The sequence below is a fragment of the Pomacea canaliculata genome, linkage group LG6, assembly GCF_003073045.1.
Source record: "Pomacea canaliculata isolate SZHN2017 linkage group LG6, ASM307304v1, whole genome shotgun sequence".
NCBI classification, from domain to species: Eukaryota; Metazoa; Mollusca; class Gastropoda; order Architaenioglossa; family Ampullariidae; genus Pomacea; species Pomacea canaliculata.
This window is the reverse complement of record NC_037595.1, coordinates 2,266,239-2,338,327: the sequence shown is the minus strand read 5'-3', so window position 1 is coordinate 2,338,327 and position 72,089 is coordinate 2,266,239. Positions and strand designations below refer to the sequence as shown.

At 39.5% G+C, this 72,089-nt stretch overlaps 7 protein-coding genes across 10 annotated transcripts; 4 read left to right on the top strand and 3 right to left on the bottom strand.

Moving 5' to 3' along the window:
- Nucleotides 1–3,841: 3,841 nt before the first annotated feature.
- Nucleotides 3,842–4,939, bottom strand: LOC112565947. Its single transcript, XM_025241848.1, has one exon. It carries the CDS (start codon nt 4,937–4,939, stop codon nt 3,842–3,844), a length of 1,098 nt encoding a protein of 365 aa, XP_025097633.1.
- Nucleotides 4,940–10,040: 5,101 nt separating this feature from the next.
- On the bottom strand, nt 10,041–11,163 carry LOC112565946. The gene has a single exon (XM_025241847.1). The coding sequence runs from the start codon at nt 11,151–11,153 to the stop codon at nt 10,041–10,043; it is 1,113 nt and encodes a 370-aa protein (XP_025097632.1). The 5' UTR covers nt 11,154–11,163.
- Nucleotides 11,164–31,291: 20,128 nt separating this feature from the next.
- LOC112565945 lies at nt 31,292–32,850 on the top strand. The gene is made up of 2 exons (XM_025241846.1): nt 31,292–32,226; nt 32,772–32,850. The coding sequence occupies exons 1-2, from the start codon at nt 31,292–31,294 to the stop codon at nt 32,848–32,850; spliced, it is 1,014 nt and encodes a 337-aa protein (XP_025097631.1).
- Nucleotides 32,851–36,749: 3,899 nt separating this feature from the next.
- LOC112565944 lies at nt 36,750–38,066 on the top strand. The gene is made up of 2 exons (XM_025241845.1): nt 36,750–37,680; nt 38,053–38,066. The coding sequence occupies exons 1-2, from the start codon at nt 36,750–36,752 to the stop codon at nt 38,064–38,066; spliced, it is 945 nt and encodes a 314-aa protein (XP_025097630.1).
- Nucleotides 38,067–42,094: 4,028 nt separating this feature from the next.
- On the top strand, nt 42,095–43,159 carry LOC112565941 (rhodopsin, GQ-coupled-like). The gene has a single exon (XM_025241844.1). The coding sequence runs from the start codon at nt 42,095–42,097 to the stop codon at nt 43,157–43,159; it is 1,065 nt and encodes a 354-aa protein (XP_025097629.1).
- A 9,392-nt stretch (nt 43,160–52,551) lies between these two features.
- On the top strand, nt 52,552–57,515 carry LOC112565940. The gene is made up of 2 exons (XM_025241843.1): nt 52,552–53,565; nt 57,456–57,515. Exons 1-2 carry the CDS (start codon nt 52,552–52,554, stop codon nt 57,513–57,515), a joined length of 1,074 nt encoding a protein of 357 aa, XP_025097628.1.
- LOC112566576 (CD209 antigen-like protein D) lies at nt 57,338–71,788 on the bottom strand. Of its 4 annotated transcripts, XM_025242807.1 has the most exons (6): nt 62,799–62,949; nt 61,639–61,730; nt 60,270–60,360; nt 58,471–58,675; nt 58,194–58,236; nt 57,338–57,606 (listed from the first exon to the last, which is right to left on the bottom strand). In XM_025242807.1, coding segments are annotated over exons 1-5 (459 nt in total). In that variant the 5' UTR covers nt 62,869–62,949; the 3' UTR covers nt 57,338–57,606; nt 58,194–58,235. The 4 variants fall into 4 exon arrangements, with proteins under 4 accessions (XP_025098592.1, XP_025098591.1, XP_025098590.1 ...); XM_025242806.1 differs by lacking the exons at nt 58,194–58,236; nt 62,799–62,949 and adding an exon at nt 71,632–71,757; XM_025242805.1 differs by lacking the exon at nt 58,194–58,236.
- Nucleotides 71,789–72,089: the final 301 nt, after the last annotated feature.

Sequence of the window (72,089 nt, the reverse complement as noted above, 5' to 3'; positions counted from 1 at the left end):
TCAAGACAGTTCTAATGATTCAAAAGTCAACATTGTTTATTGCTGTCTCCGACTCATGTCGTTTTAATCATTACTGTCAAGCTTTGTATATCTTTAGGTGAAACATGCCTTGTGTCCAATACTGTGCGATCTGCTGCTTTATTCCAATATCTCACCATACAGCTACCCCGCGATACCAGGGTGTCAATTGAAAATGTGGACATAGATACTATAGTTGTGTTCAAAACCCAATTAACAGTTGGATTTGCAAACTTAACTCTTAGTTCCACGTTTTTTATACTAATTTTTGAAAGAGAAACCAGTGTGATTGAAGACATGTGTGTTCAGGTCCTGAGTGTGTTACCAGTGGTAACCTTCAAAGCTGCTCTTGCAAACCGTGGGTTGTGGGCTTTCTTCTAGTTCTCACTGTGTGTTTGTTCTGACTTTTTCCTACAAGGTTTATTTATCTATAAATTTTTACATGCTCTCTTTCACTCTCTTTCTCCCTCCCCTCTCTCTTCCTCTCTTTCTCTCGCTCTTTTCCTCTCCTTTCCCTCCCCACCCCTTTCCACGATAAAAGATGACAAACCGCAAATAGTAATCACCTGCTGATACTGCTGTAAATAAGCGTTTTCCAATATGTTGCCTTCCGATTATAAATAAATCCACGTATTGGAATTTCATCAAAGTAAGACCGATCATAAAATAATTATTAGACGCGGATTCTAGTGTTTCAAAATTACAAAGAATGCAGTTTCACACAACAAGATCGTTTTTCTTGAAATCGCGTTTAAAGATAGGGGTGAGGGAGTAAAAGATTCACGCTGGCAACAGCTGTCTGGGTTCTAGCAATGAAATATATTAAAAATGTCCTTATAGAAGTTGTTTGAATAGTTAACAGAAGTTGTCGGGTCAACTGTGACGAGTGTGACGAGTCCTGAGTCACGGTTGAAAGACTGAGCTCACGGACTTCAGGGTGGACGGCATTGGTTCGGTTACTTGGCTTTGGATCCTGTGTCCACAAAACAGTTTAGGCTTATTTCATGTTTTCTTGACCCTCGAGCGCCGACATCAGAAATGATTTCCAACGTTTTGTCTTTAATTCCTGAGTCTTGGTTTTCTTAGGACAACACTACTCAGAACACGAAGGCAAAGGGTGATGCAAAACATGATGGCAAACAATGGCAAACTTTGAAAGCAAAGGTACGACAAAACACGATGATTAAACAAATGAAAAATAAACAAAACATAAATATCAATACAGAATCACAACTACTACTCATCATGACTATAGACAACGTCCAGAGATGCGACACACCTTGTTACAGCCACGTCAGCAATGGTTCTGCTGTCCACAGAAGAGTTTCTACACTCGTTAAACCTCGTTTCATTATGAATACGAAAGGAATCCTGCAAAACTCTCACTCTTACCAGTAATAGCAAGCACTTGGTAGTTAACTTGTCAGTGGCTTAGAATTATTTCAAAACGTATAGATGACTGCCGACCGTAGACCAGTTCCAGTTTTGGTAGATTTTTTTCTTTTGTATTGACGAATATTTGTTTTCATTGTAGAGCTGTACTATGTCTTGAGCTACTTTCTTCATCCCTTCTTGTCTTTTTTTGTCCTGCTGATGCACTTCTATGTCTGAAATTACTATTGTCTTTACACTCTGTAGTCGTCTTTACCAAATAGTCATTTTTTTTAATATCATTTTAAAATTATGATTATTAGAAATGTATTGATGTTTATCAAAATAACATATGTATTACTTGTACGGTATGTCATCGCTTTCTCTAGAGGTAATGCAGGCTTGATAATAAGGCTAGTCGCTATAAATAGCGCAAGTGCAGGGTTTACACCTACCCTCCCTTTGTGTACTTAGTATTTCTGGTGTTGGTTTGTGCCAGTAACTGACAGACGACATTAGCAATTGCCTCCCCTTTGTTGAAACCATTCTGAAGTAAGTCATCTCAACCGAAATTTATACATTCGTTTTCTTCCACGTTGTGAATTTAAATATGAACTTTGATCGTAAATGTTATATTTGATTAGTTAATTGAAAAATTATATGTTTAATATGCTTTTTTAAAGAATATGCAGGATTCGTCACATCAGATCCATCCTGTCAGCTTCTGCCGTCAGAAGTGTCATGGATGCTTTTCTCTCGTCCCGGTTGACTGCAACTCTCTTCTTGTCGATCTTCCTACCGGAAAACTAGAAATAATGTTCGAAATAATGCTGTTCTTATTGTCTTCCAAAGGTGAAAGGATGACGAGGCTACTCGCCTCCTCCGTGAGCTCCACTGGCTGTGAGCTGATATCGAGTACAAGATGGCGGCCTGTCCCACCCTTGTCCTCACCGTCTCGTCGGGCAATGGTCCTGAAATACCGAAGCTTCTTGGGTTTACTTATGATGCTATCTTCCCCGTTGTCATGCAGAGGATAGATACTCGGAAGACTCTCTTGGAAATTTTTTACCCCTTTCACTTCAAAAATTCAGTTTCTATGCTTAAAACGTCGGGGGTTTTTTTGTTTGTTTTTTGGGGTTGTATGGGGGGTAGTCTTAAGTATACAGCTTTTTATAGCTTCTATTGTTACTAGTAGTATTTCTCAAATGTTCTTATAAGATAAGAACATTTTCTGATTACAAAATCATATCAGCATATTTGATCTTTGTGATAAATAAAGGTCATCCACTAACCTTAGTAGGTCGTCCGGAAGTGAGGTGAGGTGTTAGAGAACTCATTTCTTGGGGCCAACTCTTTCTGAGGGCGGTTACCCTCTTTTCCCCTACGCTGCCTTGCTGAGCCACGAGTTTGAGGATGTTAGTTCTATCGCTTTGTGGTAGTTTATACCAGTTTATGGTATAATATGTGTATTTATTTTACGTTTATTTAAAATAGCATTTGTATCCTACTGAGCTGTATTTACTTTCATCAGAATCACACCTCTAGTTTATATACATCCTACGTTCCTTTCCCGTCTCAATAAAAAGTTATTTATAAAATTCCTTGTTCTGAAGACCTATTGCTGGTTTATTTGAAATAGAGAATTTAAATTCCTTTATTTGCTATGCGCTGTCCAGTCTTCACGCGCTCATTATACAATGAAAAAAATCAGAGTTAGAGTTGGCAGTTGGCTGCTGGAAATGTTTGTGGACAGGATGAGTGGTTGTATGGACCAGCCTGGGGCTGGGTGCAAATAGTTGACAGTGCCTTGATTAACTTTGAGGGTTTTCTGTAAGCAAAGTGAAAGGCGGCTTAGAAAATAGTTATTTCAGCTATTGTATGAGGAAAAAATGTTGGTTTGTCTGGAATTACTAAAATTGCTCTTTTTGTAATCGCGATAACATTTGGCAGAAATCACGAGAGAACTGCAAGCAAACTAAGATTTATAATTACCCCGTGACCGGCTTTAACGTGTTTAGTTAAACTGTGTTCAATGTCTAAACAGATAATAATCCACGATCAGTTTAACGGTTGGACGCTCCCACACAGCCATTTCTTATTTAAACATTTGCTAGCCTCCCAAAGAGTCAGGGCAGCCACCGTGTGAGTCACGTGCTAGAGCTATGAATAGAGTATACAATTTTGTTCAAGCATATAACAGACAGACAGACAGACAGACAGAGACAAACAATTTGTCCTAGGTGAATATTCTTTAAAGTTTTTTCCTAAAAGTCTTTTGCGAGCGATTTTCTTTTTATAACATATAATAAAGCAAAGTTGTTTTAATGTTTAGTTCACATTTAAAATCGCTCTTTTCGTTTTTTAAATTTTTTACATATTTCGATGCACTTAAACAATAGAAGCCCATACTGATTGACGGAAATACCATCATGGTTAAAAAAATTATTCGTTCTTAAATCTTTGGCGGCATTTTCGTCTCAGATACCCCCGCGGACGGCAAAAAACAAGAGAACAGCACTCGAAGCTCCACCTTAAAGCGAGAAGACTGAGCGAGGTAGATAAAGAAGGTAACAGCACTGTTGACATACGAGAACAGCTGCGCCATCAGCTGCGAAACCTTGTAGATGTTGTAGTTGTGACCCGTGTCGGAGAAGTCGGGGTCAAGGACACTCGCTAGCATGACGACGATCCAGGGCAACTTGCTGCCGATGTACACACACGACACCAGCACCAGCATCTTGGTCAGCGCCACCTGCTGGACGTGTGCCTCACTTCCAAAAGAGCTCACCTCTTTCCTCCACGAGGAGACTGCTTTTAGCCTTATAACAGTGATGCCCGTGGCGACGGTGACCAGGATTAAGTTAAGTATGGGCACCAGCACCAGCATGACCGTGTCCTCAAAGATGGTGTACGACATCAGAAACGAACTCGACTGCCACTGACTCGCTAGTTCTGTTTTCCATCTGATTTGTCCAGTGGTGTTATCGTATACAGAGAAGACATGTTGTTTGACAGGCCACGTGACGAAGCCGACCTGCATGGAGGTTACAGCGGTGGCCAGCAGGAGGCCCATGGTTCGAGTCCTCATCAGCGACCCAGCTTGTAGCGGGAAGACGACACAGATGCACCGCTCCACGGCGATGACCAGCCCCACCAGGGCTGATGCCTCCCTCCACCCGTGACTGACACCCAGGGCGTAGTACAGCGCCTTCATGTACAGCTCCTCCCCCACCACAGGCTGCACCACCTTGATCCACAGAGCTATGGTGAACACCATGGAGTAAGCTAAGTAGGTCATGTCCACCAGCGCCAGGACAAAGAGACAGAGGTTCATGCGGTCACACAGTCCCTGTCGCTTGAAGACAATACAGCTGATGATGTTGGTGGGCACTCCAACAATGACTACAACAGGCTTCACGACTGTGTTAAAGTAGTACAAAGTCTTTTGATAAGTGTCGAATGATATGAGGTTCAGCGGGTTCGTCCAAGGGAGATAGCTGGCAACGACATCCCCACTGCTAGCAACTGTCTGATTCGTAGAATTAATCATTGTGAATTTAATGTGCTTAGATAAAGAACACAGTTTTAAAGTAAGTTTTTTTATTACAAAATAAATAAGGTGTTATGTTTTGGGTCGGCAGTACTTATCTTTTTTCTGAGGTCAGCTCAGCACGCGGACAACTGGTAAGTCAAAACAAAAATCTTTTAGTTCTATATCCCTAATGCCAACATTGTACTTTGTCAAACATCTTCACGTACGGTGGCCACACCTCTGTTGTCATAAGTACAGTCGTACAGAAGTTTAGTTGTCAGATAGTTGCAGTTATATAGGTGCAGGCGGCCAATTATCTCAGTATCGCCCTTTTAATGAGGACGGAGAATCGCTTTCTCTTATTTGATTAACTAAACATCCTGTGAATAGCATGGGTAAAATAAAAATCCATTTCATTTTTTAACAGGCATCGTTTCCCTGAAAGGCACTTACAATATTTACCATTTATTAAGAAAAAATGTTTAGGAACCTGTAAAGTTCTTTTCAATTAACGCAAATAACTGCTTTTGATGGAGGATGCCAACCTCATGTCTCCGTGTAATTAGGTTTTACCTCCAGAGGTTGCTAGTAAAAATAAAATTCTGTTTTTTTCTAACTCAGTTAATTTATTTTTATATCTGAATTATTGTAATTTATATATTTTCAATGTTTATTCATATTTTTAAATATTTTATATTTTTAATATTTGTTTTTATTTTGTAATATTTTATATTTACTGTTTATTTACATTGGCTCCGATCAATTTTATATCTTGCATTTCATGATTATCTGTATTTTGACACCATTCTTTTCCGGCGACAAGTGTTTGCCCAGAGTATCTCTCTCTCTCTCACTCTCACACACACACTAATGACACAAAAACACAAAAGTTGGGTTTATCTTTTAGTTGTCATTGGTAAAAAAAAGTTGACAACTGTGCTGACATTTCTTAACATATTGTGCGCATGATGGCTTAAGTGTGTCTGAGAGAAGTATTGGTAAGAGTTTAAATTTTATCAAGCAGGAGAAGGAGAAAAGAACAAGAAAAAGACAGAAGCAAACGAGGTGGATAAAGACTCACCAGCTAAGCTTTGCAGAAGGCAGGACAGAACAAAAGAAAGTTGGCGTCTGAGTAATCGACTGACACTAGTTTAATAACAAGGGTTATGACAAGGTGAGGGTCAGTGTTTACAACCACTTAATGGCCGAGTAGCAGTGTACGTGGTTCTACTACAGTGTGTTTGTGTGTGTGTGTGTGTGTGTGTGTGTGTGTGTGTGTGTGTGTGTGTGTGTGTGTGTGTGTGTGTGTGTGTGTGTGTGTGTGTGTGTGTGTGTGTGTGTGTGTGTGTGTGTGTGTGTGTGTGTGTGTGTGTGTGTGTGTGTGTGTGTGTGACATGCTGTGCAGTCTGTCGGTGTATTGAGATAAAATGTCAAAAGAAAACTGACAAAGGTAGCTGGGGTCAACGAAATGAATGTGAGAGTTGTTCCAAGCTAAAAAAAAAAGCTAACAAAAACAAATCGTGGAGCATCAATGTTGTGCGTAAAGCAGCAGAACGAACGCACCCGTGCTCGCGCATAAATGTATATATACACACACGGATTCTATTTTTCTAATATTTACTCGTTCGCATGGAAAGAGAGTGAGAGAATACGACCGAGCGTATTATCGCATCCAGATTTGGCTTCTTCGATGACAGTGAAAGCCTATCGGGAGATAGAAAAGTTGCTGTCCTGTCTGTCCAAACAGATGTGACGATGTCTCTCACCATCACAGTCAAAAGTCCTCGGCCTCACACACTGGTGAGGAAGAAATTTTATCGGCGATGAGAGCGCTACATACCTGCTGAGTTAAAATATAACTGGCTAATCACAAACGGTCAAATAATAAACAACCATTAGATTTTATTTAAGTAATAGCTCACTTAGTTAAAAATGAATCCGAAACAGGTTAAGTAAAGTTCTGATAAAAATAAAGTAATACTCATAATATGGGCTTATATTATCAACAAATAACCGTAAGAAAACCTCTTAAAGTTAACGGTAAACTAAACATCAAATAAAACCCGCAATGCTGCAGTGACATGAAGGTCTGAAGCCTTTACAACCGGCTTGAGAAAGAAACTTCAAAGGGAACAGGTAGGTCACCGCACTTCTGCCTCATCCGCTTTTTTCAGAGGTGATGAATGAACACATTGCAATCACAAGCTCTGGTCATCTTCTAGCACCTGATGTCTGTATCCCGGCAAGTTGTCTTACTCACCAATTATTCCTTTATTTATTATTTATTATTGCTCATACGTGGCACCACACGTCCAGGCCAGGAGAACAACACGATTAGTCAACGACTGTAAACACAGCTCAGAGCTTTTACCGAATAAACACTAAAATGGTTATTACCACACACTTATTTATTGTTAACATAATTAACTTGTGATGCGTCCACTAAATGAATGTTATTACAGGTAAAATGTCATCTTGATTCAGTAAGATTATTCAATCACAGATAAAATGTAGCCATGCATGGCCGTAGTATAAGCCGTGTGAAGATGTGTGCGCCTTGTCCAGTCACATCTGGACAGTCTAAGTAATGATGAACATAGTCACCAAGCATGCCACACTCAACAAACCCCACTGAAACACTAGTTAGCGAAAATGGGGATGTCATTAGTTTCTCAAATGATCCACCATTTGCATATTTTAATGCTGTAAAGTAAGAGACACCACTCATATTCTAGACTTCAGTCAATTTTTAACGAGATGTTAGTTTGTTATCAGGGCCGCCGAGAGCCAGCCCGGGCCCCGGGACAGACCTCTCCGGGCCCCTTGTACTTGTAATCGTAAATTAGTTTCCCAGTATATAATGTATGTTTACAATTCGAATCTCAATATCTACACTCAAACTCAACTTCTGCATGTGTAATGCTTGGGTGTTCTGTCCTTAGACCTTTCTTTAAAAGAAAAAGAAAAGGAGAAGAAGAAAAAAAAATCCACTGACCAAGGCCGGACCCCCTTGACAGCCGCGGGCCCGGGTACACCAGACCCCCCTGTCCCCCCCTCTCGTCAGGCCTGTTTGTTATGCAACAAATACACAGGTGTACACAAATATAATCTCTACAATATATTACTCTTTTATAGTTTAAAAAAAAGAACAATGCTTTAGTATAAGTTGCGAATATCTAAATTTAAAATGCTCGTCATTTGCAACTGCCATTGTGATGATGATGTTGATGATGATGATTGCTTTGCTTTGCTTTATTTTGCACTTCGTCCTCTTCACCACCTTGTTCCCGCGATTATGAAAGAGGCTATTACTGTACAACAGTGATGCCCAACCTTTTTCGGTCTGCGGGCCATATCCATTTCGGACAGCCGTGTCGCGGGCCACTTCACTGCAAAAATACCAAAAAAAAAAAAAAAAATAGAGCAGATACCATTTTTATTAGAATCAAGTTGTACTTACCATTAATTATGTAGTAATTAGTGGGATATTTGAAGTTGTTTTCCCGAAACCAACTTCTGAATGTCCGGCCTCATCGTAGAGACACCAAGTCGGAGCACTGAATCGAAATGTTCGTCCATCGAAAAAAAGATTGGGAAACGCCCCTACGTGCGGATAAATACTTCTTCTTCCATTTTTTTTCGGTTTTTTTTTCGGTTTTTTATTACTAACATGCCGATTTCCTGCACTGTAGGCAGAAGTTTCGCGGGCCGGATGGCACCGCGTTGCGGGCCGAATATGGCCCGCGGGCCGTAGGTTGGGCATCCCTGCTGTACAAAGGAAAGAAAGGGAGACAACAATCCTGGTGGTGACAAGAGCAATATGCTGGTTGCTTCCCTTGGTTTCCTGAAGTTTTATAGTTTCACATACACAGGTGGCAGTTGCTGAAATTAATTTTAATATTGGGTCCTAACATCTGTAGACAAAACTACAGTAAAGAATTAAAGTAAACAGTCAAACTTTTGAATGCTTATGCGTGTATATTGAGAATGCAAGTGAAGAGGAAAGCTAGCTATTCCTACAGATTTGGGGAAATGATATTTGAGCTGAGCGTTACTCAGCTGTTACAAAAATTAAAATACATTACACCCAAGTAGACTTTGATTATTGGCTCGGAAAAGTCAGTCGAGAGATAGGAGGTAGAGGCGTTGGTGAACGTGGAATGGCCGTTCGCCAATAGTTGACCTTACCGTAGTCATGCGAATCTTTCCCAACAGATATTTCATCAAGAAACAAATTCTGTCATAAAGCTACTTGTATCCTATCTAAATTGAATGGAACAATTTTATCCTAAGCAAATATTGGCGACAAGTTGATCACGTGACTAGTCAGGTATCTGTCGATATAAATCCGTGGCCACCATTTTGTTATGCTGCTAATGACATCAAACCTGATCGATTCCAGTCAGCCGTCCCTTGAATAGATCAGATAAAGACACAATTAATTAATTTAATTATTAATACTGATAAGACATTGAAATAGTACGGTGACAATTCTCTCTGACCTTTGTGTATGCACAATACGCTATGTACGTGCACTGCAGTCACAAACGATGACTCCGACGACAACAAAGGAAGAGTAGAAGAAAGGTTAAAAGACCTAATTATTAGTAGACTATATGTATTTTTGAAACAAAAGATCAGCACCTTGTGTCTTCCTCTCCACTTGTTGTTAACTTCTTCAAAACTGAATATTCCAACTCCTCGAATAAACCTTTTTAAATCAAGTTTGAAATACTCAGAGAGAGTGCTGTGGAACAGCCTCCCTCTCCATCTTAATCATCTTAACTCCTTGAACTGTTTAGACGCCATCTACCTAAATATATTCAAGAAAATTAGATGAGGCCTCTGGAGATACCTCCTAACTCTAGGAAACCTTGTAAATATGCTTTTCGTAACCACCTCTTTTGTGGATATCCACCTTCCTCTCTCCTTTGACACCTTACCTCATGTTTAGTACTAATTATTCTCGTAGTACTTAATTACTTCATTTACTTAGTTTATTATTTCCACGTATAGGCTAGGGCTAAATGAAAATTTTTTTTAAAAATATTTTATATCTCGTTAATAAGGAATAGTCATCGTCATTCTCGTTTCGATAGTTCAAGTGTGTGTCCCATTGTTACGTTTTTGACACAAAGGAAGTCACCGTAGTGTCACAGTTTAAACTTTTCTGTTTGTCGTGACTGTTAGAACAACACAAGGTCTGGAGCACCGCCCGGTAGCGGGAGGACTGCCGGTAGTAAATAAAAACATTAAACGAACCGTTAATCATGGAGCACACCGTGGAGATCAGCGCGACGAGAAAGAGGCTGTTCTGGTACTTGCCGCCAAAATTAAACTCAGGAACAAAGACGGCAACCAGTGTGTAGGCGATGTACGGTAAAGCCGTTATTATATACACAACTGAAACAAGCACAAGCATCCTAGTCAGCGCCACCTGTTGGCCACGATTGTCATCACTACCCTTGGAGCTCGTCTGCTCCCGCCACAACATGGCGGCCTTTAACCTGGCCACCGTGATACCTGTGGTGATGGACAGCACCACGAAGATCGAGACAGGTAGGACGGTTTCTAAGAGGACCCTCTGAATGATGTTGAAGAGACTGCGGTAGTTCTTCAGCGCGTCCGTGGGCGCCGTGGTCCAGTACAGGACCTTACTCGTCTTGCTGTCAAGCACAGCAATGACTTGAAATGACATGAGGCTCGTGACAAAACCTAGCTGGGTGATGACATAAACAGAGCACAACAGCAACCCCATGGTGCGGGAAGAAATGAGGGACACAGCACGCAGGGGCAACAGGACGCACACGCACCGCTCCACCCCGATGACGAGACTGATGCACCCGGACAGAAGCCGCAACTCCTGGGAGACCCACCCGCTGTACACAACGCATTTATAATAAATCTCCTTCCCTAACAAGATGTCCACGAACTCGACAAACGGCCCGATAACCGTCTGCACGAACACCAAGATCAGGTAGAGCAGGTCTGTCAGAGACAAACAGAAGAGGCAGAGGTTCATGCGGTCCCGCAGTCCCTGGCGCCAGAAGACGACACAGTTGACCACGTTGGATGGCACGCCCACCAGGAGAACTAACGGCTTGATCAAGCACTGCACGTAGAGGTTGAACTTCTGAAACGTTTCGTACGTGATGAGGTCATCTACGTTGTTCCAGGGGGAAGCAACTCTGGATTCGTTACTCGCAGACGTGGAGCTTATGTTATCATTCATGTCTCTTGACAAAACGTTTTTCCACTACCTGTAAATCAAGTCTCAGCGAAATTTATTCAAAAACATTCTCTCATTTAAATATTTTATTTTTGAGACTGAATGGTATAAAAACTATTTATGTTTGAAAATTGCTCTTGATCCGTTAATAATGTAGTATTGACGCATTGTGGAAACAGTTCTAATATTTATTTTTGAAATAACTTAATTACTTTTTTAAAAAATGTAGAAATGTTCAACTTGTTTAGCGTGGGACGAAATTTATCGAAAAAGTCATTAAACAAATTCAGAAATTAGAGAAAATAAGTCAAATTAGCCAAATTCCAGCTGCACTTCCGATGTCTAGCAATTATATAAAAATTATTCAGTCGAAAATAGGCCTGATATTTTTTGAGTATATTTAGTTTTGGTTTGTTTTTCAATACAGAATACAAGTAATAAGAAATATATTTTGACCCCACGATATTTATTTAACAATTTATGGTTACCAAAGTTTGTGTGTACGTGAGCAAGTGCGCCTCAAAGTTTGTGTGTGTTTTTCTGTGTGTGTGTGTGTGTGTGTGTGTGTGTGTGTGTGTGTGTGTGTGTGTGTGTGTGTGTGTGTGTGTGTGTGTGTGTGTGTGTGTGTGTCTTAAATTTTGTTTTGACATTGTAAAGTAAAATACCTCCTGAAAGTAATTACCAGATGCATGAGGTGGCCATGGACAGACCCACACAACTCTCTCTCACTCATAGCAACACTTGCTCACGGCAAACGGTCCCGCGACACCGGGATTAGTTCGTAAAATATTTCCCATAAAATGTGTGGGTACGAATCAACCTGTCGTACAATGAGAGACACGCTTCGCTAGGAAACAGAAAGAAAGAAAAAAAAAGACAAGGAATAAGAAACGAGCAGAAGCGTCTGCACACTGATATAGTGGGCGCCTCGTACATTTGTTACATAGGGCACACAGAGTAGTGGGCGAGAAGACAGCAGCGGATAAATACACAACATCACAACATCATTTGAAATCTCTGCTCTCCGATGCTATGCTTGCTTATTTCAGAGAGTTGCTGCTCCCCTTGGGTTAATAAAGAATACTCAGTCTTGAGGTAGAGGCTTGAAGGTCTGTATGTTGGAGCTCTCTGTGGATATTTGTTTTCCTTCATTACCTTGTGATTGTCCTGTCCCTTTGTTTGTCTGCGATTATTGCTGTTATCATGACCGATAAAGTGAACTATCGAGTAAATTTTCAAGAGGAAGGGCGGGTGTACGAGTATGTGTGTTCTTTTCGTACTCTCATCATCGTCATTGACTGCTTTTCCTTGCCTAGTGTCTTCGTTCGCTCTTTCCGCCTTTCTTCTTCCACCAACTGCTTCTGTAACAATCACGTTTCCTCGTTCGTGAAAATCGCCATCTTATGGACCTAAAATGCTTATCTTTCTTGAAATGTGGAAATCTCAAAGGTGGACACTAAGCGGTTCCATTCCCGTGTGACGCGACATACAGAATGGCGATGTGACCAACAGACGTGTGGAAGGTAAGGCAGCGACAGAGAGGAGACGCCCCCTCTCACTAACAAAAGCTTGTCCCATTTACCTTTTTGATCAACATAATATTTTTCACAAAATAATTTCTTTCCTTCTGAACATCTCGAGAACCATTTTAACGAATAACAAGAGTCGTCAAACCGACAATTACAGTTGGGCGTGAAGACTTCTGACATGAGCATCCTAGCGTGTGTCAAAGTCAGTTTATCATCAACATTATTCCACAATAAACAGCAAACACAAAACTTTGGAAGTGTGGATCTGTTATACAAATATGGAGTACTTCACTTGCGAGTGTAAAATAGTTCTAACGGTCTGGAATCGTCTGGGATAAGTAGAGCCTGGGTTGCAACAGTTTGAACTTGTCTAGAGAAGTTTAGAATGATCCGACAGAGCAGAGTCTCAACAGTAAGAAAGTCTCTGGCAGGCTGTATCAAGCCGAGCTCTACCCGGGGTAACGACATACTTCTAAGATATGTATATTTTTTTACAGGTATTAACATTCAGTGAGTTCGTTCTCTACAAGAACTGAGTAAGCTTATGATAGCGACTGACGCGTTTGGATTTATTATTGAGACATCATCTGAAGTCAAATAAAAAAAATCTTTCTTGTGCATTTATAATTCTTTAATACAAAAACATCACACATAGTCGTACACCCGCAAAATTACTGCAAAATTATTCTGTAGTTCACTCGTTTGATCATTCGCTTGAAAGCCCCCCCTCCCCCCCCCCCCAGTCAAGTGCATGACCGACATACATGTGTTAATCTCATTAACAAATCAACAGTAAGTACACACTTTTGACACTCATAAAAAAACTTACAGTAAATTCACCGACTCATTCGTCATTACAAATAGTTCCGATCCACATGTACGAGATAAAAGATGTATTTGATGTGAAAACTTGATGGAAGTTAAATGATTTGTAGAGCCCATGGCTCGAGTTAGGCATCAGGGATACACAGATGTTAAACATAAAATCATTTTTCTGCTTTCTTAGAAAGTAATTCGGGACAAGCAATGGTTACAGGTACAATAACAGAGGAAACATCAGTATATTCATGTTTACATCGTTGATATATTTACTGTTACTATTCTTTGTCTATATTTGCTACATAAATAACATAAACGAGTTTAACATATTAAAAATATATATTAAAACTCAATAGTGACCAGCTGGTACCTGTTGCTGTAGAATTGTATACTCTGGTTTTTCGCAAACTTTATTCATAAAGTTTACTGCTGACATTTCTTGCCTGTCATTGCTTCTCGATTTTAAGTCAGGAAATGTATTTTCCTCAACTTACCCTCCAAGCGCTGGTTTCAATGTACTACCTCCACAGTTACGGCTTCAAAATAATACCCCGAAAAAAATGTTTGTCTTTTCTCTTTTGTAACTTCCTTCAGGAGCCGTAGGTACGAAGCAAGGGCAGCTCGTATCCCGAGGGCAGCATAGGGAACTCAAGGAAAAGCGTCTTAAAGTTATCAAGTAGTTTCCGGATCCCGGAGATGATATTTTACCCATGGAGCTGTGGCTGTAAAGTGGTGGTAAAGATACCTGGGGTAAAGAGATTCTAGGTAGTGTCCGCTGGATGTAGGTATCACAGCGTAACTACAAACACGAGAAGCTTTTTCTTGACATCCCGATTTTCCCCTATTTTCCCGGAGAAACGAATTTCTCTCGCTTCATGACTGCGACCCCTGGTGGCAGGTCATTGTACTGAACATCTGACAATTTCTGACAGGTACATACGTGTCTCAGGACATGTTCTTGTGTGCATGTATTGAGCGTGTGACGATGTGTGCGCGCGAGTCTATTTACACCTGTTTGCATGTGTGTTCAAGCTGATATATGTGTGTGAGTGCAATGTTCAGAGCTTAACAATAAAAATATACTTACCTGTGTATACGCAGAATGTCGTTAACTTGAACCGTCCAAGTAAGCTCAGGTATAACATGTAGTTTACTTTGAAATACCAACATGTAATTGTTATTTTCTGTATTTGTATTTTAATTTATGTCTAGTTTATGCGCTCAGTAAACATCGTTACCATGAAAAATTCTCGATGATTTTTGTCTTTCTTGTATAATTTAGAAACTGAATAGCAAAACAGATAATTACAGCTTTAAAATATTGTCTGATTGAAAAGAAATTAAATCTTTCTAGGATTTTTCTTACGAACATTGTTTTTTGCATTTACCAAAATAATATGATTTAAAAAACTTTAGTCAAAGATGATTGATTGATGTTTGTTGACAATATGAACGTGACAATTAACAAATAGCAATTTGGTCTGTGACATTTGGAATAAAAGCTTACCTTAGTATTCCCCGGATGGGTAGATTATAAACACGTGTAGATAACAAAGATCGGAGAGGGACTAATGAATAAGTTGAGAAGTACAGAATCATGAATGTACATTCCAATACATCAGCTGCTGACACAGTCTTACCATGGAACAATGTGTACGATCCTATCAGCTACGAAGCATTTAAAAGATTTAATTTCATGGCCCAGTGCATTGTCAAGCCTCTGATTTTCATGGCGGGGATTCCTTCCAATGTGGTCAACTGTGTGGTCTTCTGGCGCCAGGGTCTGAGGGACAGGATGAACTTCTGTCTCTTCTGTCTGGCCCTGGCAGACCTGTTGTACTTACTTTCCCTGCTGGGTACCTCACAGGTCGGACCGTTTGTTGAACTTGCAGACGAGCTGCTCGGTAAAGAAATTTATTACAAATCTCTCAGGTTTGGAATATGGATCAGAGATGAGACGAGGACCATGGCAGGCTGCATAACTCTTGTCATTGCTATCGAGCGGTGTGTGTGCGTTTATCTCCCCCTTCGCGCTACTTTCCTTATCAAAACTCGCAGCATGGGGGCGCTGCTTGCTTCCATCTACGTCATCACCCAGCTAGGCTTTGTCTACGCTTTGTTTGAGTATGAAGTGACTGCCAGACGTAGCAATGTCACAAACCAAACTGTCTACTGGTCTTTAGAGCAGTCCACGACTCTCAGAGACAACTACGTCTTACTACGCGTGTTGCAGGGTTTCTTTCTCATCGGTTTGCCACCATGCATATTCATAGCAATGTTCATAGCGACAGCCGCGACCGTTATTAAACTCAAAGCGGCCATCTTGTGGCGCCAGAAGACAAGTTTCAGTGGCGGCGACAGTCAGGTCCAGCAGGTGGTGCTCATCAAGATGCTGGTGCTTGTGTCCTGTGTGTATTTAGTAACTTCTGCACCCTATGTGGCTTTAAATGTTGTGTCAGTGTTTGTGACCAGTTTCGACTTTGGCGGTCGGTATCAGAACAGTTTTCTGACCATGGGCGTGTTGGCGACCATTTGTACCGCAGTTAATTGTTCTGTTAACTTTGTTATCTATTATCGACACTCATCTCGCTATAAATCTGAAATTAAAGCTCTCTGTTGCTGCGGAATGTCTAGCACTTCAACCTCTATACTTCCTAAAATAAATAATTCGACGATAATTACTGAAAAGACTAGACAACAAACATACAAAAATTGATTTTGACGAAAGACTTAACGGTTTCAATCTTTTTGGTGGATAAATTTGTGGTCAGCACAGTACTGACTGAAAAAAGAGGCTGTGATTTTTAGAATTTGTAATTGAAAGTGTATTTAATTGTATAACAGGGTAAAGGCTTTGCAATGTAGGGTACACTATGGTGTAACAGTGTACAGTCTTTGTAATGCATTTCCATTGTAACCATACACACGTTTAAACTTCGGGTCATGTTCAGAAGATGGGAAGGCAGCTGATAAATAAAATGAAATATAAAAAAAGATTTTATTGCAAATGGAGAAAAAGGTGGACGGGATTGGTTTTAAAGGTTTTCTAGCCAAATAAATCACAATTAAAGTTAGTGTAGTTTTTGTACTGAAAAGAATGTAAGAACTAAGCAGAAAATGATTACAAATATGTGGATCTCATTTCACCATAAAAGGAGAAAGACTCAGGACCGCAAAGTGGTAACCTTCTTAAAGTTACATTATGATAAGTAAGAAATTATTTAATTTCATATTGTACTTACAGTTTGGGTTGTGGTTAGCTTAAAATCTTACTAGAAGTTGCTTTGATTTAAAACTCATGTGAAATATATATTGTGAGTGCTGTGCTTACAGTTGGAACACTTGCTTTTACCTATTGAGCTTACAGAACTCTGTAGTGCCAGCGCCACCACAGAGAGGGTAAGTGGAGTAAGACTGCTTGTAATTATTGCTAAATAGACTGCTTGTAATTATTGCTAAATAGACTGCTTGTAATTATTGCTAAATTTTACGAAGTTCAACGAAATTGTACGAAGAACACGTTTGCTGTCACGTGTCTCAAAAGAAACCAAACTGGAAAGAAATAGAATTTGTCTGTTTTCACACACAGATTGTGTACCTGCCAACCTCTAATCGAGCTGTGTATCTCTGGGACTTTATCTTATTTACTCAACTCAGTATTGTGTCAACATTCACTACTGTTGTCTGGCTAACAATTGTACGGTTCATCTCCAGACAGTGAATGCAATTTAAAGACTGCAATCTTTTTAGTGACTTTTGGAAACTAAAAGTTATCCCTTGCGTGAGAAGTTGTCATTGTACAGCGAAACAAAGGGAAACCTTCGTGAGCTGGACCCAGAATGATGTTTTAGACGCAGTTGTAATTAACGGATTAAGTACCCGAGTGCTCAGTATCAAGGTCTCAGAGCGTCTTTCTTAATCATTTGTGTCAATGGCTAATGGAGTTTTCCTTTAAATAACAAGATTCATTCTTAAATCTTCCAGAATATGTTGTACTCATCTTTGTTACTTTAACATCCTGTCCTTTAAAAATATTTTTGTAAAAAGCTGCTTATGAGGCCGTAATCTGAGAATAACATGAATTTTTACATCTCTGTTTACAAGGAATGATGTTTATTTTATAAAAGTCTGACTAACAGCTTAACAATCAATTACTTTATCGAAATTCGCATCAAAGCAGTGTTTGCTGTTACCACTTAATTAAATATTTTGTAATCAGCTATGATTATATGATACACAAAGAAATAGGCAACCAATAGGTCGCACAGTTTCTATTTTCTCAGGGTTGTATTTATAAGTTGATGTACACAATGTATACCATGGTCATCAGCAACTAGGTCCAACTACATCGAGCAGCAAAGTCTGTAAACCTTCACTTTGCGACTAATTGACTTCAGCTGTTTACAGGACAAGGACAAGTCACCCTGCTCACCACGCGCCACTAGCTGCACGACAAACGTGTTACAGTAAACTAACAATAAGTTAACAATAGACTAACAACAAAATGACAATAAACTACAAGTAAACTAACAATAAACTAACAGTAAACTAACAATAAACTCACAGTAAACTAACATGCCCATAACATTTCCTGTGAGCTGACCACCAACTTTACATTGGCCATTCGTGTAACTAGTCTGTACTCTAACCCTGGCTGTGGTGCCATTATTCAAATGTAATATTTTAACCCTCCTTGTGCTGTCTGCAGGCACGTGTGTGATTGTGACAGTGTCTTAGTCAGCTCTACACTATACGGGTGTGTAAGGAACTCATGGTGTTACTGAGATTAGTGTTGATATAAGCTGATTACGTGTTTTATTACAAATAAATGTTTACTTCTTTCACAATAGTTAATCGTTTGTTCCATAAAAAGATTTAGGTGAGTAAAAAAAAGTTTATCACACGGTGTTCATTTTTAAATCACCTTCGCTCGTAGGTGTGTGAACAACATAGAATTCCCATCATTTACTGCGCATCTGAAATTTCTACTAAAACATGTTTTCATATTCTAGAGAACGAAATTCCTGTTAATCAGGCCTTTTTTCTCGATTTATTAATTATTGGGCGCCTGAATACAACTTTCTAATCCCGGTTTGGTAATCACAACGAACGCGAACAATAGAGATCTTCATGGGATAAGTCGCCATCACCACCCACACAACACCCGGTAAACAACACCCGGTAAACAACACCCGGTAAACAACACCCGGTCTACTACTCCGTCCACAGTGTCACACCTTCCATCTCTACTTTTCTTACAACACAAACATAGTTAAGTTATAGTCCGACATATCAATCTCTGTGACGAAGACAAAAACATGCAAGTTTCATTTTCCCTCGGACAAATGACTGGAAGCCACATTCTCTGTAACCAGCGGCAAGTATATCCTGTATCGGGAGAGGTTATACATCAACAACAGAACTTTATTCACTTTGAATAATTTTTTTCTCTCTCTCTTGCACGCACATGCGCGCGCACACACACACTATTTCAATCTAATGCAAGCTCACATTAACCTCCGATGTATATATATATTAAATTACAATTTCAAAGTATACATGAGTATATATTTACATTAAACGTGTGTGCGTGCGTGTGTGTTTGATTGTGAGAATGTGTGGGTGTGGAATATGTGAACGGTTGCAATCGCGTGTGTTGTGTTGTGTGTGTGCGTGTGTGTATGGTATGCGAGTGTGCCGAAGTCTTGAACACATCAATATTCAAATGTAACATTATTCCAATCGCTGGTAGATATTAATATACTAAAGCCACTGGACGAGCGAGCACAGAATGCAACGAATGCCAATGTCTCAACAAAAAAGAATTGTAGACGAATAATTAAAAATAATTGTCTTAGTTATATGCTGTCTGTTTGTAAGTGCTCGGTAAATATAGGAAATCTGAGATAGGCTCTTTTCTGTACACACCTTAAATAAACAAAGTATATTGTTCTTTACAGACATTCATTTTCTTTGTGAAAGACGAAGCATTGTCATTAATAATATTGATAAAGCTTTTTGAAAATTTTCTATAAATTAAAGCAAAAGTTGTTAAAGATTTTCAACCATAGGGAGAGAAGATAACAAATAAAAGGACTCGCTGGAGCTGACGAAAGGATGCTGGGATCACAGACTGCTCAGAATGAGTAAGAGAAACATCCACTGCAAGTTTTATTTGGGAAGACATTGTCATCATCATCATGAGTACACATCCCAACCTCTCTGCCGATGATAACAACCTGTTGTCAAGGAGCAATGCTGTGGATCCTGTCAGCTACGAAGCGTTTAAACAATTTAATTTAGTGGCACAGGGAGTGATCAAGCCTCTAATATTTGTATTTGGCATTCCGTCCAACATAGTCAACTGTGTGGTCTTCTGGCGCCAGGGTCTGAGAGACCGGATGAACTTCTGTCTGTTCTGTCTGGCCCTGGCAGACCTGTTGTACTTACTCTCCATGCTCGGTACTTCACCGTTCGGTCCATTCATCGAGCTTGCAGACGAGTTGCTAGGACAGGAGGTTTACTACAAAACACTTTGGTACGGACTTGGGATCCGAGATGAAATGAGGACGCTAGCAAGCTGCATAACTCTGGTGATCACTGTAGAACGGTGTGTGTGCGTTTATCTCCCCCTGCGAGCAACTTCGCTCATGAAAACTCGCAGCATGGGGGCGCTGCTTGCTTCGATCTACGTACTCAGCCAGCTTGGCTTTGTCTACACTTTCTTCCAATACGATATTGCCACAAAACGCAGCAACATTACAAACCAGACTACCTCCTGGTTTCTAAAACTCTCTCCTACCTACAAATATAATTTCTTTTTATTCCACGGGTTAGAGGTTTTTCTTCTGACTGTCTTACCCTCATGCATATTCCTAAGTATGTGCTTGGCAACTGCGGCGACCATTGTCAAGTTGAAGGCAGCCATCTTGTGGCGACAGAAGACAAGTTCCAACGGAAATAGCAAACAAGTCCAACAGGCGGCGGTGATCAAGATGCTGGTGCTTGTGTCGTGTGTCTACATTCTCACCTCGATACCATATGTCATATTAATTATAACATCAGTCTTTCTACCCGATTTCCAAATGGGTGGTCGGTACAATAACAGCTTTTTGACAACGGGTGTCTTTGCCACCTTATGTACTGGAGTCAACTGTTGTATTAACTTTGTTATCTATTATCGACATTCATCGCGCTTTAAGTCTGATATAAAAGCTCTGCACTGTTTATAAATTTAGAATAAAGTTACAAGACATACGTGTTGAAGTCACGTGATAACATTAACAGTAAACCTATTCCATAATAAAAGGCAGCGCTTGTGGCTATAAAGAAAATTAAGCATAAATTGATGAAGCACAGTTATATGTTTCGTGCAGTGCAAGTCTCTCAGTTGTTTACAGTTATTTCTTCTGGCCGTGGTCAGCAGCACAAACAGTGGACAGAAGACAAGCCGTGTGTTCTGTGTGCCTCCATACCCTGTACACAAGCGGCGGCCACTCATCCTCTCGTCTTTCAACCATTGAGTTCCCCGACATCCGATAGACTTTGAGGATGTATTTTGTACTTGTGTTGTACAATTCACACAGGATAAAGTTAAATAACTCTTAGTTCTATTTTCACAATTAATGAATGTTCATCTGCGAAGACAACGGGACACAGCAACGAGAAGATTTTCATTGACAAGCTGATGTGTAGATCGACCAGCAATAGACTTGAGATTAGGTCCAACGGTTATAGAAGTCGGCATGAACAAGTCTAGAACTGATGATAAAAATTAACTGAGTAGTCGCCTGCGAGACAGCCTGCTCATGCAATCTGCTCCAGTGCACAGCAGTATTACGGGGGTTGACAACCTTTTGTCTCTTGGCAGCTCGTGAACCCAGCCCTAGTGACCAGCTACCTTCCACAATGACAGATTTCATCAAATGTATCAGGTATTTTGTCTTGTTACATCATTCACAATATTGTGACCTGCTTATGTGAATCCTCTAAATCTGACCTTTGGCCTTAAAGGCTTAAACTGTTCTGACTCATTTTCTGCTTCCTATCATCTGACAAGCTCTCGGTGCTTGTCTCTTGTCGCATCTTCGAATCTTCAAACGGACGAAATCTTTAAAGGTCCACAGTCCACTGTGCTGAACATGTTCATATTGTTGTTACTGACCTCACAGGTTAAAAATATTTCTTTGACAGAAACATAGATGTTTTAGTACAGGGCCTAGTCGATGTTCCCTGACAGTTTAACGTCCAACGTCTCCGACTTGATGCAATATTGTGACACGCGTGTGATTATAATTTTATTCTTGTTCTTAACCCGCTTTAATAATGCGTTGAAAAAGCCAAACGAACATTTAAATATCTATTAACACCTATTGAAGATTATGCGGGTTTCTCTTACTTGAAAATTTTCTGAATCCATCATTTTAATTGTATTTTCTTAAATCTGAAAACGGTTCGTCAAATTTGTCAGGTAGGTGTTAGGTGGCTCCTATAGTACAGAAGGTTTTCTCCATGGGCGAGTTTAAAATCTTTAGACAGCGGATGCAGACTGACAACAGTCTATTTTATTCTAGTCCATGACCTCATCTAGCCTTATAACCTCATTCTCACATACCACAACATGTGTAACTGAAGTAGCAACAACTGCGTCTCATAAGTCGATGTCTACATGTTCTTTACTCTACACCAGACCTTTTGTGATTGCCCCTTCATGTGCAGCTCCTTTAAGTGGATTCATTCCTGAGTGTAAATTCATTTCTGTATCTCGGTTTGTTTCTGACTGTGTAGTGTTATTTATGTTTCCATTGAAAATTAACCATTTACATTCAGATACACTGAAGTATGGTTTATTTTTGTCCCTTGCGCTGGACCTCGAAAGCGTTTCTCCGTTGCATGTTGCTGGCAACCATTTTGGAGACAAACATGTTTATTTGTGTTGTGTGTTGGTTTTTAAACTTTCACTTGATGGCAGTTCGCTAGCAGGTACAGGTCGGCCTCCAACCCTTTTAAGGTCCTTTTGAAAAGTGAGGTTTTCGAGATCCCAGTTTACTGGGAGCCAGTCGGAATACTTTCAGACAAAAGATAAGGCTAGAGAGGCATGGATGGGTAAAGGTCTTGAACTGAAGTGGCTCCATCTTTCCTGTTAGTATTTATTCTCACCGTGAGTAGCAACACTAACTGTGAATTGTTCTCAGACCATTATTACTATTCTGGCTGTTTGATTATTGTCAAGCGCTTGGAGGTACTCTTGATGGATGAGGTGCCATTGCTCTTCTCTGTTGCTGCTTTATCATTGCTGACAGCTTGTGATCGACTGATGTAAGTGACAGAGGAAAGTGTGTTCGTTTGTGTGTTCGTGTGTGTGTGAAAGAGAGAGACGCAGACATGAACAAACACGCACTTAGCAACGTATCTCTGCACTCAACCACACAAACACACAAACACACAAACACTCACACACACACACACACACACACACACACACACACACACACACACACACACACACACACACACACAAACACACAAAAACACACACACACTAGTAGATGCTTCTATAACTCTGTCTATGTAGTTATTTACTAACTTTTCCGTTAATCATTCAGTTGGGACATATCACTTTTTTATCATTATCTCCTGCTTAATGGCTTACAAAACTTGCATGAACCTTTCTTTATGACATAAGAGACTGATGGGGCTTCTGTAAACAACGGTTCCTGTATCTGCCTCCTCGACCTCAGCTCATCAGACTGCTGAACAAATTATCAGTGACAGTGTTGACAGTGACTGGACGACAGTTGCAAAACAAAGACGAGGGCGATAATAACAATGACGGCGACGACGAACTTAATGACGACATCAGCACCTGAGTAACAATGACAGACATTCCTACTGCAACTACTACTACTCTACTACTCTACTACTACTCTACTACTACTACCGGTGCTGTTACTGTGACAAAGACTTTCACTAGAAAATCTCTTTGACATCTTATAGTGGTACTTCTAAATGTGTGCAGAACACGATGTATAGACTGTTCTTGACGAGGATTTCTGTAATATCCGAAAGCTGTACTCCACATTAGTGACCCTGCAAGTGACCGATGTAGCTATACGATGTAGGGTCACAGCCAGACGAACCAACAGCAGACTACTGTAACTGTGTAGTTATTGCAGAAAATGGCGAAGACCAAACCATAAGGACCTCACCTCACCCGTCATCTCACCCATCACCTCAGTGATGTCGTCTTGACTTTGTCAAACATTTCCTGTAATGTTGCAGGTGTGATGTCATTACCTGCCCTTAAAGACTGAAACGTTATTTTTAGTTTGATTTATTTAAATGTTTGTTCGGAATATTATTTTTTATTTTATTGCATAATGACCTCGGATTTAAATGTACTCTTATCAACATCGGTTGGTTTTCGTTTTTCTGTGTATGCGTGCGTGCGTCTGTCTTGTGTGTGTGTGCCAGAGAGAGAGAGAACTCAGATGCATGTGGATACGTGTGAGCGTGTCAAGTTGCATTTCAAATATGCCAACAACATTTACCCAAGTCTTCCCTTCCTTGTGCACGCAACTATTCACATTTATGCCTGCTATTTCTGCCTTAATATTATGGTAAAACAGAAAATAGCAGTGCTTAAGAAATAGGACCTAATTATGTACTTACACATTTGTTTGCTTTATCGTCTCTCTGACTTCCTCGAGTGTTGGCGGAAAAACTGATAATTCGAAATAATTTTCTTCACAATTGTACAAAAATCAAAGTAAAATTCTGACGACTCCTCTTAAAGTACACGACAACGTAGAATTTACGAAGTGACAATATTTGTCTTTTAGGACGATGTTCCGTTCACAAACAAGAAATAAAATAAAAGAGAAATGATAATCAATGATAAACAACTCTTTCGTTGTCATTAGTCACAATTTAATACGTGAACTCAGGAAAGAGAAGAAATAAAAAGTATTAATTCGGATGTCGGGGGAATGGGTAGAAAAACCTGAAAGCTTACTGGTTAGTACTTGACATTTTTCAGCAGCACCATGAAGAGCCTGTCCAACAGTTCTCTTCCTGACAACAAAGGAGACACTGTGTTGCCATGGGACAACCCATTGGATCCTGTCAGTTATGAAGAATTTCAACTGTTCAACCTTATAGCACAATGCGTTGTCAAGCCGCTGGTCTTTGCAGCTGGCATTCCGTCCAACATCATCAACACTGTGGTCTTCTGGCGCCAGGGGCTCACAGACCGCATGAACTTCTGTCTCTTCTGTCTGGCACTCGCTGACCTCCTGTATTTGTTGTCCCTCCTTGGTGTGACACAGATTGGACCCTTCATTGAAATCACAGACGTCTTGCTGGGCAAAGAAGTTTATTACAAGTCTCTGCAGGTTGGCTTAGGAATCCGAGACGAAATGAGAACTATGGCAGGCTGCATCACTCTAGTCATCGCCATTGAACGCTGTGTGTGCGTTTATCTTCCCCTACGAGCATCTTCCCTCATGAGAACTCGCACCATGGCGGCGCTGCTGGCGTCTATATACGTCTTCACTCAGCTTGGCTTTGTTTACAGTTTCTTTCATTATGATATTTACGCCAAGCGTAGCAACAGCACAAACCAAACACTTTACTGGGTTCTGGAACTGTCTACGACTTACAAGAAGAACTATTTGTTATTCCGTGGCTTTGAGGTTTGTCTGCTGACTATTCTTCCCCCTTGTATATTCATTAGCATGTGTCTAGCGACTGCTGCAACCATCTTGAAGTTAAGGACCGCCATACTGTGGCGGCAGAAGACGAGTTCAATGGGAAGTGGTCATCAGGTGCAGCAGATGGCGCTGATGAAGATGCTTGTACTTGTGTCGTGTATATACATAGTAACTTCAATACCATATGTGGCTCTCATTATGACCTCAGCCTTCATACTGGACTTTGACCTCGGGGGTCGGTACCAGAATAGTTTTCTGACGATGGGCGTGTTTGCTGTCATATGTACATCCGTCAACTGTTCGTTTACCTTTATAATTTATTATGGACGCTCATCGCGATACAGATCGGAAATCAAATATATACTTGGCTGCTCAGCTGTAAATATCCTGCAATATGTTCGACGGGAGAAATCAGATAAAAATTAGTTAAATTGAAAACATGACTTAACTGTGATAATTACTAAAGTATCACCTGGTTGCTATAACAAAGTATTGTAGGTACATTGTTCTTGACTGGACTCCCAGTCCATTAATTTAACGTTTTTGTATTACGTGGCGGTTGAGAAAAAATCAAATCATCATTTCTTTGGTGATGCGAAACATCCCTTAGCTAATAATTCAGTCATCGTACATAACTGTGGTTTAAAGAACTACTCGGAATCAAAATGAGTGTCTACAGGATAATCTCAGGTGTAAAATATTTAAATTTTGGTGACTGAACTTTAAAAACATACACCCATTGTCGGACTGTTATGGTCTTAAGGCTGATTACAGACATCGGGCGGACATCAGTTATCGTGTGATGTAGATATCGGTTACCGTGGTTTCTAGAAGCCCTGGAGTCCAGTCAGTTTGTTCCTCTTTGTTGTTCCAGGGAAGAGAACAGAAGTTTCCAAGGAATAACGTCCACTGCCATTCTAGCAAGTTTGCTACCTAGTGGGATATTCCTCACGTTCTGTTCTTTTTTTCCTTCCATCTTATTTATCCGCACAACACCAACTTCGGAATCTACAAAAGACTGTTTTTAGCAAAAGTGTTTTGTTCTCTTCGGTGCATCGCTTACATCAGTAGAGTATGTCTTCTCACTCTTGTGTGTTTCTGTGTTTTACAACTGCTTTCGTTCGCCATTTCACTGGACACAGGGTTCATTGTCCCGAGGAAAATGTCTAATTTGTTCATACGAAGTTAGTACGTGCAGTGAATGTCACATACACACGCAGAGAGGTATGTAAACTTGACATTATTTTTATATACAAACCAATTCCATCCTACAATACACATTTCTACCTCCCGCACCAATAATATCTATTACCTGTGCTCAGTAACTGATGACTAAAAGAAAAGTAATATCAAAGTACGTGAGTCACGTGACACTCACTCAAGCAGAAATTGTAAATTATAGTCCGACATTGAGTCTTTGCCAGAGAGATAAAAAAACTATATATAGAAGTGAATGACGTATTTCCGGGGGAAATGTTTTTATCAGCAGTTGAACTCTATTCGTTTGGTATCTTTTACCTCTCTCTCTCACACACACACACACACAATTTAAGTCACATTTACGCTAGACTACACCTACAACACAGTCATATATATGTATGTACATACAATTTAGATATACACATACATATACATTGTGAAAGCGTTAATACTTAACATATTCCCAATCGCTGGAAGACATTAATGAGATCGAACCTTAACTTTTCAGGGAAGACTCTTTGTAAAGCCAGTGAATGAGCGAGTAAATACAACGAATGCAAATGTCTCAGTGAAGGCGACATAGTTGCTCTAAGTGTATGCAAGTAATTTGAAATTTAAAAATATGTTTGTCTTTATTTTATTCTGTTGTGTTTTACAAACTAAACAAATATTGTGTTATTCAGATTCTTTTGGCAATAGACACACGAATCAGTGCCAAATATATTAATGATAAAGTTTCTGGACAGTATGACAATCAGACGACAGCATGTGCTGGAGTGAAATGTTGGACTACCTTTATTATCTATTATCGACTTTCATCACAATTCAACTCTGATATAAAACCTCTGCGCCGTTTGTAAATTTAAAACAAAGTTGAAAGACATTCATGGAAGTACTATAAAGTAATGTAATCGATTACAACTACATCAATATGTCCAATAATGAAAGGCAGCGTTTGTAGTTAAATAGAAAGGGAAGCATGGAAATATTCGTTCTAGCTTCTTTGTTTATGAATTGTCTTCTGTAAGGCACCATTCTTTGAAGTTCAAATACTGTCAACGCTGCAGGTGCAATGTAAATAACAGTCTAAAGCTAAATGGTAAGTTTTTTTGTATTTTTTAATATTTACTTTTAGAAACATACAAAACAGAAAATTATTGTCTGCCCTTAATATGCATCGACGGTTAAGCTGCTTTCGATGGAAGATGCAATGAGCGATTAGGTATATTCAAACCAATTGTAGTAATGTTGAAGCACAGTTATATGTTTCGTGCAGTGCAATTCTCTCAGTTGTTTACAGTTATTTCCTGTGGCCGTGGTCAGCAGCACAAACAGTGGACAGAAGACAAGCCGGGTGTTCTGTGTACACAAGCGGCTGCCACTCATCCTCTCGTCTTTCAACTGTTTTGTTCCCCGACATCCGATAGACTACGACTTTGAGGATGTAATTCATGTGTGTACTTTACTAGTCACTCAGTCTACCTTTATAAAATTCTTAGTTCTATTTTACAATTTACGAATTTCGTCTGCAAAAACAACGTGATGCAGATATCACAGTATTTATCACTGACAAGTTGATGTTGATACCCAATGGCAATAGACCCAAAATAACGTGCAACGGTTATAGAAGTCGACAGGAAGACTTCTGGAATTGGAATGCTGTGGGAAAACATTCATTGAATGAATATCAGACAGCCTGTTCATGGAGCAGTTGCAGTGCACAGCAGTATTACGGGAGGTGGCAACCTTTTGTCCATTGCCAGCTCTTCAACCCAGCGCTCGTGACTAGCAATCTTCCAAAATGACAGACTTCATCAAATATATTAGGTTCTGTGTGTTGCCACACCATTGACAAGAAGACTGACATGGTAATGTGAATTCCTATGACTCTGACCTTTGATCTTAACTTGTTGTGACCAATCAGGTTGTCCGTCATTAACTTCCTGCAGTTCCGGGTGCAAGAGGTGCGTGTGTCTTGATGCATCTTGGAGTCTTCGAGCGGATGACATCTTCAATGGTCCACACACCACTGCTTCACCTTGTTAGTATTCTTGTCCCTGATCACCTTAGTTTACTTGTTGATGATCTCAGGGATTGAAAATATTTGTTTCAAAGAAACGTAAATTTTGTGTACAGGAAGGGAACTGTGCAAGCTAAGTCCATGTTTAAATGTTCTTTATTATAAGACAATCGCTCTTTATGTGCTCTTATTTCTGAGCGTAAATTTATACCTGTATGGACATTTGTTTTGTCATTCTACATAGTGTTATACTTGCCCCCGCATGAGAAAATTTCTCTCCTGAATATTTTTCTATGCAAATATAGCCATGGTGATCATTAAGACAGACTGAAGTATTGGTTAGACGAAACCAAATAAAACATTCCACAATTATTTAGGTTCTATCACAGACTGAATTTCTGAAATGTATCCTAAGTCCTCTACAATTATTGCCACACTGGTTATGACGATGAACATCGTGGGTTGTGAAACTTATCTATGACTTGTGTTTCATTGCTTACGATAGACATCGAAAGCTTTTATCCGTTGCATGTTGCTGGGAACCATTTTGGAGCCAAACATTGTTATTTGTGCTGTGCTTAATTTTCTTGAATTGCTCCTGGGGATAAATAATTGTATTGGACTGTATTGTGTTGTGTTGTGTTGTGTTGTGTTGTGTTGTGTTGTACTGCACTGTACAGTATTGCATTGTATTGTTGTTTTAGAGAGTTAGATGATTGAGGCTTTACTCATAGCGGTTACTTTGCCAAGAGCAAGTCACAAAAAGCTAGAAACGAAAGTTTTCTAAGTGGTACTGAGGTGCTAACTACATTTGTTTTGATGACATTCGCCTTCTTTTTACGAGTAGCTACACTAACTATGAAGAAACTGAGACCATAATTAAAATTCATTGTTTGTCTTTATATTTGTTGGATGGTGGGATTTATAGCTATATTAAATAACGTTATTATTATTGTTGTTGTTGTTATTGTTATTATTCATGTTATTATTATTATTACTACAATTTTAATTCGTTTTATTTTTATTTATTAATTTTCTCTGTCACTTTACAGGGTTGACTGCCGTGCTGCGATATAGCCTTCATTGCTGGCTCTGCGGTTTGTTTGTTTTTTACTAACCCTCGGCTCTGTAAAGCGAGATATCTATTCTTGGCAGCTTAACCGACTGATGTATGTAATTTTTATCTCACACTGATATAGAGATATAGACATGCATGCACCCACCCACATCCACACACACACAAGCAAATAAACATATAGATACTGATTCCTGCTACTGTAATCCCCAGTCCCTGTCTTTATTTCTCACTCAACTTAAGAAACTTGTTTGTATTATTACCTGCGGCTTACCGCTCAGAAAATTTGCGTGAATTTGCTTTACTGATCTTGTGAAAACAACGGCTTCATCACCTGCCTCCCTGAGCTCTTTTCCACTTCATGAGACTGCTGAACAAATAATCATCGATGGTGTTGACAGTGATGTTCATGACATGTTGACGGCAGCTACATAACAAATACGGCGACGAAGACGACGGGCGATGATATCAGCGATAACGACGATGAACTTGATGACGACCACAGCACATAGCAATAGCAGACATTACTACTCTGACAACACCAACTGGCACTGCTACAGTCACAACGACTCTCACTGAAACATTAGTTTGAATTCTAACTGAAGTCCTCTCCGATCTTCGCACAATGTGATGTAACGGCGAAACTTGATGAGGTTAATACTTATTGTAATGTCCGACAGATGTACTCAGCGATACCCAGTCCTGCCAGTGACCACTGCCATAATCTGACTGCCATTATGCGACTGTCATCATGTGACTGTCATTATGCGACTGTCGTCATGTGACTGTCATAATCTGACTCATTATGTGAAGTCTGCTCATTTCTTTCTAACAGCAGTCACAGCCATACAGTAAATGTCCAGTCATGTGATTGTTTAGTTATTACAGAAATGGATATGGACTAAACTATAAGTACCAAACATACGTCACCTTTTCAATTTCGGTTTAACTTTAATATGGAGGCACCATCTCACTTCCCTTTCTATACAAAGCTAACAGTTATCTCAGTTTCATTTATATGAAAGTTTGTCCTTTATTTTATTTTATTTTTTTTTATCGCATAACAACATACATTTTCCCAAATGTTATTCACATCAACTTATTCAACTGCTTCAAAATAAACATGTTAAACAAGAAGAATTAAATTATTTTCGTTTTGCGGGAGGGATGTGCGTTCGAACGTGGGTGGGTCTTCCATGCACCATGCACGTGAGACTGTGTGTATGTGTGTGTGTGTGTGTGCGATTGCCTATGTATACCTGTATGCGTGTCGAATGATTTACGAATATCCCAGCTACGCAAGTGTCACTCGAAAATACAATTTACCTATGCACGTGTCTGTACCTTTTTTTTCCTCCGTAAATATTCTTTTAAATCAGAAAATAAGTGTTCAGAAAATAGTAGATAATTATATATCTACGTATATTTTTCCTGCCTCTTATGTTGCAAGAAAAATAGGATAACTCGAATCAATCTTCTTCACCACTGTACAAACATCAAACTTACATTCTGATTTTATTGAAAACCGCTCTAAAAGGAAGAATAAAAAAATATACAATATGATAATTGCTTGTTCTCTTTAAGAGGTCTTTTCTTTCAATAAAAATGAAAAAGAAAGGCTAACCAGTGGCAAACAGCTGTCTTGATGTTAATATTCAGAATTAAAGATGTGGACATTGGGAAGAAACATAAAGTAATAATTTCAACAGTGTTATTCAGATCAATGAGAAACGGTTAAGAAAACCTAAACGATTATCCGCCATTACTTCATCTTTCTTAGCAGCACCATGAAGAGCCTGTCCAGCAGTTCTCTTGCTGACAACGGAGGAGACACTATGTTGCCCTGGGACAACACATTCGATCCTGTCAGTTACGAAGTATTTCAACTGTTTAACTTTGTGGCACAATGTGTTGTCAAGCCGCTGATTATATTGGCTGGCATTCCGTCCAACATCATCAACACTGTGGTCTTCTGGCGCCAGGGGCTCACAGACCGCATGAACTTCTGTCTCTTCTGTCTGGCACTCGCTGACCTCCTGTATTTGTTGTCCCTCCTTAGTGTGGCACAGATTGGACCCTTCATTGAAATCACAGACGTCTTGCTGGGCAAAGAAGTTTATTACAAGTCTCTGCAGTTTGGCTTAGGAATCCGAGACGAAATGAGAACTATGGCAGGCTGCATCACTCTAGTCATCGCCATTGAACGCTGTGTGTGCGTTTATCTCCCCCTACGAGCATCTTCCCTCATGAGAACTCGCACCATGGCGGCGCTGCTCGCTTCCATATTCATCTTCATTCAGCTTGGCTTTGTTTACAGTTTCTTTCATTATGATATTTACGCCAAGCGCAGCAACAGTACAAACCAAACACTTTACTGGGTTCTGGAACTGTCTACGACTTACAAGAAGAACTATTTGTTATTCCGTGGCTTTGAGGTTTGTCTGCTGACTATTCTTCCCCCTTGTATATTCATTAGCATGTGTCTGGCGACTGCTGCAACCATCTTGAAGTTAAGGACCGCCATACTGTGGCGGCAGAAGACGAGTTCAATGGGAAGTGGTCATCAGGTGCAGCAGATGGCGCTGATGAAGATGCTTGTATTTGTGTCGTGTATATACATAGTAACTTCAATACCATATGTGGCTCTCATTATGACCTCGGCCTTCATACTGGACTTTGACCTCGGGGGTCGGTACCAGAACAGTTTTCTGACGATGGGCGTGTTTGCAATTACATGTACGGCTGCCAACTGCTCTTTAAGCTTTCTGATTTATTATGGACGCTCATCACGGTTCAGATCCGAAGTCAATTATATCTTTCGCTGCTCGTCTGTAAATATCCTGCAATATTTTCGACATGCATAATCAGATAAAAAAAGATATTGAAAACGAAGCATAGCTGTCTTATTTACAAAAGTATCACTTTTGGTTGCTATAGTAGATTTATATAGGATTAGTTTTTTTGACTGTACTTCAAACCCTTTAATTTAATCTTTAAGTATTTCTTCAGCTATGTGAAACTTTACCATAGCTAGGATTGATTTTAAAATCTATGTTGGTCAGGGTTTAAATAACCTTCGGCGTGTAAATACAATGTTTAAAGCTCAGGTGAAGATAATTACATTTCATGAATGACATTTCCGTAAAGAGATATACACCTGTAGTCGGACTGTTTTGCTTTTACAGGTTAACTAAACACTGCCCTTGACTATCGGTTGCTCTCCTCAAAGTCTCAGTGCCATCAGTCCGTTCCTCTTTGTTGTTCCAGGGAAGAGGAGGGAAGTCCCCAAGGAGAATTTCCCACTGACAGTCTAGCTCTTACTCCACAGGTGTGCTGTCTCGTGTGATATACCTTGTGTTGTGTTTTTTCTTTCCATCTTATACACCCGCACAACGCAGACCTTGGAATCAAGTAAGTTGTCTTCAGTGCATCGTTCAGCTCCGGGTGGCTTCTCATTCTCTCCATGTGTGCTCTGTGTTTCATAACACGGGTACGTGGCTGGCCAGGTCAAGGAAAGGGGTACAGGATGGGGGGAACAAAGTACATCAGCAGTACCCACTGTGCAATACCATCGTGGTGCGTGAATGAACATTTGAGAAGTAGGCAGTACTCTTTTTTATTATATATTAATAGAATCTTGTGTTTAAGAAAGAAGACAATGTATTTACATTAACGACCGCTTTTTTGCAAGGTTTTAATTTTAGGAACATTGGTGTAATTGGTTGTGTTGCGAATTTCTTTATCTTTGTCCTGGAATCAAGGTCCTCATAGTCTTTCAAATTCCCTTGACGGGTACTGTGATGTAGGCCCCTTCGTGTACTTTACTACCCGAGCTACTCCAAGATGTCTTTCTAATGAAACAGCCTGGCTTGTGAGTGTGGAAACATTTCTATCATTCAGCTAACATTTGAGGTGCCGTGTCTTCACCCATGTTCACCTTTTCCTATTCAACGGTAAGAAATACCTTTGTAATCATGTACATGCTAATGATGAATTAAATAAATCGGTGCTTGAATACAAGTTTTACTTCGCGGTCTAATATTAATGAACTCGTACTATATATATATATCGTCCGCAGAAGCCGATGTTACGAGGCATACAACCCACAGTTTACTTACTTCCTCCACAGTTTAACCCTTTCCATTGTTACTTTCATTAAGACAGAAAAGTTAAATCAGAATCCGACAAATTAATCTTAGTGAGAGAGACGAATACCTGCAGTCGAGTGACTGAAAGCTGGTCAACCAGCAGCGAGGACTTTATCAAGGGAGGTAATTTGTCAGAAAAATCCAATCTATTCTTTTTCCCATATATTACCTCCCTTCCTCCCTAAAAGAGAGAGAGAGACGCACGCACCCATATATAATAATTTAAACTCACCGGAAGACATTACTGTACCCAACGCGTGCATTTTAAGTGAAGACTTTTTTTTAAAGCCTAAATAAACTAAATAAACAAGCAGACAATGCAAGAGATGTGAATGTCTCAAAGTAAAGGACAAAATCGGATGCAAATAATTAGATATATAATTATATGTTTGTCTTCGTTTTGTGCTGATTCTCTATAAGTGATCAGTAAATATAGGAAATCTGAGATCGGTTCTTTTCTGTATAAACCTTAACAATTAAAAATATTTTGGGTTCTTCAGATAAGTTTTTTCTTTGCGTAAGACATACAAACAAAACAATGCCAGTTATAATATTGACAAAGCTGTTTGACAATCGGTGTGTTGACGACAGTAGGTACTGGAGATAATTGTCATTATCTACTATGGACATCACGATTTAAATCCGATGTACCAGCTCTGCGCAGCTTCTAAATTAAAAACAAGGACATATTTATGGAAGTTTTTGAAACTAATGTAATAGATACCGATATATATATATATCATACTTTGTTTGTAGTTTAATGTTAAGCATAAAAAATTTCGTACTAACTTTTCTTGTCTTCTGTAAAGCAGTATTCTACAAGTTCACAGACACTCAACATTCAAGGTAAATAAAAGTCTAAAGATAAATGGTAAATGTTTTGTAGTTTCTTCCTATCTACTTTTAAAAACTTACAAACAGAAAATTTAATGCTGTGAAAATGTATAGAAAGTGGAATTCACGAAAAATAATGCTAAACATGTCTTTTATGCTGTAGAGCAGCTATATTTTTCGTGCAGTGTAAGTAACTGAATAGTTTACACTTATTTCGTGTTTCTGGTCCACAAGGCCGGTGTCCTCTGTGCGCACAAAATACACAAAATCAGTGATTTATTCTCTCGTTTTTCCCCCGTTTACTTCCCTGACACCCTAGCCTGTAGATGTACATTGTATACTTGTGCGCATCAAGGCAATGAAGGATAAATTTACAGATGACCTTAATATTAAATAATCCGTAATTTCATTCACCCCAGCAACAGACTCGAAATAAAGTGCAAAGGTTAAAGTCGCTAACAGGAGGATTCCTTGTCAGACAAACTTCTCATGAAACCGGCCCCAGATGGCAGCAGTATTACAAGAGGTGACAGCTGAGTGACATTTTACTCAAAAGGTTGAGGTGGACCTTTATTCTTTTTATGAAAATCTTCATCTCTTCCTCTTCATCTCTCACTCTGACACCCACAAACAAGCAAACACCCACACGATGGTAGGTGAATTTTGTAATTCATCGTCTATGTGTTGATTTCCCGACTATATTTTCCGTTAAACTTTAACTTGTTTTAAGGAATTACTTTCTATTATTATGTGCACAAACCTTTCTGTTTAACGTAAGAGAGTGCTCGCATTTCTGTAAACAACGGCTCAATTGACTGTCTTCTTCACTCCTTCAGTTCATCAGACTGCTGAACAGATTATCACCGATGGTATTGACAGTGACTTTCATAACAATATCGACGACAGCTACAAAACGAAGACGGTGACAAAGTCGACGGCGATGATAACAACAATGGCAGCAATGTACGTGATGACGACATCAACATTTAAATAACAATGACAGACATTATTGCTTCGACTACAACTACTGACTGTTACTGAGACAAAGACTTTAACTGAAAATTTAGTTTGAAATCTTATCGCGGTAGTCCCAAATCTTCGCGGAACACGGTGTAAAGACTATTGTTGATGAGAATAATTATAGTGTCCGAGGCCTGTACTCAACATTAGTCAAGTGACAGATGTGGTGATACAATGTTGTAGTCACTCTCGCTATCAGCAGTCACAACCATGCAGGTGACCGACAGTGTCCAGTGAGTTCATCTTCACTCGCAGGACACAAAAGCCAGGGACAGGTGAACCAACAGCAAACTATTGCAACTGTGAATTTCTCGCAAAAATCGACAAAGACCAAATAAAAGGGACCGGACACGCGTCCTCTTATTGATGTCGGCTTACCTTTGATAAATATTTTCTGTAATAAGGCGCCATCTTATTCCCTTGCCCCTATAAACATACACGTTATTTCAGGTTGATTTAGAAAAAAATTTCAACTTCATTTGGTTTTGCTTGCTTTTTGTTTGTTTATTGTATAACAACGTCGGATTTAAATTTACTGTAAAAATATTCACACCAATTTATTAAAGCTATTGATAATCAACATGCTACACAAACAGATTTTAATTATTTTCCTTTTTCTAAATATGCTTGTGTGTGCGCATGTTTGTTGTTTTAATAAGTATTGATTGGGTGTGGTTTACTTGCATTACGTACGTGATAATGAATGTACGCGTAGATGTGTATGTGTGTGCGCGTGTTTGTGAGCACTGTTGCATGTGTATACGTGTGGGTGTGTCAAATTACATTGACAAACAGCCCAGCAACATTTATCCAAGCCACACTAAAGCACATAGCTTTACTATCCACCTGCGTGTTCGTTATTTCTGAATAAATATTCGTGTAAATCAGAAAAAAATCATGCTCACAAAATAGGGCGTAATTATAAATCTACATATTTATTTTTCCGACTGTTTTCCATCAAACATCAAATATGTTTTACTGAACAGTAAATTGAAAAAAAAAGAAAAAATATTTGTCCTTAACACGTGTTTTCTTTTGAAAGGAAATTAAAGACAAAATATAATTAATGATAAAAAAACTGTTTCATTTTCGGTAGACAGAATTTGACGTGTGAAAAAATAGAATTACGATAACAAACAAACAAACGAAAAGCTATAATTTGGATAGCCTAGCTCACACAGACCAGAATGGTTGATCAGACCCAACCGTTCGTTGGTCATTATTTCACATTTTCCGCAGCACCATGAAGAGCCTCTCCAACAGTTCTCTTGCTGACAACAAAGGAGACACAGTGTTGCCATGGGACAACCCATTGGACCCTGTCAGTTACGAAGATTATAAGCTATTCAATTTAGTAGCACAATGTGTTGTCAAGCCGCTGGTCTTTGCAGCTGGCATTCCGTCCAACATCATCAACACTGTGGTCTTCTGGCGCCAGGGGCTCACAGACCGCATGAACTTCTGTCTCTTCTGTCTGGCACTCGCTGACCTCCTGTATTTGTTGTCCCTCCTTGGTGTGACACAGATTGGACCCTTCATTGAAATCACAGACGTCTTGCTGGGCAAAGAAGTTTATTACAAGTCTCTGCAGTTTGGCTTAGGAATCCGAGACGAAATGAGAACTATGGCAGGCTGCATCACTCTAGTCATCGCCATTGAACGCTGTGTGTGCGTTTATCTCCCCTTACGAGCCTCTTCTCTCATGAGAACTCGCACCATGGCGGCGCTGCTGGCATCTATATACGTCTTCACTCAGCTTGGCTTTGTTTACAGTTTCTTTCATTATGATATTTACGCCAAGCGTAGCAACAGTACAAACCAAACACTTTACTGGGTTCTGGAACTGTCTACGACTTACAAGAAGAACTATTTGTTATTCCGTGGCTTTGAGGTTTGTCTGCTGACTATTCTTCCCCCTTGTATATTCATTAGCATGTGTCTGGCGACTGCTGCAACCATCTTGAAGTTAAGGACCGCCATACTGTGGCGGCAGAAGACGAGTTCAATGGGAAGTGGTCATCAGGTGCAGCAGATGGCGCTGATGAAGATGCTAGTACTTGTGTCGTGTATATACATAGTAACTTCAATACCATATGTGGCTCTCATTATGACCTCGGCCTTCATACTGGACTTTGACCTCGGGGGTCGGTACCAGAACAGTTTTCTGACGATGGGTGTGTTTGCAACGATATGTACAGCTGTCAACTGTTCTTTTACCTTTATAATTTATTATGGACGCTCATCGCGATACAGATCCGAAATTAATTATATTTTTTGCAGCTCATCTGTAAATATCCTGCAATATTTTTAACCTAAACAATTAGAGGAAACTTAAAATTGAAAACTAGACTTTGTTACTCAATGAAACTAGCAGTTGGTTGCTATAATAACATAATATTTGTTAGTTTTGGTACTCTATGCTCTAAGCCCATTGACTGAACGTTCGCTTAGAGATTATCATTTTAATTCATATTTGAGGTAAGGTCAAATTTCTGTTTCTTAAGATATGCAACACATTTTGTATTCGTTTTTTAAATAATTTTTAGCTATGATGGCGTGAAAAATTAAGTACTTAAACCTCAGGTGCTAGATACTTAGATTGTAATTTATTTTCTTTTATTTCGTTTTTGAGATTAACACCAATAGACATGCAATGAACGAGTCCAAGTCGTGGCTAATAATATGGCTTCGATACCTGCTCCCATAGGTTAAAGGACACCATTTCCAACAATCCTGTGCAAGCAATAATGCAGCATCACATTTGCTATGGGAGTACATTGACACGTTTTTGTCTTGAAAACCTCAATCAGTGGGACAACGATGATTAGCCATATTATTTATTTATTTCACGTTTGTGTGTGTGTGTGTCTGAAACACCTTCTATTTATCTGGTATCCTGAAGAACATCATGAGCTAGATGGACTGGCATGTGCCAAACAAACCGCACAAAGGTGCATCTTCTCTCTATTGTCGTTAATGATAACAATAAGTTTTGTAAAGCCAATTTTCATTATGGATACGAGGTCAATGCACTACACGCGAAAGACTACAAACGAACCGGCAGTCAACCATATAATTAACTTAAGCATCAGCAAACAGATAATATCATTGAATAATGGCGTGGATAAAAATAGAGGACTAGGCTAGATAATACTGTTAAAAAAATAGAAAACATTTCCTAAAGAAATGGCTTGAATGGCCGGATTCGAAGGCTTCAAATATAGACAGTTCGGAAAGAACTGGGAAGAGAATGATGGACAAACAGACATTCACTGAGTCTACTGTGTGTAGTGTGGTGGTGCAAATATGTTGGAGATGGGAAGTGAAACATGGGACACAACTGTGCATTGTCAGCAGGGGACACAACTGTATTATTAGCATGGGACACAACTGTGTAGTGTCAGCATGGGACGCTAATCCTGACTCTGATGGTCCACGTAGCAGACGGTAGAACCAAGGGACCTTGTTACTCAGTGAATGACAGGCCAAGGAACAGAGCTTTGTGGCCACCTGTACTACAACGGATCCATCAATGATGCGGTGCCTACAACTACCACAGAGGTACTATCACTCAGGTGGACCTAGCGCCATATAAAACAGTGTCAGAGAGACCAAAAGTAACAGTCGTGATCAAGTGTGTCACATGTAGCTCACAGATACAGCAAAGCACTTAATGAGACTGACCAGTATCTCAAACAGATAGAAAAATCATTCACCACTTGCATCAACGCATTCTTGGAAAACGATTCTGTGACTAGACTGAAATGGTTCTAATATATTATGGCTGAAAAAATGGTTCTATAGCTCGACTAGCGCAACATTCTTTTTGAACTTTGGACAGAAAATAATAATTGGAAACAGGGTGAGGGCTATTGAGGTTATGAGGGTCGGGACTGAACTACTTTACGTGAAGTGACGAAAGCATGATTATACAACGGGTGTATCATCAGTCGACAATGAGTGGTAGATAATGCTAATGAGGACAAGAACATTTTTAATACACTCACGGAGGAGATGAGTCTAAACCAGTTGAAAGAGATATTTTTTTCTGAGAGTTTATGGCCTGGGAGTCAGTGACAACCTCCAGTTGTCTGAAAGGGTCCTCCAGACTCGACCAAAGTCCTTGCCACACATTCATGTACTTGTGTCTTTTCAACGTAAACTTGCAAGTATTAAATAAATTCTCTCAGACTTTCGCAATAATCTACATCATCGGGATATTATAATGATCCGGTTCACGTTTATATTTAAAGAAGAACTGCTGTCCTCTTGCATCCAAGCCCATACTCAATTCGGTAAAGAGAATTTTCATGAACTGCTCACCTTATACGTTGACAAAAGTGTGGGGACAGTCTAGTGAAATTGTGACTTTTGTCTAAACGACAGATACTAACATTCTGAATCTTTTCTGGTCGCAATTTTGCATTGATAAACAATCGCTTACTTAAAATTGTGTCTAGTAAAAATAAATGTTTGGTTGGACTTTTCCCAGAGCAATAACCTAAGAATTCTACTTGGAGAATATTTCATGTTTGTTTAATCGATGCACTAATGTTTGAACTTTTGTATTGTGAGTATATTACTCCCTTTTCTACAAATGTCCTTCAGTGTTTTAATGGTAGTGCTCGACCTTTATCGGAGCTAACTGTTGTTGATGATGACGAGTCGAGGATGGATGAAGACGATGAAAACAAAGAGCACAGTCATGACTAGTACTACTACTGCTTCAATTGTGGCGACGACTCATCGCGTTCTAATTAATCCTGTCCAGAAAAAGTTAAAATGCTGTTGTTGATGTTAATAAATATATTTGACAGCTGTAAAAAAAATACAGCACAGTTTCAACATGCGATGGACTCGCGGCCCTTGTCAGACTCTCCAGACTCACGTTTTGTGTTCACAGGAAAGCCACAGAAACTGTAGAGGCTAGAAGAAAGGCAAAGGCTGACAGCAGATACACACTTATAAGTCATTTCACTCCACATGCAATATGTGAAGTTAGTTTAATCCTGATTTTTCGTAATCATTATTGTACGATAAATATTACGAAGTTTACCATATCTTAGTCAGATGTTTCCCTCGTTACATAATCACAACATTTTAACCAACAGTCACAGTAAATTTTATTCTCTAACCTTTATTTACAAAACTGCTTCTTATTTTTTTTTAAATTTCTTCATAAAATCACAAAGCTCAGGTATAATAAATCAGTATATAAATACAGATTTTAAAAACATCTCGTACGTGTTCAAACCTATGTCCATCATTGATGTCATATCTATGCTCATTTCGTGGATACAACTTCAAAGACATATTGAAAAGTTGCTCGTGAAAGCTTCAGGCTAAAGGTGTTAGCACTCTTCAAAGACAGACGATTCTTGTTCTTAAATTCATATTTTCATACATTAAGACCGGCTTTGCAGTGGGGGCAGCAGCAGCATCTCAATGGCAGCTACAGAGACGATGACCACGTCCCGTCTGTGGATTGTAAGGTCCTAACCAGAAGCTCTGTGACTAAACACTATTTTAGTACACTCACTACACATCTTTCATCGCCTTTTTTGTTCTCTAAGTGTGAATAAAATGCGACCGTGGTGCTCATGCACTGTGTGTGTGTGTGTGATTGATTCTGTGTTCAGGCTTGCTGGGATAACAAGTTGAATGTGTAACCAAAACGTTTTAAAAAATGCCAAGCCGCTACAAACATTGTTTACCTAAATGCTTGAAATAATTATCTCGTCTGTTTTACTGAATTACAATCAGAAGCTCAGTTCAAAATTGTTAGAAAGTGAAATATCAAAGTACCACGTATAATTGTTTATTCTGTATTGTTCGTCTGTTTAAAGTAAATACACAGTATTTTCCGTCGGATCGCTTCAGATTTTACATGCGTTAGGCAGTCCGCACTTGTGTGTCTGATTTGTCCGTGTGTCTGAGAATGCGTGCGTATATATGTTTGTGTGTGTGCGTGCGTGCGTTCGTGCAAGCACAGTATAACAATTTTCTAAACCCTAATTTAACTGTGGAGGCTGACTCAATTATAAATGAAACAAACAGAGAAATTCTACATTTCCAAACAAAATGTCAACAAACAGTCTAATCGTCTACAAGATCTTTTTGTGCAATCATCGACCGTTTTATCAAACCTGTGGTACATAAGACATCCCAGGAAAGGGCTGGAAAACATTGGAGTTCAACTTCTTTCACCTTGTGAACAAACATCGGCTGATGAACAAGAAAGACTGCTTTCAAGAGGACTTACAGTATTTGGGCATTCTGCCTGATATCTTTTTTAAATAATAGATTGCGTATGCTTAATTTCGAAACTTTGATATATACCAATATCATTATCGGTACTTGATTTCTTGTGAGGTTCTGGTGTTCAAGTTATTCTTCAGAGAGATCATATTTCAAGCTAAGTTACAGTAAGCAAATACCAGTCGACGGAAAAAGTACTTAGCGGAAGTTTTCGCCAGTTTTCTCCATGTAAATAAACGGAAACATGTTCGGTTTGTCTCGCTTAAAAATCCAAAAGAAATTTGTAGACTGAACTTCTTTCGTGACTTATTTCGACAAACTGGTCAACAGATGTCGATGAGCCAGGCCTCAAATAAGTCTCTAGTTCAGGGAGGACCAGAGCCGTTAATACCATGGAACAACCCTTATGACCCCATCAATTATCATGCTTTTCAACAGTTCAATCTCATTTCCCAGTGTGTCATCAAGCCGCTGTTCCTGCTGCCAGGTATTCCATCGAATGTGGTCAACTGCTTGGTGTTCTGGCGACAGGGACTCAGGGACCGTATCAACCTCTGCCTCTTCTGCCTGGCACTAGCAGACTTGTTGTACTTGTTGTCTCTGATTGCCATCACGCAGATTGGTCCCTTTGCAGAGTTGGTCAATGAACTTCTGGGAAAAGAAATTTATTATAAATCCGTGCAGTACGGAATATGGTTCAGATCCGAAATGAGGACCATGTCCGGCTGTATCACCCTGGTGCTGTCTATTGAACGGTGTGTATGCGTTTATTTCCCCCTCCGCGCAGCTTCCCTAATGAAAACGCGCAGCATGGCGGCGCTGTTGTCGTCCATCTACGTCATCACGCAAGGAGGCTTTGTCTACAGTTTCTTCCGGTACGAGGTCACCGTCAAACGCAACAACATGACCAACCAGGTCATTTCCTGGAACCTGGATCTGTCGACCACTCACCGAAGTAACTACACTCTATTCAGGACGCTAGAAATTTTGCTTTTAACTGTCTTACCTCTCTGCATTTTCGCAACAATCTGCCTGGCCACCTCTCTAACCATCGTGAAGCTGAGGGCCGCCATCTTGTGGCGACAGACGACAAGCTCCAGCAGCAGCGACAGCCACGCCCAGCAGGTGATGCTCATCAAGATGTTGGTGCTGGTGTCGTGTCTGTACATTGTAGGCGGCACACCTTATGTCATACTTCTACTTCTCTCAGCGTTCCTACCGGGTTTCGACCTCGGGGGTCGATACCAGAACAGCTTCCTGACTATGGGTGTGCTGGCAGTAATATTCACGTGTTTCAACAGTTCTTTCAACTGTGTTATTTATTATCGACAGTCCTCGCGCTACAGAACCGAGGTTCAGGCGATGTATTGCTGTAAACGTTCGAAGGTTGGATGACAGATTGCACATCTAGTTTCATCTGAACACTTTCTATGATGTCGATGAGAGAAACGCGTTGATAGTAGGGAAATGATTGAACAATGCACTAAACTGTATGTTTGCATTTAACTTTGCTGTGCAATAATTACATCAATAATTGTTAATTGTGCTTGTGGTAGTTAGAAAAAACACTAAGACACAAACGGAGAATGTCTTTCGAACTTTGTTATAGAATTACCAGCTAGAGTCTCATCCTGCCTTGTGTGACCCCGTGACCTCATGTTTCACTAACGGAGGTAGAGACGTAGGTGGCTCTGTCAACAGTTCTGTGTCACGAAGTTCACTTGACAGTAAGATGATTAGGTATATAATTTAATGTCATTTAATGTCCAGCCAGAGGCGCTCCAGTGAGCTAATTTAATTCTTATTCTGCATCAAAGGATGGTCAATCTCAGGTAAGCAAACCGTTACCTCGCTTTGCAAGTGTACAAGAATGAAAAATATTTACTAATGTTTTGTTTGTCCGTTCTTTGAACTACTCCATTTCACATAGGTAAGAACTGATGTCATTAGTAGAAAACACAATAACTTATGGTTGTTAGATGAGTTTGATCCCAAAAGTTCAATGTTTTTCCGTCAAACCATCTCTTGCCTGGGATCTCATCATTCGTGTTAAATAATGATCCGCTGTACTGAATATCTCTATCTTTTTATATTTAAATGATGTGGGCTTACACACGACAGGAAGGGCGCATTTGTCAGACACTTTTTATTACTCAAAGTACATCTTTGTCTACCCTCGATTTTCCAGGTTCTTTTTTGTGTAAAAGGGTCCGTTGGGTGGAGATTCACTCTGTGGACCTTTTCTCTTGTGATGGAATCTGGTGGCTTTTAACATAGGATTGGATTTACCTGCTTAAAACTAACATTAAAGTAGGTTGTAGAGAGCTAGGCCATTTGAAGAAACCCTTGCTCCCTTGGTAAAGCAAACCAACAATAAAGCAAAGGCTTTATAACAGGGTTGGCCTCACTCATGACACCGTTGATATCGGGTACGTTTGACGGGTACCACTGGAGTTTCTGAATTAAGCCTGTGTCTAACCTCATCTAATCATGGTAAAGTATTTTTATGTTAGAATCTAGAGATGCGTGAATAAGAATAAGCATTTATTTTAGTTCAATTATTTCTGTATTTCTTTTTTCTAGAGATAAATGAATAAGAATCTTGATTATGTGTTAAAAGTTTGAGATAATTAGGCATATTCGCTCATTTACAATGTTTAAAAATAAGAAAATAAGAAAGAACAGGTCCTCATTCTGTGCATGATTTCTAAAACAGACAATTAACGGATAGAACGGAGGGTTTGAAGAGACCGAATTCTTCTTATATTGCAGTGATCGTAGAACAAGGGAGTGAAAGAAAGGTATCCATGCTAAGTTTCCATGCTTTGTGTTTGGTGTCTGCCTCAAATATATTTTAAACGGAGACAGAAGTCTAATATTGTTGTAAGGTGTATTTCATTATTTTTGGTCGTGAAAACTAAAAAATATCATGACCTGGACAAAGGGGCAATACTTTGGTTGCTGTTAAAAGAATGTATATATGTTACGGGTAAGTCTTGCTTACTTACAATTGCTTGTGTATAATAATGTTAAAATGTACAAGTAGATCACTGATTTTACTGTCATAATTATACTAAGTACACAGTTATTCTGCTACTTTAATTTTTTTTATAAAATTTTTTAGCTTCTTTGTGACACATCGAAAGAAACAGTATAGATAATGTAACAGTGCATAATATAAACTAAAAATACAAAATAGGCCTTAGTCTCTTTTTGATCATCTTTTTGTGCAAGAGTACAATAAGAAGAGACACAAGAACACATTTTTGCTTTCGGACTGGAAGTGAAGTATTAAACACCTGACATCAATTGGACGAAGACTTTATGAGACAAAGGAGTTTCAGAAGGTGAATTAAAACTTGTGGGTTAACTTTGAATGCATGGGTCACTGAAGCAGCATAGTAAAGTTGACATGAGGGATAACGAACTTGTTTACAATCTAACAAACACTGTCTTAAAGGAAGATAGGAAAGCAATAAAGCAGCATGATTCTCAGGGTTACCTGCAAGCTTCATTAACGTATTTATCTACATTGCATGAATTTATGTATAGGGGAACTTCTTTTTGTGGATGGAATTATTAAAATATGGAAGAGTGTGCCAGAATGTACAGTAGGAGTCAAGAACAAGGAGGTCGACAGATATTGTTTCCTCATTATGGTTTTTTTTTCGCCAGTACGATGTAAGAAAAATAAGCTTGGACGGTTTCAAAAGACATCGTTGCTTTCTTGCCGTGTCACGAGCGCACAGCAAACTTTGTCACGGCCTGGGGAACATGTCTGATCATTCACAGAAGACTTGTAAAGCAGTTCATTAGATATTTTTACTTTTTTGCATCGAAGACATTAAACGCGGTAACTATGCTTGACTACGGGGTCGACCTGCAACAAGACATTGTGTTCATTCTTCGGGTAACTTTTTATTTTTCCAGAGTTTTCAATACAGTGTAGAGAGTGCCTTTACTGTCTCCTCTCCACTTGAGCAACTCCGCTGACACTGTCGGCCACAGTCGAAGTCCCTCCCTTTAGGCTGCCAATGGCAGTCGACCTCTTCCCGAAGGACTGGGAGGTCTGCAGGGTTATTGATGGTAATTTGGTCAACTTGGAGGATGTTCGGGTCTGTCTTCAGAGAAGTTGTAGAGGTCGCTGCTGTATTCAGTTCATCTGTGTAGTACAGTTTCTTTCTTCAGAAGATGACCCTTGTTGTCTTCAGAGTTTTTCAAGAGTTTTCAGCGGTTGATATTCCTTTACGTTGTCTCCCCAAACTACCCCTTCTTAATGTATTTTTCTTCAATCCAGTTTTCCTGAACTGCATTCTTCCTGTGTTAAATATTGCTGTTCACTTCCTATATTCGGCAGCTGCTTAGGAGTTGCTCTTCCTTTCTTTATTCAAGACCCTACTTGATGACACAAGTCAAGACTTCGATACCGAAAGTTATTCTTTTCTCTTCGGTCACCATAGTAATTATTTGGCAGTGGACAGAAGAACCTCTTGGCATGTCCAGAGAGGGCATTCAGGTCCCAGTCGACCATGTTTAGGACGGCAAATCACAACAGGTACCAGCGGGCCGGCCCCACGGGGGGACCAGCTTGCTCCGATGTGGTGGGTGTCATTTAAAAGAGTGATGACCATGACTGTCACGAGCAGAATATGACACAAATTAAAACAAACTTTGAGGCCGACAGATGAACAGAAAACGGGTAGACTGAGTAGGTGACAGGTAGACTAGGAAGGTGACCAATAGACAGAGAAGGTAGAGAACAAAGGTGAACTGTGATTCAGAGGAGAAAGAAGAGCCAGAGAAAACTTACTGTCCTGCGGACACATCGACAGACAGATACACGGACAGACATACAGGCACACGAGAACAGACTGAAAGACACAGACATAAAGTAGTACAAGAGACAGAGACAATCGTATCTCAGTAAGACGTCCAGACAGTTTTGTTTAAGACTAGTTTATTGCTAGTTTCGTATTAATTCTTGTTTTTAATAGTTTCCTTTTTCCACGTCATTAACCATCTTTTTCCTATTTCTTTAAGTCTCATCGCAATAAGGAGCAGATTGAGTGAAGTCACGTGACATAACAGTTGAGCTGACGTATTTTATCTGAGAAATCGCTATTGAAGCTGATACAATTGAAATATTGCGACATTACTGTTTGAGCTGAAGGATTCTACTTGTAACCTTACTAAATCTTATCTACATGTTGGTCTATCTCTGAGATTTGTTTCTTTTTCTCGTCATTTCTACCTTTCTGTCATTCTTATCAAGAGCAAACTACTAAAGGCCATTTCAGAGATATCAACTGTATCCGTGGCTGTAACTGAATATTTTAAATAAAAGGCGAAGATTTCCATTTACACGATATTAAGTCCAATTGTGTGTGCATGTCGGGAATTTCATTACATACTAATCCATGTACAACCCAAGGGTTTGCCTAGTTACTCAGCTTGTTTAATATGCGACCTCATCTGTGCTTAATGTGAAAGCTGTGTTTAACATTAAAAATCTTAACTGCTATTAAAAATATTGAATTCAGATACTTGTTTCATGTTTTGTTTTTCGAAGAGCGCAGTTACTCCATGTTATTCAGCAAACTCTCATTCGTTGGAATATTTATTCGTTGTTTCCAGGAAACACAGGATGCATACAAATAAGCTTACCGTGCTCAAAGCCGGAATCCACTTTGAGGCTGTGTTTGAGAGTCTGAGATGAAAGTTCTTTGAAGTCACAAATGGCAGGAACAGACAAGAGGACATATTGAGGGCATACAGTTCACTGACCCTTAGAATAGTGTCTCTGGAAAAGACAAGTTGAGCTTGTGGTCACGTGACGTTGAGTCTACTCGTCACTCCTTCCTAGTACTTCTTTGTGACTCTCCTTGGTACTCCTTGGCACTAATGAGTGGTGCGTTTCTCTCCCCCACTCTAACGAGACGACTGACTGACTGACTGACTAACTCACTCACTGACTCACTGACTGACTCACTGACTCACTGACTCACCGAGTGAATGAATGACAGCGTAGTGAGTTGTGGTAGGTCTTGTTTTGTTCCATGTACGAATGATGTCTTGTGTCTGACGTCACATGTGCGTCATTTGTTCCACGTCAGTCGAAGCAGAAAATGACGTCATATTAAGAGAAAAGCAGTTGCTCTAAAAATGGCCAAATGAGCGGCAAAACAACAGTCTTCGTCCGCCATGTTCTTTATGACTCTCTCAGTAACAGCCAGCTGAACGTGTGCCTCTTCGTTTCGATTCACCTACATATCTTTCATCGTCATCGTCATCGTCATCTTGGTGGAGAGAGGGGCGTGGCCAAGTGTTGTGTGTGTAGTACGTCGCGCATGCAAGGTAAGTGTACGTCCGTCCTGTTACAGACTGACTGCTCTTACATTCTAATCGCTTCTTGATGCTCCTACTCAGTACTACTCCTACCATGTACTCCTACTTTGGGCTCCTTCTTGTGATGACTCTCGGGTGTTACTGCTTGATACTCCTTCTTGCTGTTATCTTTACTGCTAATATGATGAATTCTTAGCTGATCACGTTCTAATTTTATGTGACACACTTCTCATAACAAAAACGGATACATGTATTCGTTTACTCAAGCCTACATTCAAGGGAAAGATAAATTTCCACTCACTTTCATTGTATTACCTCTCTTGATTACCTTTTCCCTTCTTCCCCGCCCAATTTTCAGTTTTAGGAGGAGATGGACCAAAGTCTTGCAGAAACGACAAAATCTTTATAAAACATTCATCATTATCATAAGATTAGCTTCACTCCCAGTACAACATTTATTACGAGAGGAAAATATTTAAAACATTCAGAAAGGTGCTTTAGGAACTCGTTCCTACCACAAAGATTTAAAGTCAGACTCTTTAATTAATACTTTTTCACAGCAATATATTGCATCTCTAACACTTGACCACAGACCGTGTGTATACATGAGTATGTACGGAGAATGGTACAGAAGAGTTCTATCCCCAGACTATGGAATACCCTGTCTCTGTCTCTACAGTCGCAGGACAAACCTGCTCCAATCGCTTGATCCTCACCTTCCATCCTCCACCTTCTCTCTGCTTTCCTTTGTGTCCCTGGCAATGTTCAATGTGCATGTGTGCATGTGTGTGCGTGTGTGCATGTGTGTGTGTGTGTGTGTGTGTGTGTGTGTGTGTGTGTGTGTGTGTGTGTGAATATGTGTATAATAAGAGAACGAGACATTGACAGGTAGACAACATGTTATTTTTACTTACAAATACAGCTGTGATTTTCAAACATTCGCCATTTAGTACACTTATCTTTAAAAAAATTGCATGTTGTAAAAGGACATTTCCTTGTTTAGGTGCCTTAATACGCAAGCTACCTTCGATTTTTCTATAACACGCTCTAAATAATTTTTGCAGCAATTTACATCCGTCCAGATAAAAAGTAAATATACATGAAGAAAATAATTGATGTATTTTTAAAAGTATTAATTCACGACAAAAATATTTTATCTTTGAAATGAAAATGTTTTTTAAACTAGTTCAGAATGATTATCTTATGCTGGCGAACACATATTTTCTTAAATCTAGTACTAAAGTATGAAAAATAAAATGTTTCAACTAAAATGCGGAAGATCATATTAAAATGTTTCTTAGTCGCTTGGTTAGGCGGAACAAATAGAATAACATTCTTTGAAAGTATTTCAGACATTGTGTCATGAACACAAGTTTCAGCCAGTCTGCTGCCAACAAAGAGACTGAGATATTGTTGCCATGGGACAACGCTCACGATCTCATCAGTTACCAAACTTTCCAACGATTGAATTTAGTGTTGCAGTGTGTGGTGAAGCCCATCATTTCACTGGTGGGCATCCCGTCCAACATAGTCAACTGTGTGGTCTTCTGGCGCCAGGGTCTGAGAGACCGGATGAACTTCTGTCTCTTCTGTCTGGCCCTGGCAGACCTGTTGTACTTACTCTCCGTACTTTGCATGACACAGGTTGGCGCATTCGTTGAGCTTGCGGACGAGATGCTGGGAAAAGAAATTTATTTCAAGTCTAACGGATATGGATTAGCGATCACGGATCAAACCAGGACCATGGCCAGTTGTATTAACCTTGTCATCGCCGTTGAACGGTGTGTGTGCGTTTATCTGCCCCTTCGTGCTACTTCCCTTATGAGAACACGCAGCATGGGGGCGCTGCTTGCGTGCTTATACGTCACAACACAGTTAGGGTTCGCTTACAATTTTTTTCATTACGAAGTAATCACCAAAAGAAACAACGGTACAAATCAAACAAACTTCTGGGTAACTGAAGTGTCTAAGACTTTCAAAGATAATTATTTGTTATTTCGAGGATTAGAAATTTTCCTTTTGACATTTTTACCTTTATGCATAGTCGTATGTATTTTCATTGCAACAATAGCGACTGTCGTGAAACTACGGTCTGCCATAGCGTGGCGCCGAGAGACAAGTTTCAGCGGAAGTGACAGTCAGGGCCAACAGAGGGCGCTCATCAAGATGCTCGTGATTGTGTCGTGTGTGTATATTATAACCTCATTACCGTATGTCGGTTACATTTTAATCTCAGTCTTTCTACCTGACTTTGACATTGGCGGTAAATACCAGAACAGCTTTTTGACTCTCGCTATTATTGCAATGATATGCACAGAGGTCAACTGTGCCTTCAACTTTATTATCTATTATCGGCATTCCTCCCGCTATAGACTGGAGATGAACACCATCTTAGGATGTACAACTGCCAAAGTTACATAAAGTAAAAACCGTGTTTTCGTGGTATATCAGTACTGAATTTCTTAACATTATTTGTACATCGAATGAAATTTATCCCTTGGTCTTAATAATGAAAATGTGAAAAGAATCATATGATATGCAACAGTTCAGCCACAATGACATATTATTTATTAACGTAAAACTACGTCTAACAGGCAGTTTATCTGTAAGACGAGTGGAGAAAGAAAGATTTACACAACAATGAAACTTTTACTTAAGTGATATAGTGAATGGCCAAACGTGAAAAAGATATTATGCAATATTATGTGTGCACGCACATGTGCGTGGTGTGAGCTTGATTATACATTATCTTTGTTAAAAAAAAATTTTTACATTGAAGTATAAGACTAAACAATCTTTTATTTTTATCCGAAAACGTCCCGAAAATGTCTGAAAACCCCCACTGACTTCATCCTCCTTTCTTCAGCTTCGCAAGGTCGGTCGATGTGGTTGGTGCTGTCGTCCTCTCGCTATTCACGAAATATTCATCGTTAGAGTGGGGTGGACGTGGAATTCGTTGACACAACTATGTTACAAAAAACGCTCGATTTCGAGGCAAGCGCTTCATTCTAATGGCCTGTTTTCTTACCGTTAATGTGATTTTTAAAACAAAAAAAAAATATAATATAAAAAGTAAGATTCCGCTCTTTTGTTCGGATTTTTTATATTGATCTTTTGAATACCTAATTTCAGGAATTAAGAGGATTAAAAATTAAAATAAGAGAAAATAAACCAACAATTATAACAACAGCATAAGCCAGTGTATATGTTTATAGACCCATTAAGTATAAAAATAAAAATACTCCGCAACATTTCGATTGCTAGGAGTTAAGGATCGTGACTCGCGTTTATCTCAGGCGACAAGAAGTAGGCGCTAATTGTGATGACAGTTTAACCAACCTTCTCACTAGCTGCTCTTTTCTTCTCCTGTGGGGTCAGGTACCCGTACAGGAGCTGGGGATGGGGTCAGCTAGGGCAAGTACATTGCACCATTCAAGTCTGGAACCTGTCAGTTCGTGCTTCCACTTTTCAATGTGTTTGTGGCAGGTAGGGGGTATGTATGTCTCTTCTTAGTATGCTTTGACAATATTCTGATGTCTCACACACAAATAAAATAGTCAAATTGTCATAAATGCTGCACACTTTCCCTTTCATCCAGCCGGTGTCGCAGCCAACTTACAAATCTTGGACTGGGTCATACGTTGACCTGATGACCAGTTAATGCAGTCAGGAGATGCTTATCAAAATCTCTGGTCTGACCATCATTGCATACTCATTGCCCATCATGGCGCTAGTGACCCTTGCATCCAGATATGCTGATGACACGCAAGTGCACTGCTCTTCAATCTGCCTGTAATAATAGACGTTACAACTGTCTATCAGTCTGGTTGTTATGATAGACAAGTTACAGCTGTCTTTCATTGCCTATTATGACCTACAGCTGTCTGTCAGTCTATTAAAAGCTACAGTGCCATCACTGCCATCAGTGCCATCTGTCACATTCTCTTTAGCGCGCTACCAACACTTGTCTGTGTATTTGTTTTATCCAGACTTGATTACTACAACTCCTTGCTTGCTGGCTAGTTTGTACACCTTCTTCACAAGCTCCAGAAAGTGCAGAAGTCTGGTGCTTAGAGCCAGGAAACGGGACCATGTCACTCTTCTCCTTTGTTTTCTGCACTTGCTACCCATGCCCTCTCCCGTCTAGTACAAACTGTGTTGTGATTTAATCTGTTTTGCAGGTTCCTTCCCTGACTACTTCTCTAAGCTTCTGTTCTATTGCATCCCAGCCAGACCACTGCACTCTTCGACTCATGATCGTATAAGAATCATCCCTGTCACCCAAACAACAACAAATGGTCACTGGACTTTTTTTGCGCAAAAAACTCTCACCTGCCATACCCGCGACCTAATCACCATCAAGTCCTTTAACCGTGGACTAAAATCGTACTAAAATCGTAAGTGCAGCACCCCATCATGACCTGTTAATTGTGATGGGCGACATGAATGCCAAAGTTGGGAACGACAACACCCATGTAGAGAGAACTATGGGCAGACATGGTTGTGGCTGCATGAACGAGAACGGAGAGAGGCTAGTGGAGCTATGCACTATGTACAACCTGGTGATTGGAGGAACACTATTCCCTCACCGTAACGTCCACAAGCTAACATGGTGCTCGCCCAATGGTAGGGACAGTAACCAGATCGACCACCTAATGATCAACGGCTCCTGGAGACGTTCCCTGCTTGACTTCAGGGTGAGAAGAAGAGGAGATGTTGGAAGTGACCATCACCTTGTTGTAGCAAACATAAAAATGAAACTGCGAAGTACAGGACGCAAGTCAGCAGCACACAGACGCTTTGATGTGGAAAGATTGCAGGATCCCAAGCTGAAAAATGCCTTCACTCTTCAAGTGAAAAACAGATTTCAGGCACTTCCAGACATGACAGACATTTGCGAGGCAGACGCAGAAAGCATAAACCAGAGATGGGACCTTGTGAGAACAGTGTACCAGAAAAGCAGCGAGACGAGTCTTGGACTGAGAGGAACTAAGAAGAAGGAATGGATAACACCAGAGACGTGGAAGGCGATAGAGGAAAGACGAGACCTTAAAAAGAAGGTGGCTAGCACCAGATCTGAAAGACTGCAAGAGACATTCAAACTACAGTACAGAGAGATGAACCGGAAAGTGAGGCGCTCGGCGAGATCAGACAAGCGTGCCTACTTGAACAATCTAGCAAGTGAGGCCGAAGAAGCAGCAAGAAAAGGAGAACAAGGAAAGCTGTACAAGATCACCAAGACGATTAGCGGCAAATTCCACAGCACCAACAATGCCCCAGTCAAGGACAAGGGAGGGAAGCTGCTAACGACAGAGAGAGAACAAGAAGCACGCTGGGCCGAACACTTCAGAGAGATCCTGAACAGACCACCACCTTCCGAAGTAGCCGACATACAAGAAGCCATTGAGGACCTAGACGTTAACATCGCCCCACCAGAGAAGCAGGAAATCATCACAGCAATTAAGTCCTTGAAGAACAGAAAGGCACTTGGTCAGGACAATCTGAATGCTGAATTATTCAAGGCAGACCCAGAACTGGCAGCCAATATCCTGCAACCCCTATTTACCGCAATATGGGAAGGGAAGCAAGTCCCAGATGACTGGACCAGAGGAGTGATCGTCAAAATCCCAAAGAAAGGATCCCTTAGCGACTGCAGCAACTGGCGAGGAATAACTCTCCTGTCCATCCCGAGCAAGATCATGACAAAGATCATCATCCAACGAATCTCAGAGGCAGTGGACACACAACTTAGAGAAGAACAGGCTGGTTTTCGTAGAAGAAGAGGATGCACCGACCAGATATTCGCACTACGCAACATCATTGAACAGTGCACAGAGTGGCAGAGGCAGTTCTATATTAACTTCGTAGATTTCCAGAAGGCTTTTGACAGCATCCATAGAGAGAGCCTTTGGCGCATCCTGAGAGCATACGGAATACCAATGGAAATTGTACTGCTGATCAAAAGCTTCTATGCGAACTTTTCATGCTGTGTTGGAAACAGTGACATCTACTTTGAGGTCGGGACCGGAGTGAGACAGGGCTGCGTGATGTCTTCCCTGCTCTTTAACCTTGTCATTGACTGGGTAACGCGCCATACAACGGAAGATGAACCAAGGGGCATACGATGGACACTCTCCACGAACTTAGAAGACCTAGACTTTGCCGACGACCTGGCCCTGCTGTCACACACCCACCGGCACATGCAAGAGAAGACGACTCGCCTGCACACTTTTGCGCATCAGGTCGGACTGCACATCAGCCGGACAAAGACAGAAGTGATGACCCTGAACACCACCAATCCAACACCGATCAGCATAGAGGGAGAAGACCTGCCGATGGTTGAAAGCTTCACCTACTTGGGCAGCGTGGTCACGCAAGATGGAGGAGCAGGCCGTGACATCCAGAGCAGACTGAGCAAAGGCAGGGGCATCTTTTGTAGCCTACGCAACATCTGGAAGTCGACACAGTACAGCATCAATACCAAGCTGAGACTTTACCAGAGTCTGGTCCTGTCCACTCTACTGTATGGCTCGGAGTGCTGGCGAATGACTGACCGCGACCTCAACAAACTGTCAGTCTTCCACACCAAAAGCCTGCGAAGAATTCTGGGCATCTTCTGGCCAAGGACAATCTCCAACGATGAACTACTTGCCCAGTGCGGGCAGGAGAGTATGGCCACCATCCTGTTGAAGAAGCGATGGCGCTGGATTGGTCACGTCCTCCGAGGCGGGAGCAACTCCATCATAAAAACTGCCTTACACTGGACGCCAGAAGGAAAACGCAAGCGAGGTCGGCCCAAGATCACCTGGCGCCGAACTGTGGAGGCAGACATGAAGACCCAAAACCTCAGCTCGGGTACTGTGGGGAGTCTAGCCCAGGACAGGCAAAAGTGGAGGACCTTTGTCACTGCCCTACGTGCCGACCGGCATAACGGGAACTAACTAACTAACTAACTAAAATCGTACACTTTCCATGATACTTAGTCCTAATAGCATTCTATATAATGCTAGTCCATCTTTTAACCGTTTCTTACATTTTTTCGTCTGTTGACTAGTCCGCCTCCTTGTCTGCCTCTGCAGATTCACAAAATTCTCAATCCTTACTGTTGGTCACCCAGTTCTTCTTCCCGTCTTTTACATTTGTCCCTTGTTACTTATCTGTTCTGTTGTTTATCCTCTCGTCTTTCGTGCGCTGTCCATGTCTTTTTCTTGTCTCGAGCGCTGAGAGCATGCACTTTCATGAGCGTTATCCTGCGCTGTATAAATCACGCATTTCTTGTTATTATTTACTTGTATACACTTAATGTTTCCAAACCCCAGGTTAGTTGCATGTTCAACTTAATAAGGAATTTGGTCTATGCATATTCTAACACCACATTGATAATACAAGAGGTAATAAGAATGTACCCGTGGTGTAGCACAGCAGCGCCTTTCATTATTACCTTTGCTGTTTTTCTTCATGTTCTTGAGATGTATGTCGTGCACTTGAACATACAGAGAAAGACCAGCTCTGACAATCAGAATACAATAATGCTTTTACAAATAAAACCTTCAATTATTCCCTTGTGACTTAGAGACTGGCGCATTCATACCTGTAAAGAGAATTCTACTTCAACACTTCGTGCAATAATTAATATCAAACATACCGTGTGCGGACTTTTTGCCGACGGACGTTTCACCGACGGACGTTTCGCCGCCGGACGTTTCGGAGTCGGACGTTTTGCCGACCGGCGTTTCGCCGCCGGACGTTTCGCCGCATTATGTCAGAGAGAGAGAGAGAGCTTACTTACTTCTCAAAGAATGAAAGTAACTACTAGATTACACAATAATTCTTTATTTCAAACAAATTTTACACACAGACTTCACAGACAGTTCACTTTGATTGTCACAGATTATGCGCAACAGCTTTGAGAAAAAACATTGCTACAATGGCGAGAGAAATGTGTGAGCTAACGGTTCACATGAGGAGGGATAGTGAGAGAGAGTTCACTGAAACATTGATACAATGGCGAGAGAAATGTGTCAGCTAAGGGGCGTCACACACTTGACTTCGGCTAAAGGTCCCGCGTGAAATGCCGAAATGAAGTGCCCCGCGCCGAAACGTCCGGCGGCGAAACGCCGGTCGACAAAACGTCCGACTCCGAAACGTCCGGCGGCGAAACGTCCGGTCGGCAAAACGTCCGTCGGCGAAAAGTCCGTGTACCCAAACATACATTAAATATAGATATGATAATAAAGACATACTTTCCGCTTAGCACATGGAGTTGAAAATTGTTTGTGTATGTGTTTGAAGCCTCTATTGCTGCTAGTTGTTATGAAGAAATTTTTCTTTTGCTCATAATCACTTAAAGGGTTACTCAGGGCTTGTGATAAGGCTGTGGCGACAGTCAAGCGTTTCAAAACTATATTTAGTTACAATTACAGAGCACGAAAGCGATACATGAGAACTAAAGCCATTTGCAAATCTTTTTTTCAATTCCCACCATGCCAGTTAACTTTTTCATCTCAGTTGCTCTTGAGTCGGCTTCCATAGCATTACACACTGCTTCGCTACCCATGGTAGGGCATTTTGTTCATGAGTAAATTGAGGATGACGATAATGATGATCCTACAACCTCCCTACACAACAAAGTATTTCACTTTACTCAGTGAAAGGTCATGACATATCTCTTCAGAGAAACGAAATAGTTTAGTATAATGTAGAACATATTTTGATACAAGAACAACTTGCTACACACGCAGTCAGTGTTAGAGACAACTGTTGTGCTGGAATGACACCGACATTCAATATCAGAATACGTGACATGAGACACAAACTTGTCTAAATTGTAAAACATGGCTGCCCATGTATGATTACTGAAACAAAGAAAGTGTAATTTCGTGATAATGTTCTTGCTGCTATACAATTTTTTCTTAAATATCGGTGTAGAGATTCAGGTATTTGTTTGACAGTAAAGAAGAGGAAAGAAAATGTCTTTCTTTGTTGATGTGTCAAGACTTAAAGGCTTAGTCGGTCTGAATTTTCGATAAACCCTTTCTTGCCCTTCTATCCCAAATCCAAATATTGTGTTGAAGGTAAATGGATTTTTGATGATTTGTGTGGTATTCAAACTCTTTAAACTGATATCGGAAAATAGGTTGAGCAACGAAAGGAAGGAGAAGTGTTCTCTCTCCACACAAAGCTGGCCACAAGAAAGTGGGATGTCCAACACACAAGTCCGTACAAAGGTAAGATCACAAGGAAACGTTTAATGTAACGAGGACACGATAATCACAGTAAAGTTGTACAACAACATTGAAGTGCCTTGGCAAGAAACAAGTGAACTAAGAGCCTTTACTGGAGACAGGTGGAGCCAAGAGCATCATTCACTACAGTTCTTCATCAGGTGCTGACGGAGAACTTGTGAAGCTTTTCCTGCTTCATTCTTCCAAAGCTTTGCATGGCATTGTCTCATCTCACCACTCTTCCCTGAATTTTTGTAATGTTAGCGCCAGCTCCTGCAACAAATGACAGTCAGCTCATATAAAGGTTCTGACCCACGGCACAAAATCTTATCATCATTCGCCGACTTTGGCAAAGAGTAGACCATCCGTTACTAATGTAAAGGTCAGAGGTGAGTTCCTTGTATCGCACTGTGTGATGAGAGTACAATAACACTCACCTTTTCATCCTTTTAATTTTTTGACACAAAGCATCAAAGTAAAACTATTAGGAAAATAAACACATTTATTCCAAATTTTTTTTAATTTTCCTGGAAAATGTATAGTAGCTTTTTTGTAGATGCCTTACCCTCTGCAGTGTGTGGTTCTCAAAATATGGAAGTCAAATGACTTAATGTTGTTTAATTTCATATGTTGTCGATGTTGATGGAATGTGGTAGAAATGTATCCGCTACCAATATTAGAAATTAAACTAAGATTGTGCTCCACTGTGATGTATTTAAATAAACATGTCCGATTATCGCCCACGCGAACCTCGTTGTACCAAGAAATAACATTTTCACCATCATTACATTTTTTCATTCTCCACGCTTAATTGATTTTCTAATGATCAGCAGAGGACACAGTTTCCTGCCTAAGCTTACGCTGATTATTGAGATGATGACTCCTTATCTTTGATTAGTATATCTGTAAAATAAAAAATTATTAACTTTGTTACTGACGTGAATTTACTGTAAAATGATATGAATGACTATAATAATTATTGTTTAATGATAAAAACAATGATGATTACATAATAACTATAATGGTTAATACGTAAGAAAGATAAAGATGAATCGATTGATCAATATAATGAATATTAGAGACTCTCGCATGTACAAATGATTGTAGAATTTTAGAGGATTAATTTCAATTACTTACTATTTTTCACAAATAAAAGGATAGTTAGAGATGCAACTGATGTCGTTCCAATGCCCGTTTTTTTCAATTACGGCACAGTCCTCTTCGCCTAAATTATTCGGCTCCCCTGGATACCAGTGAGTGTACTTCACCCTAGTCCATGTTGTGATGTACGCCCAGTGGCCCTCATAATGAATGTCGGTTATTCCCATGTGCACACTTTCAACTGTAAAAAGACCACAAACGTAATGGACATGTAGTTCTGTATACTGTTTCTCTCAATGCCTTCAGATGATTCATAATGTACTGAATAAATGCTGCTAACATAGTCACACGAGAAAACACATCGTGTCAATATGTAGCTGTAGGTAGGATGACACTTAAAAGACACAAACAATGACAGCAGCTGTGTTGTCTGTTGACTGGAGTCTGAATGAGGAAGAGTGCGAGCTGTAGAAGTGCAGAAAATTCTCACAAATGACACATCATCTATTTCACCTCAAGGAAGCTAGAGATGTGACTACAAAACAAACTATGCCACATTCCGTTAAACTGAGACAACAACTCATGCTGATGGATGGGAGGTCACTAGAGCTCACCTTGCCCTTGCTAGGTGAATTTTCATTACCTGTCTGTGATATGTCACAGAGTGGCTCAATAATACGAAGCTCAAAAAAGGGATTAGGATTAATTCTGTGTGATTTGACTTTAGAGTGAAAATGGATTCCATGACTGCCGTTAAAACGATCATAATTGAGGTACTCATCACGATTATTCCCTTGATGCGGCAGGTAAAACGCGCCGGCCACAGGTGTGCGGTCAATGGTTGTAACCTCAGTACAGTCTGAGCTTGTAACTGTGCGTGATTGATTGAATACATAAGGGAGAAAACACTGGATCCTTCAGGAATTGTTGCACCATGGATTACTTCCCTGTAACGCCGAAAAAGTCAACCAATCTTGTGTTTCATTGTGTTTAATTACACGTAGACGAAGGTTTAGTCGTTCAAGCGCCATGTCAAAGGCGATTGCCAGTTACTCAAGTCAACTTGGATTTCTACTCAGAAAACCGAAAATAAAAAGAAAAAGTAAAAAATATTTTAATTCAAATCAATATTCTCGTAAAATATATTCCTGTTTTGTACATGTGTGTGTATATATATATTGGATAAATATTTGTTTTCTTAATGTCTCACTTTTGACCTACTTTCCGATTTGTGAATTCTCTGTCCTATACAGTTACAGTCTCTCAGTTGATTTTGCTACAAAAAACAAACTGTTTATTTGTTAAACTTTAGGCCACTTAAAACCTAGCTAATGACAATATGTATGGTGGAAGTTTGCTCCATGTAATGATAGTGTGGTTTGTCCATTGTATCAGAATACGTGTAAAAAATGGATGAAAGAAGTAAAAAAGATATTATAGATGTGTTGGTTTTTGGTTTTTTATTATTAATTGTATAGGTGTAATACATTGTAAAATATAAAGTTGCATTATGATTCAATGTTATCGCCACATAAACATCACAATAACTTTTTGTGGTTACACTGCATCATTCAAAGATACCAAATAACACCTAAACCATTAATATTCATAGGTTTTTAGGCAGAAAAGACGAATCTTAGAATAAAAGAAAACCAATTGGCTTCTCCTAAAATTCCTTGGAGTCTAATACCTTGAGACAGGCTTACAGTTAATGAAAGTTGCACAGGGCTAGTAAGGTCTAGTGACCTCCAATCCACCAGCACGAGTTGTTCGCCAGTAGTGTTAGGCGGTTAGACATTCCTATATCTAATATACACTCACATCATAGTTCTTACCTCCTTTTTTCTGAAGAAAATCACGAATATACGAGTTTTCTTCTTCAGAGCTGATTTCAACAAGATAACTTCTTTGGTGTTTACACGTAGTCTGCGCCAAAAACATGTTATCACAACATTTTAAGAACATACGTTGATCAAAACAAATACAGTGATACCTCGGTTCTCGAACGCCTTGACTTTCGACCAAATCGGTATTCGACCAGGAAATTCGAGAAAATTTTGTCTTGGAATCCGAACAAATATTTGGAACTCGAACATCCGAACGTCCGAGATGAGCCGAATGGCGTTCATTCTGCCCAGCGCGCCTTGCTTGCGTCATCAGTGTGAGTGCAGAGAGAGAGAGTCACGTTTTTGTGGAGAGTCATGAAATGTGTGCAAAATGGGCAGAAATCGCAAATTTTGTTGAACAACATCACCCTGATAAAGTGGTAGCAAATAGAGCAGTTAACATTTTTAATGACAATGTTATGTCCACTTTCCGCAAAATTTTGCAAAGGAGAAAAAAACAGCAAACAATTGACAAATTCTTCCGTAAAGAAATCAGACAAGCAACTGCAGAGCAAGATTCTGATTCTCCTCAGCAAAAGATACAGAGAACAGAAACACCCGAAGAGCAGTTACCCTCTGTTTTTATTGAAGAGGACTCCCCTTCAAAACAATAACCATCCCCCTTCCCTCCTCCCTCCACATTCATTCCCTCCTGCCATAAAGTTTGGTACAGGTACAGTAAATGAAACACAATTTACTGTACTGTACTGTACTGTACATTTTATTTTTTGTTTTAATAAATACACTTTTATTTCTTATTTCTTGTTGAGACTCATGTTTTTCTACATATTATATACAAATTAGGCCAGTAAATAGGCATTTTCTGGGGCTTGGAACGAATTAATCCAGTTTCCATTATTTCCTTTGGGTTTCATTGCTTCGGTTCTCGAACAATTTGGTTCTCGACCGTCCTTCCGGAACGAATTATGTTCGAGAACCGAGGTATCACTGTATATATATATATCATAATAATAGCTCAGATGCGTGTGTATATTTATTTATAAAGCACCACTAGCGAATATTTAAGTGCTATGTGACAGAGACTACTAAACATGGATGTAGATGAGAATACTAAGTCATAGCAGTCAGTATTTTTGTAACAGAAGTTGAATTAATAATTCTCTTAAAGATAATTGCATTCAATAGATATATTGTAATGCAACTATTACTTCACACTGCACTAGTACACGTAAAGGTTAGATATTTTCCCTTTTACTTTTAGCTCTGAAATAGAGAGTGTACTTTACTACATTTTATATTGAAATTTCAAGTCCGGCATTGGACACAATAAGTTGGTAGAAAAGAGTAAAGGTGTCACCTGTGCGGCCAAATGAGTTACAGTCTTTTCAAAGTACTTGTAGCAGTGTCTACCAAAAGATTCCCAGGTATAGTCACAGCGGGCATCTACGTCTGTGGATTGGGGATAGAAAGACACATCATCCTCTCGTGTCATACAGGTGTGAAAATAGCTACCTGTGCTAGTGTGCACATTATTGGAACAATATTGATGACTTAAATGAGAAAGTAATCATTAAACAATAGCATTTTCATTGGGTTTCTGAAAACTCCAAATTATTAACAGATACATCAGAATTCTACATGGACTATAGTAGACTAATAACTTCGCTACTGTAGTGAAATATAAGAAAATAAAAAAATTCGTCTGAGTAAAATTCTACGTTCGTAGCAATATTTTGCAGGTGCTGCAACCAGTATCCCACCCCCACACTATCTGACACTTGAGTCAAGAAGTTTTTCTTAGAAGGGCACATGTAGGGGAAAGGGAAAACGGAGAGCAACGTTTCACCAAAGTGTTCAGAAAGCATCGCCCATCAGCTTTGAGCAAAGAATTAATGACTTCCAGCGCCGTCGAGAGAGAGAGGACGAGAAACAGAGCGAGAGAGAGAGAGAGAGTGAGAGTTAAAGAGTGAAAGAGAGAGAGATAGATGCGGCGGGAAGGTTGGTGGGTTCGTGCGGCAAGCGACTGTGAACTACAGTTTCTAAAGCACACAATAATGAAATTAGAAATTTTACAAAAAAAAAAACGTAAGAAACAACGGATAAAAGATTTTCATCACTCACTAACAAAACACATGGACAATAAAGTAGAGCTATTTCCAAGCACACTTTTTAATGTCAAAAATGTAAATGAAATACTAAAAGCAACAGTTGAATCTCTGCAAAAGCAAGCAGGTGTTGAAAGAGGAAATTTGCAGACGAACAAGTCACTCCAATCAGCGTGAGGAAGAAATAAATCTCCTAGAGCAGTACTCACGGAGGGAGTCAGTAATCATCATAATCATCAATCATCAATCATCATCATCATCATGAGAATACAAAAAAACATGGGTTAAGATGTTTACAACAAATATTTAAAAGTCTTACCCTGAGCAACCGAAAGGCTAAATATTAACAATTGTATTAGAAATCCATGTTTACAACGGTTTAAACATTGTAGTAGTACACCACTGGTCTTACCTTGTTCAAACATCAGCATAAACATCATAACAGTAGCTAATGTAGATGTCAGCCTGAACGCAGACCTCATTTTTGCTGCTCAACGACAGAATAACGGCACAAAGACTTGACTTGACTAAACGTTCGTATTCTCTTGAGTAAGATAAAGGTGTGACGAGGATTACGCGGCTGTCAGATTGCAGTATCTTCCCCTCTTGCTTTCTTCCCAACGTAGTTGGCGAACCTCGTTTTCAAATAAATAGAAAAAAATATGCGATATACTATTTGAACTCATTCCCTTAATCGAAACACAAACACAGAGAAAATTTAAAGTAATCAAGATATAGTTTATTTGCTCCATTTCTCAGACTATCAATAATTTTGTTGTTAATAAGAAATACAGTAGTTTGCTCTTTTTTTTCTTAAAGCACCTATGTTTCTTGCATGTAAGCTTAAATAAAACAAATCGCTTGACACACGACTAAAGGTTTTTTGATATAAGAATTCTCCCTTTTCTCATATTGTGACATAGATACTCAGTCAATGTGAAGAGAGTTCGCGAAAGCCTTAAAACTTTGTTCCTAATCGAGATTATTTTGGTGGTTATATAATCGACAAAGAACTATTATATATTATGCAAAAAGTGGTTTTTACTGTGAATACCTGTATTGTATGTACACAAACGCTCATTTCACAAGATTTGACCTTCCACATCAACTGGTTCTGTGGATAGTGGATTTTTTTACTTGCAGACAGCAGAGGGTGTATGTAAATAATAATTATTTTGATATTGTTGTTACAAGCACCGGGTCCCCACAAGGCTGTTGTCTATCACCCATGTTGTTTATCATGTACACTGAAGCTGTAGAAGTACAGAGGACAATAGCCCAGCCTATAAGATCTTTGGAATTTAAGTGAAAGAATTAAGTGAAAGAACTTTGTTTACAGAGGTGTGATTGTCTGACTGCGTGCGCGCGTGCATCCATGTGGATGACGTGCATATATGTGTGTACGTTTGTGGAATAAGAGGCTGGCATATGGTTGTACCTCATATACAAGTCGCAAAGACTCGCTGGTAGGTGTATTGGTGTACATGATAAGGTCTGTCGTACGACATGAGAACACGCAGCATGGGGGCGCTGCTTGCGTGCTTGTACGTCACAACACAGTTAGGGTTCGCTTACAATTTTTTTCATTACGAAGTAATCACCAAAAGAAACAACGGTACAAATCAAACAAACTTCTGGGTAACTGAAGTGTCTAAGACTTTCAAAGATAATTATTTGTTATTTCGAGGATTAGAAATTTTCCTTTTGACATTTTTACCTTTATGCATAGTCGTATGTATTTTTATTGCAACAAAAGCGACTGTCGTGAAACTACGGTCTGCCATAGCGTGGCGCCGAGAGACCAGTTCCAGCGGAAGTGACAGTCAGGGCCAACAGAGGGCGCTCATCAAGATGCTCGTGATTGTGTCGTGTGTGTATATTATAACCTCAATACCGTATGTCGGTTACATTTTAATCTCAGTCTTCCTACCTGACTTTGACATTGGCGGTAAATACCAGAACAGCTTTTTGACTCTCGCTATTATTGCAATGATATGCACAGAGGTCAACTGTGCCTTCAACTTTATTATCTATTATCGGCATTCCTCCCGCTATAGACTGGAGATGAACACCATCTTAGGATGTACAATTGCCAAAGTTACATAAAGTAAAAACCGTGTTTTCGTAGTATATCAGTACTGAATTTCTTAACATTATTTGTACATCGAATGAAAGTTATCCTTTGGTCTTAATAATGAAAATGTAAAAAGAATCATATGATATGCAACAGTTCAGCCACAATGACATTATTTATTAACGTAAAACTACGTCTAGCAGGCAGTTTATCTGTAAGACGAGTGCAGAAAGAAAGATTTACACAACGATGAAACTTTTACTTAAGTGATATAGTGAATGGCCAAACGTGAAAAAGATATTATGCAATATTATGTGTGCACGCACATGTGCGTGGTGTGAGCTTGATTATACATAATCTTTGTTATTTTTGTTTTCACATTGAAGTATAAGACTGAACAATCTTTGATCTTTATTCGAAAATGTCGTGACATAAATCTCCACTGACTTCATCCTCCTTTCTTCAGCTTCGCAGGGTCGGTCGATGTGGTTGGTGCTGTCGTCCTCTCGCTATTCACGAAATATTCATCGTTAGAGTAGGGTGGACGTGGAATTCGTTGACACAACTATGTTACAAAAAACGCTCGATTTCGCGGCAAGCGCTTCATTCTAATGGCCTGTTTTCTTACCATTAATGTGATTTTTAAAACAAAAAAAAAAAAAAATAATATAAAAAGTAAGATTCCGCTCTTTTGTTCAGATTTTTATATTGATCTTTTGAATACATAATTTCAGGAATTAAGAGGATTAAAAATTAAAATAAGAGAAAATAAACCAACAATTATAACAACAGCATAAGCCAGTGTATATGTTTATAGACCCATTAAGTATAAAAATAAAAATACTCCGCAACATTTCGATTGCTAGGAGTTAAGGATCGTGACTCGCGTTTATCTCAGGCGACAAGAAGTAGGCGCTAATTGTGATGACAGTTTAACCAACCTTCTCATTAGCTGCTCTTTTCTTCTCCTGTGGGGTCAGGTACCCGTACAGGAGCTGGGGATGGGGTCAGCTAGGGCAAGTACATTGCACCATTCAAGTCTGGAACCTGTCAGTTCGTGCTTCCACTTTTCAGTGTGTTTGTGGCAGGTAGGGGGTATGTATGTCTCGTCTTAGTATGCTTTGACAATATTCTGATGTCACACACACAAATAAAATAGTCAAATGTTTATAAATGCTGCACACTTTCTCTTTCGTCCAGACGGTGTAGCAGCCAACTTACAAATCTTGGACTGGGTCATACGTTGACCTGATGACCAGTTAATGCAGTCAGGAGATGCTTATCAAAATCTCTGGTCTGACCATCATTGCATACTCATTGCCCATCATGGCGCTAGTGACCCTTGCATCCAGATATGCTGATGACACGCAAGTGCACTGCTCTTCAATCTGCCTGTAATAATAGACGTCACAACTGTCTATCAGTCTGCTTGTTATGATAGACAAGTTACAGCTGTCTTTCATTGCCTATTATGACCCACAGCTGTCTGTCAGTCTATTATAAGCCACGTAATATCAGTGCCATCTGCCACATTCTCTTTAGCGCGCTACCAACACTCTTGTCTGTGTGTTTGTTTTATCCAGACTTTATTACTACAACTCCTTGCTTGCTGACATATTTGTATACCTTCTTCACAAACTCCAGAAAGTGCAGAAGTCTGCTGCACGTCTGATGCTTAGAGCCAAGAAACAGGACCATGTCACTCCTCTGATTTGTTTTCCGCACTTGCTACCCATGCCTTCTCCCATCTAGTACAAACTGTGTACACCACATTGATAATACAAGAGGTAATAAGAATGTACCCGTGGTGTAGCACAGCAGCGCCTTTCATTATTACCTTTACTATTTTTCTTCATGATCTTGAGATGTATGTCGTGCACTTGAACATACAGAGAAAGACCAGCTCTGACAATCAGAATGCAATAATGCTTTTACAAATAAAACCTTCAATTATCCCCTTGTGACTTAGAGACTGGAGCATTCATACCTGTAAAGGGCATTCTACTTCAACACTTCGTGCGATAATTAATATCAAACATACCTTAAATATAGATATGATAATAAAGACATGCTTTCCGCTTAGCGCATAAGAGTTTTAACATTTTGGTGTATGTGTGTATGTGTTTGAAGCCTCTATTGCTGATAGTTGTTATGAGGAAATTTTTCTTTTGCTCATAATCACTCATACAAACATAAAATAAGTATATATCTATATATGTACAAATGATACATGCATGAATTGGACTTTACGACTTTTGGATTGTTTATGACTCTTTAAGCCAATGCACAGACAATTGCAAACCTTTTTTTTCAATTCCCACCATGCCAGTTAACTTTTTCTTCTCAGTTGCTCTTGATTCTGCTTCCATAGCATTACACACTGCTTCGCTAACCATGGTAGGGCATTTTGTTCATGAGTAAATTGATGATGACGATAATGATGATCCTACAACCTCCACACAGCAAAGTCTCCCACTTTACTCAGTGAAAGGGCATAACATATTTCTTCATAGAAACGAAATAGTTTATTATAATGTAGAACATATTTTGATACAAGAACAACTTGCTACACACGCAGTCAGTGTTAGAGACAACTGTTGTGCTGGAACGACACCGACATTCAATATCAGAATACGTGACATGAGACACAAACTTGTCTAAATTGTAAAACATGGCTGCCCATGTATGATTACTGAAACAAAGAAGTGTAATTTGGTGATAATGTTCTTGCTGCTATACAATTTTTTCTTAAATATCGGTGTAGAGATTCAGGTATTTGTTTGACAGTAAAGAAGAGGAAAGAAAATGTCTTTCTTTGTTGATGTGTCAAGACGTAAAGGCTTAGTCGGTCTGAATTTTCGATAAACCCTTTCTTGCCCTTCTATCCCAAATCCAAATATTTTGTTGAAGGTAAATGGATTTTTGATGATATGTGTGGTATTCAAACTCTTTAAACTGACATCGGAAAATAGGTTGAGCAACGAAAGGGAGGAGACGTGTTCTCTCTCCACACAAAGCTGGCCACAAGAAAGTGGGATGTCCAACACGCAAATCCGTACAAACAAAGGTGAGATCACAAGGAAACATTTAATGTAACGAGGAAACGATAATCACAGTAAAGTTGCACAACAACATTGAAGTGCCTTGGCAAGAAACAAGTGAACTAAGAGCCTTTACTGGAGACAGGTGGAGCCAAGGGCATCATTCACTAGAGTTCTTCATCAGGTGCTGACGGAGAACTTGTGAAGCTTTTCCTGCTTCATTCTTCCAAAGCTTTGCATGACATTGTCTCCTCTTACCACTCTTCCCTGACATTTTTGTAATGTTAGCGCCAGCTCCTGCAACAGATGACAGTCAGCTCATGTAAAGGTTCTGACCCACGGCACAAAATCTTATCATCATTCGCCAACTTTGGCAAAGAGTAGAACTTCCGTTACGAATGTGAGGTCAGAGGTGAGTTCCTTGTATCGCACTGTGTGATGAGAGTACAATAACACTCACCTTTTCATCCTTTTAATTTTCTGACACAAAGCATCAGAGTAAAACTATTAGGAAAATATACACATTTATTCCAACTTTTTTTTTAATTTTCCTGGAAAATGTATAGTAGCTTTTTTGTAGATGCCTTACCCTCTGCAGTGTGTGGTTCTCAAAATATGGAAGTCAAATGACTTAATGTTGTTTAATTTCATATGTTGTCGATGTTGATAGAATGTGGTAAAATGTATCTGCTACCAATATTAGAAATTAAACTAAGATTGTGCTCCACTGTGATGTATTTAAATAAACATGTCCGATTATCGCCCACGCGAACCTCGTTGTACCAAGAAATAACATCTTCACCATCATTACATTTTTTCATTCTCCACGCTTAATTGATTTTCTAATGATCAGCAGAGGACACAGTTTCCTGCCTAAGCTTACGCTGATTATTGAGATGATGACTCCTTATCTTTGATTAGTATATCTGTAAAATAAAAAATTATTAACTTTGTTTCTGACGTGAATTTACTGTAAAATGATATGAATGAATATAATAATTATTGTTTAATGATAAAAACAATGATGATTACATAATAACTATAATGGTTAATACGTAAGAAAGATAAAGATGAATCGATTGATCAATATAATGAATATTAGAGACTCTCGCATGTACAAATGATTGTAGAATTTTAGAGGATTAATTTCAATTACTTACTATTTTTCACAAATAAAAGGATAGATAGAGCGGCAGCTGATGTCGTTCCAATGCCCGTTTTTTTCAATTACGGCACAGTCCTCTTCGCCTAAATTATTCGGCTCCCCTGGACACCAGTGAGTGTACTTCACGCTCTGCCTTGCTTTGCTGTACATCCAGTGGCCCTCTCTATGAATGTCGGTTATTCCCATGTACACCTTTTCAACTGTAAAAAGACCACAAACGTAATGGACATGTAGTTCTGTATACTGTTTCTCTCAATGCCTTCAGATGATTCATAATGTACTGAATAAATGCTGGTAACATAGTCACACGAGAAAACACATCGTCTCAATATGTAGCTGTAGGTAGGATGACACTTAAAAAGACACAAACAATGACACAGCAGCTGTGTTGTCTGTTGACTGGAGTCTGAATGAGGAAGAGTGCGAGCTGTAGAAGTGATGTAAATACTCACAAATGACACATCATCTATTTCACCTCAAGCAAGCTAGAAATGTGACTACAAAACAAACTATGCCATATTCCGTTAAAGAATGTCAAGAAAACCGAAAATAAAAAGAAAAAGTAAATAATATTTTAATTCAAATCAATATTCTCGTAAAATATATTCCTGTTTTGTACATGTGTGTGTATATATATATTGGATAAATATTTGTTTTCTTAATGTCGCACTTTTGACCTACTTTCCTATTTGTGAATTCTCTGTCCTATACAGTTACAGTCTCTCAGTTGATTTTGCTACAAAAAACAAACTGTTTATTTGTTAAAGTTTAGGCCACTTAAAACCTAGCTAATGACAATATGTATGGTGGAAGTTTGCTGCATGTAATGATAGTGTGGTTTGTCCATTGTATCAGAATACGTGTAAAAAATGGATGAAAGAAGTAAAAAAGATAGTATAGATGTGTTGGTTTTTGGTTTTTTATTATTAATTGTATAGGTGTAATACATTGTAAAATATAAAGTTGCATTATGATTCAATGTTATCGCCACATAAACATCACAATAACTTGTGGTTACACTGCTTGATTCAAAGATACCAAATAACACCTAAACCATTAATTTCCATAGGTTTTTAGGCAGAAAAGACGAATCTTAGAATAAAAGAAGACCAATTGGCTTCTCCTAAAATTCCTTGGAGTCTAATACCTTGAGACAGGCTTACAGTCAATGAAAGTTGCACAGGGCTAGTAAGGTCTAGTGACCTCCAATCCACCAGCACGAGTTGTTCGCCAGCAGTGTTAGGCGGTTAGACATTCCTATATCTAATATACACTCACATCATAGTTCTTACCTCCTTTTTTCTGAAGAAAATCACGAACATACGAGTTTTCTTCTTCAGAGCTGATTTCAACAAGATAACTTCTTTGGTGTTTACACGTAGTCTGCGCCAAAAACATGTTATCACAACATTTTAAGAACATACGTTAATCAAAACAAATATATATATATATATCTTAATAATAGCTCAGATGCGTGTGTATATTTATTTATAAAGCACCACTAGCGAATATTTAAGTGCTATGTGACAGAGACTACTAAACATGGATGTAGATGAGAATACTAAGTCATAGCAGTCAGTATTTTTGTAACAGAAGTTGAATTAATAATTCTCTTAAAGATAATTGCATTCAATAGATATATTGTAATGCAACTATTACTTCACACTCCACTAGTACACGTAAAGGTTAGATATTTTCCCTTTTACTTTTAGCTCTGAAATAGAGAGTGTACTTTACTACATTTTATATTGAAATTTCAAGTCCGGCATTGGACACAATAAGTTGGTAGAAAAGAGTAAAGGTGTCACCTGTGCGGCATAATGAGTTACAGTCTTTTCAAAGTACTTGTAGCAGTGTCCACCAAAAGATTCCCAGGGATCGTCACAGCGGGCATCTACGTCTGTGGATGGGGGATAGAAAGACACATCATCCTCTCGTGTCATACAGGTGTGAAAATAGCTACCTGTGCTAACGTGCACATTATTGGAACAATATTGATGATTTAAATGAAAAAGTAGTCATTAAACAATAGCATTTTCATTGGGTTTCTGAAAACTCCAAATTATTAACAGATACATCGGAATTCTACATGAACTATAGTAGACTAATAACTTCGCTACTGCAGTGAAATATAAGAAAATAAAAAAATTCGTCTGAGTAAAATTCTACGTTCGTAGCAATATTTTGCAGGTGCTGCAACCAGTATCCCACCCCCACACTATCTGACACTTGAGTCAAGAAGTTTTTCTTAGAAGGGCACATGTAGGGGAAAGGGAAAACGGAGAGCAACGGTTCACCAAAGTGTTCAGAAAGCATCTCCCATCAGCTTTGAGCAAAGAATTAATGACTTCCAGCGCCGTCGAGAGAGAGAGGACGAGAAACAGAGCGAGAGAGAGAGAGAGTGAGAGTTAAAGAGTGAAAGAGAGAGAGATAGATGCGGCGGGAAGGTTGGTGGGTTCGTGCGGCAAGCGACTGTGAACTGCAGTTTCTAAAGCACACAATAATGAAATTAGAAATTTTACAAAAAAAAAAAAACGTAAGAAACAACGGATAAAAGATTTTCATCACTCACTAACAAAACACATGGACAATAAAGTAGAGCTATTTCCAAGCACACTTTTTAATGTCAAAAATGTAAATGAAATACTAAAAGCAACAGTTGAATCTCTGCAAAAGCAAGGTGTTGAAAGAGGAAATTTGCAGACGAACAAGTCACTCCATTCAGCGTGAGGAAGAAATAAATCTCCTAGAGCAGTACTCACGGAGGGAGTCAGTAATCATCATAATCATCAATCATCAATCATCATCATCATCATGAGAATACAAAAAAACATGGGTTAAGATGTTTACAACAAATAGTTAAAAGTCTTACCCTGAGCAACCGAAAGGCTAAATATTAACAATTGTATTAGAAATCCATGTTTACAACGGTTTAAACATTGTAGTAGTACACCACTGGTCTTACCTTGTTCAAACATCAGCATAAACATCATAACAGTAGCTAATGTAACTGTCAGCCTGAACGCAGACCTCATCTTTGCTGCTCAACGACAGAATAACGGCACAAAGACTTGACTTGACTAAACGTTCGTATTCTCTTGAGTAAGATAAAGGTGTGACGAGGATTACGCGGCTGTCAGATTGCAGTATCTTCCCCTCTTGCTTTCTTCCCAACGTAGTTGGCGAACCTCGTTTTCAAATAAATAGAAAAAAATATGCGATATACTATTTGAACTCATTCCCTTAATCGAAACACAAACACAGAGAAAATTTAAAGTAATCAAGATATAGTTTATTTGCTCCATTTTTCAGACTATCAATAATTTTGTTGTTAATAAGAAATACAGTAGTTTGCTCTTTTTTTTTCTTAAAGCACCTATGTTTCTTGCATGTAAGCTTAAATAAAACAAATCGCTTGACACA

Bases quoted from the DNA above. Each gene is read 5' to 3' on its own strand.
- LOC112565947 (XM_025241848.1), bottom strand. From the start codon at position 4,939: ATGATTAATTCTACGAATCAGACAGTTGCTAGCAGTGGGGATGTCGTT.
- LOC112565946 (XM_025241847.1), bottom strand. From the start codon at position 11,153: ATGAATGATAACATAAGCTCCACGTCTGCGAGTAACGAATCCAGAGTT.
- LOC112565945 (XM_025241846.1), top strand. From the start codon at position 31,292: ATGAAGAGCCTGTCCAGCAGTTCTCTTGCTGACAACGGAGGAGACACT. The intron at 32,227-32,771 runs GTTTGCAATTAC...TTGTTGTTCCAG, and splicing joins AGTTTTCTGACGATGGGCGT to GGAAGAGGAGGGAAGTCCCC.
- LOC112565944 (XM_025241845.1), top strand. From the start codon at position 36,750: ATGAAGAGCCTCTCCAACAGTTCTCTTGCTGACAACAAAGGAGACACA.
- LOC112565941 (XM_025241844.1), top strand. From the start codon at position 42,095: ATGTCGATGAGCCAGGCCTCAAATAAGTCTCTAGTTCAGGGAGGACCA.
- LOC112565940 (XM_025241843.1), top strand. From the start codon at position 52,552: ATGAATGCCAAAGTTGGGAACGACAACACCCATGTAGAGAGAACTATG. The intron at 53,566-57,455 runs GCAATTAAGTCC...TACTGGAGACAG, and splicing joins AGAAGCAGGAAATCATCACA to GTGGAGCCAAGAGCATCATT.
- LOC112566576 (XM_025242808.1), bottom strand. From the start codon at position 71,701: ATGAGGTCTGCGTTCAGGCTGACAGTTACATTAGCTACTGTTATGATG. The intron at 70,050-70,474 runs GTGACACCTTTA...TTTTTGGCGCAG, and splicing joins TAACTCATTATGCCGCACAG to ACTACGTGTAAACACCAAAG. The intron at 68,867-69,958 runs GTAAGAACTATG...GTCTTTTTACAG, and splicing joins TTTTCTTCAGAAAAAAGGAG to TTGAAAAGGTGTACATGGGA.